The 60,948-nt window shown below is 40.9% G+C and overlaps 2 protein-coding genes across 3 annotated transcripts; one reads left to right on the top strand and one right to left on the bottom strand.

The window, feature by feature from the left end:
• The first annotated feature begins 4,085 nt into the window (after positions 1–4,085).
• igf2bp1 (insulin-like growth factor 2 mRNA binding protein 1) lies at positions 4,086–48,332 on the top strand. Of its 2 annotated transcripts, none has more exons than XM_026165944.1 (15): positions 4,086–6,155; positions 7,291–7,351; positions 39,448–39,496; positions 41,156–41,207; positions 43,496–43,559; positions 43,904–44,197; positions 44,519–44,653; positions 44,769–44,891; positions 45,056–45,191; positions 45,432–45,548; positions 45,658–45,774; positions 45,970–46,044; positions 46,154–46,285; positions 46,400–46,513; positions 47,272–48,332. In XM_026165944.1, exons 1-15 carry the CDS (start codon positions 5,981–5,983, stop codon positions 47,425–47,427), a joined length of 1,800 nt encoding a protein of 599 aa, XP_026021729.1. In that variant the 5' UTR covers positions 4,086–5,980; the 3' UTR covers positions 47,428–48,332. The 2 variants fall into 2 exon arrangements, with proteins under 2 accessions (XP_026021729.1, XP_026021728.1); XM_026165943.1 differs by having other exon boundaries at positions 4,151–6,155; positions 45,426–45,548.
• Positions 48,333–58,482: 10,150 nt separating this feature from the next.
• Positions 58,483–58,833, bottom strand: prr15la (proline rich 15 like a). The gene has a single exon (XM_026163601.1). It carries the CDS (start codon positions 58,831–58,833, stop codon positions 58,483–58,485), a length of 351 nt encoding a protein of 116 aa, XP_026019386.1.
• Positions 58,834–60,948: the final 2,115 nt, after the last annotated feature.

The following is a 60,948-nucleotide window of genomic DNA, read 5'->3' as shown; positions in this document are numbered from 1 at the left end:
AGACCTGTTCTCCAACCTTTTTACACTGACCAGTGAGTAAAGAGAAAATACAATAAAAAGCTAAACAAATGTCCTTGTTCCTCCAGGAATGTGGTTTGACAACTCCACTCTGCTGGGAGCGGAGGGGAAGGGAAAACAGCTTTTTTAAATATGAAAAATGTACAAAATCTTGTAGATTTTTTTTAAATTAGGTAAATCCACAGATACAGCAAAAATTTAAATAGTTAGATTTCAAAACATGGACGAGGCCTTCACCACTGAATGATACTGTGAAAACAAAGCAGACAATCAAAACGTGAATTTTCTTCCAGATCTAAGACGTGAAACATTCTTAAATAAGTCGATGACAGAAAAAACGTCAAACTGTTTTTTCCACAGTTCCACGGGGATCTCTTCAAAACACGAGGGGACATTCGGGACAGTTTCCTCCTTTGTGTTTTATTTGAAGCTTTCAACAACTTTTACTTTTTGTTTGTGTGACTGCACACAGAGGAGTCACATATGTACCAAATCTACAGCAATACTAAGGAAGTAAAAATGTTCCTGCGGTCATTTTTCTTACTTAAAAATGATCAAATGAAAACAAGAAGTGATGAGGTTATAAATGGCACGTTCTCCTTCTTTCCCACTGAAAATGTTGCACATTTTATACATTTTCCATGAGTTCCCCTGAAGCCTTTTTCACATTCCTGTCACGTTTCATCGAACATCTTTTTAAAAACGTGCAGACTCTAGTCTGCTTGAGTACTTTTCATTACTTACATTTCTACCTACTGTTTTTGTAAAACAGAAAAAACCAACATAGCAAAGATGGTAGAAATATATACAGCTGATTTGTTTGTCTCTTTTCTCCCCCAGTGCTTGTGGTAAAACCTGAAGGAAACAATACTGGCAGAAGGATGTTTCCTCCAGGTCCATTTAGCAGCCGATGAGGAGCTTTCGGTTATGATGGGTGCCCAGTCGTCATCGCGTCCTTTCAAAATATCCTTTTTGTCTGATCGCTTCTGAGGCTGCTGCGGAAAAAGAAAAGACCAGAGCAGGTCTTCATAGAAGCAGTGGAAAGTAACTATGTACTCAACTTTAGTGCTAAGGATTTAAAAAAGTGTACTTTAGTTACTCTGGAGGTTCATATTAAACGTCCAACATCTGAATGCTTGTTTCATTTTCTCATTTCGAATTTTCTGATATTATAAAGCCATCGAACCAGAATAGATCTGTCAGGAACAAATATTTAAAGGAGCCAACATTTGTTTCTGGACCAGATTACAGAGGTGTTGGCAGGTGGCGGAGGCACATCTGTAATGAAACAACTGCCTCTTGGTTCACATCTGTATCGCTTTCACTACACTGAAGAAATCTGTGCTGTTTAAGCACGTTAAGCAGATAATACACACAAACAGTGCAGAGTGTGAATGCTGGTACTTCCACATTTACATATTAAGACTCTTCGCTGTCCAGCAGGTCACATGACTACACTGTAATAGTCCCAATCAGCCAGCAGCAATGAGGCCAGAGGTCAGAGCAGCTGGAAAGTAAGTCTGAGGTCATAATTATGAAAAGGCAACACGGGGAAGAAGCAATGGGGAGAAATGCTGAGATGAACAGGACTAACGTGCAGGCTGTGCACACTGATGGTGGATCTCATTAATCCAGCAGCAGCACATCCTCTATCGACTGTGCGTGTGCAGCAGATAGCATGGAGATCATCTGCAGAGATGTGTTTTGAACTGCAGACAGGAAGAGCTGTGACACATGACTGACATGCATGTTTGCTCTGTGCTAACCCAGAGAGAGAGAGAGAGGGCACTAAGAAGGAAGTGGTGGAAGAAACCTAACTGAAACTCTTCAAACGTGACAGAAACCGAATGACTATTATACAGTGTGAATGAAAGAGTGCTCGCTTTACATTTAATAGCAAAAATGTTACGTATCTGATATTTGGAAATTGGCAAGCAGAGGGCCCGAGCTTTACGAAGAGCATATTTAGCTGACTTTGTAGAGAAAACTGGAATCTGCGGTCAAACTCTGTTGCTCATTTCTGAAAAAAGGCAAATAAATAAATAAATAAAAGCTCAGACCTCATTATTTGATTTTGAACAAGGTCTCCTCTTTTCCTGCCTGAGCAAACTCATCATTACAGTAATGAGGACTGTTGTTTGTCTTTTTGTTTTCTCCACAAAGATGCTGAAACGAGACGTTTCCTACCTGCAGGCTCTGCAAGGAGGAGCACTGGGCCTAAAACGGGCACAAAGCAGGCGAGAGGTCCGACTTTTCTTCTTGAACGTTTTGGGCATAAATGCCCTCGCAGCCTCTCAGAACAGTGATTGTGTATTTTGTTTTTTTAAGTGATGAATGAAAACTTCACGTTGGGGATTTTGCAGCTTGCCTTATTCCGACAGCATCATACGTAAAAACACTCATTAAAGGGCTGCTCTGGTTGCTCCTCAGGCTTCATGAAAACACTGAGACAACAACGTCTTCCTGCATCTCTAACAAACACTTTACCTGCAGCTTTTAGGCCCGTGCACATTTGTTAGGCTGGGATTGTTTAGCTGACTGATGCACAGGTTTCCCCCTGTAGCTCAGTGGCACAGAGTGGGCTTTTATAGACACACACACTGATGGTTTTGATTTTTAACAGCGAGCAGATTACAATAATTCCTATTTTCACCTCACACTTAAAGGGTTGCAATTAATGTAATTAGAGATCTAAACTTTCAGTTCAAAGTGGAACGAGGTTCCTGCGATGGTTCAGCTCTGACTGGAATTCGTCTTTTGCCGGCTCCTGACGATCAGGGATACACAGCAGCTAACTGAACTTCCACTGGAATGTGGCTGTTTCTGAAATGTGTCTTCACAAAGTTAGTTCCAAAAATCAAACATCATCATTTGTCCATCCGGGTGATTTTAAAGAACGACTGTATCACCTGCAATGCAGTGATCTCACATTACAAGTGTGGCAGGAAATAAATGAGAGATTTACTCATTCACATTTCCTCAGCCTGTTCCCCTCCTCCTGCAGTTCCTCTATTGCATCTGACCTCCGCCCATCAACCCTTCTGCCTCCAACACACACACACACACACACACACACACACACACACACACACACACACACAGAAGAGTAACTGCAGACAGGATCTTGTGATACAGTTTTTAGAAAGTTTCAGAGAACAAAGGAAGGCATTTGTTGATTTGTAGGAGGAATCTGGTGGTTAGCAGTGAAGTTCATCAACTTAATTACTCTGCATTTTCATTTAGATGCTTCAGCTCCAGGTAAGCACAGGAAGACACTATTATAGTTTTCATGGAAAACTGAATACAGGGGACATACGCTCTGAGACGGCTGAGAGTATCTAGACAGTGTAACAACCCCACACACACTAAAAAAAAAGTATCGTTTAACATTTTAACTCTGATACAATGGAAATTTGGATTTTAGAGGTTTGACTTCATAAAAACAACGTTCACCTCGTCAGCCAAACAAACAATTCTGTTTTTAAAAAAAATGTCCATAAAGCATAAAGGTGTGCGTTTTAACGCTACACAACAAAAACACGAGATTATGTTTGAATCTTAAACAGGCACGTATGGAAGGCCAGGTTTTAGTTCCTGGTCTTAATCACAGCTGAGGCTTTAATGGACATGTGGGGGTTGGGTGGGGGTGTCCTTTGTGCCTTATCCATCTCAGGACAAAACCCCACCAAGGCTATTGTGACGTTTCCTGCTGAGTTAAGGTGAACTAAGGCACTATGGCACACTGAGCACTTTAACATTTGTTTTTAAATGCAGCTAAACTCCAATAAATGCTTGTTGTGACTGATGTCTGTCTGTGATTGAGACAAACAGTTGTGGACTTAATCTGACTTTGAATTAAAACTGGTAACAAATTTGTTCTGAAAGGAATATGTAAGTACAGATGTTTTTAACCATCGCTGTACTAAACTAAATGTCAAACGACACTGAGGAAAAAGTGGACACTGATTAAATATATTGTTACAAAATACAGCCAGTAGGCCTAGTTTAAAAAAAAAAAAAAAGGGAAATATGTGATGTGCTTTTCAGATTTAATGTCTCCCCCTGTAAAAAAACAAAAACAAACAAAAAAAACCCACTCCTGATGATTCAACAGTTACTGGCGAGAGCTCCATTTCTCTTTGAGGGTTTGAATCCATTTTGTGAGTGGAAGCCATTTTCTAACCAAAGCAAGCTTCACCAGAGTGCCACGTATCCCCCCGGGCGTGTGCAGTATGGCTAAAAAGTCCAAACCTCGTGCACAGAGAAAAGGGGGCCCTTTAAAAGCCAAGACCAAGCCCGTCAAAATTAGAAAACCATGAGACGAGACTGGCACAACCTGGAGAGAAGGGAGCCGATATCCACAGCCAAACTCCAGCGTGATGAGTGAGTGGGGGAGAGGCAGGCCCGCATCACGCACTGCCTCCATTTTGAGGAGACATCCACCCAGAGGGGCGCGCAGTGTGCGTGTGAAGCGTAGCGAGCGACTTCGCCATGGTATTACTTCCTGTGTGCGCCTCACACCGAGAAATGTGCAGAAATTGCTGGAGAAGAGGCTAGCGCGACATATTCGCGCTGTACTTTAACTCTGGGTATCGCCTGTTGGGAGCCATGACCTCACAGGGAAACTACAACACACAGTTAAGTGTTTAAAGCGAGACGAACTACGAGAGTGTGCCTGGTTGTAATGCATCGACGCCATAGCTGACACATTGTTCCAGTTGGTGGGGAAAAGGACCCTGGCGACGACGTATGAAAACGAGGACATGGGTTTCCTACCATCTTACTACAGCACACTTGTGGCCCCTAAAACAAAATGGAGGCCCCGTCCCGCTGTTTGACAGCCACCATGGGTTCACCATAGGTCATTTATGTAACGTCACGAAGACAACTTCTTTAACTTTAGCACAAATCATACCCATCCAGAGGGCGGGAACAGCAACAACAGGGGTGGGGGTGCTACGCAGTAGAATGAGCGGGCGGTGCCTTGTTATTTAAATGTAAAACGGCTATGGCCACCGAGGCCTTCCACTAGACTGAAGGGTGGAGGAAATACCCCCCAACAAAATAAATACCAACAAAGTAGACGCTCACACGCTGTCCGCTATCAGCTTTTAGCTGCAATTCTCAAACAGGAATCTCTGCCATGCTTTGGGAAGCGCGGGTGTCTACATGTACATCGTGATGCATACCCCCCACCGCTCAGGAAAACACGCAAACTGTACTGTTATCCACTACTGTACAGCACGGAATTGGGAGTCTCGGCTTCTGTTACCATGAAGGCGCACATACGCACACGCGCTCATCTGGTGAAAACCCTGGGATGAGAGGGGGATGCCCCCTCCCTTCCGCCTTGCTTACCTACTCCAACTACACCACGTGGTTTCCTCTCTCACACAAAAAAAACGTGAATTGGAGTCGACGAGGGGCGGCGTCACCCCTCTGCCGGCAGCAGGCGGATCGCCGAAAGAGGGAAGGATAGAAAACTAGAGAGAGAGGCGGAGAGAGAGAGGAAAACATTTCTCCCGATCTGATCCCGCCATAGTTTTTCCCACTCTTCTGCCATAGACCCATCATCAGACCCAGTCCAACCCACCTCCTCCACAGCGCGATAGAGGCTATAGGCTGCTGCTTTATTCGTCTGTTGGGGCCGGCTGCAAGTCAGGGGGTTTCATTTCTTCTCCTGCTCCACTTATTCAACTGGATTTACAGCAATATTCAACGTTACCACCTGATTCTACTTTTTTACATTTTTTTTATTTGAATTTGTCATCGTGAATTCAAATTTATTTCGTACTTTTGTCCTCTAGCGTGATTTACACTTTCTGTTTGAGTGGCAAGTGTGACAATATCTTGTTGCGCTATTAGCACATTCAGCAGAAACTTTTTGCTGGCTCCAATCTTTAGTTATTCTGGGCTTTGTTTTTTGTTTTCTTTTTTTGGGCTCGGGAAAACAATTTCCACAATGCACAAGCTATACATTGGGAATCTAGGCGAAAGCGTGACTGCCGAGGACTTAGGAAAAACCTTTGACGAACACAAGATCCCATACACCGGACAGTTTCTAATGAAAACCGGCTATGCGTTTGTGGATTGTCCGGACGATCACTGGGCCATGAAGGCTATCGAGACATTTTCTGGTGAGTTAAGGTGGACTACAAGTCACCAAAAAAAGCCTTCTCTTATTTCCACCTTTAATTTCATTCATTCTATATATAGGGAAGCCGTAGACGCCGGCGCACAGCCCCGGTTGCATGCTCACCTTCAGCGGTGTATCCCAGTTTTATTATCCGTTCGCCTCCCGAGGCTCCACGCGAGATTAAATAAATACATAAATTCCTGAAATTATTTTATTGGTGTTAGAATAAGGAATATTAGTGTGTGGAAAGCTACACACCCACGGGAGCCATTCAACTTTTGCAGGAGGGGGGGGGCGCACGTAGTGTAAAGCTATACTGTAAAACACAGCCATTGGTGAAGCTTTCCTTGATATCGTTGTAATTTATCAAAGGAGATTCTAACAGTACTGTGCTAATTATGACACGTGCATTTCAAGCTAATGCGTGCTTCTGGTAGGCGTTTTAATATCTTGCACCCCTGAGCACTGGATAGAGTAGCCTACTCTCTTGTGATATAGGATGAAGCCTTGCTGCTTCCCCTCCCCCTTTAAGCCGGGAGTCCACTATGACAAAGGCAGAAACAAATAAATTAGCCCTTACCAAACCTGGCCTCAGACCAACCCAGAATTTACACAAACCTACCCTGCTATGGTACAGCTCGTTTTCCTGCGTGGCGACAGCTCTGTGGCCCATTTCTCATGGTTCCCTACACATGTAACGTGAGGAGGCAAGGTCGCCATGCCAGTCAGCTCCCTCTGATCCTTCCTGAACCCTCACCAAACTCTCCAAACAACCCTCTCACACTACAACCATGTGGGCTTGAAACCTTTTAACTGCCACTCAGAGTTAAACTGATAAACGTATAGTTATCGCTTGGCATTTCTGAGGGATTCAAGCAGACGGAAAGTGACGTGATGTACACTATTCACTTGCTCCCCGACTTTAGGGCATGTTTTGAGCACTTTCAACATAACTGCTTCTTAGTACTTTTCACGAGTGCTTGGAAGATCACCAGGTTTAATTGGAAATAAGTGAACCGCAAGGCAACCCACACTGTGTTCCCTGAATACAGTAGATTCCCTTCGTAGGCCTTTGCAGCTAGTACACAGTTAGCATTTAGCCACACTTTGTTCTGAACCAGTTTTCCTTTTTTCAGGTAAAGTGGAACTTCATGGGAAACGTATTGAGGTCGAACACTCCGTCCCCAAGAAGCAAAGGTACATTGAGCACTTGTATCACCCCTCCCCCTCCTTTCTCAAAAAGAAAAGGGGAAAAAACCTTTCATGTGTTGCATCACCTTATGTGGGTCTTTCTCTCATGGGGTAATAAGTGAAAACAACGACTTCACTGAATGATTTGCTATTAGTGGGACACAGATTTCGGCCCTTGCGCCCACTTGACGTTAGAAGCCATTGTGAGGCTAGCAGTGGCTAGCTTGGCTGTGTTTGTTGGTGTGGCAGTGTAGCGTGGACCCTCAACTTTGTCGGCCATTGCTGTGGAGCTGAACTGTGACAGCTTTAGCTAGGTGCCTGCCGTTCTGTGCAGTGTGGTTGGATTTTTACTCGTCCTTTTAAAATGCTGCTGTGTTTTTAGAGTGAGCTCAACAAGCACGTAGATATAGGTTCTTCGTAAAGTCGCAGTGTTGATGTGAGCACGTCCTGTGGTTTACTATATGCTCTAGGCCCAGCCTTTTATGTAATTACTCTTTCCTTACACTACAGCCACTACACAATTTCTTTAACACGATTTTAAAAATGCACTGGCACATATGTATTTTATAAATGTATAGTGGTGTGGTTTCACGTGTTGGACAACCTTTCAGTGCTTTAACGTGTGCATGGATAATATTCGCTTTTTGCTTTTATTAAAACTCTTCGGTTTAACGTTCACACTCTGAAAACAAATCAGTTTTTAATGATGCTGTGAGTTGTGACGGAAATGCGGTGTGTTGATTATTTTATTTCGTTTATAGGTTTCTTTTAGAATGTATTTGACGAGGAAATTGTGATTTAATGGAGCTGTTATTTTATTTTTTTTAGTTACATTAATAACACGTCTTTCCAATTAAAACACAGCTGTGCTGTTTAGTAATTGTAGTATTTCTTTTAAATATATAATGCTCGTTTTAACCCAGAATAGGTGCTGGGTGTGAATATTTCACATTTAAATACCTTTTGCTTCACGCCAACTCGGACACATTTATGTGGCAGCCTGATAGTGTACCTGTAGCTGTGGCTTCTTTGTAATTGGGTGAGTGTCAATGAAATTTCTGCGGTTCAGTAGTAGCTCTAACTGGTGTCCATTGTGCTCATTTGACCTGCTTCATTCAAACAGCACTATGCAATTCTCTTATAGCCCATCATTTATGCCCGTAACCTTTGGCACAGATACGAGTTGAGCACAGTTCTCCATGTTCCGCCATTTGGCCACATGTGTGCGTATGTATATGTGTGTGCGTATTCACCATGAGCCAAAATGGCCAGGAAATGTAGAAGATTCCACCCCATTTCCACACTTGTTGCCTTTTAATAAATGCTACGATTTGGCGTAATCACTCTTCGTGGGATTTTGTATGAAAAAGGCCGAATATTTCAAACTGAGCTGGCTTTTGGGGCGCCCGCCCTGCGCCACGAAAGCAGAGTAAAAACGTTGCAACATGGCTGTGGCACACACATCCCAGCAGCGTGGTCTTTGTGTGGATGAGTGGGGCCGAGTGTGGTCACCTATTGCCAAACTCGCCTTACACACGGAGCTAACATGGCTGTAATGCCTTCAGGTGTCTTAGCGGGTGCGTGAAGAGTCCCAGATCTTGACTGTGATCACCTTAAAGAGCCATAATAAAGGTGATTTGTGAGTGGGTGGGTGCGGGGGTACCGTGGGACGAGCTTGTGGCCCTTCGTGGCTTCACAACACGTGGTGCGTCCACGCAAAGAGGAGTTGCACCACGTCAGGCATGGAGGGCAAAATGGCGAAACCTTGAATGAAGCAGCCACTGTACAGATTGCTCCTTATTCTTTTTTTTCCACAGTGTGTCACTTTGGGTCTCGTCAGCGCCCGGGTCGCCCCGTGGCCTACATCACGTGTTCCAGTGTGTGTGTGTGCTTTTCTTTTAAATTTAAGTAAATTTTAAAAAATTAGAAAAATATTAACATGACGGAAAACTGTGAAATTTGTGGAAGCCCTTTCTTAAAATGGCTGTTCGTGTAGTCCGTCAGCCAGAGCTAAATTATCCAAATTATGTCGCAAAATGATCGCGTTTAAATATTTATGCAAAACATCTGCTCATCTCCAGCATACAAGCGTGTGCGAGCTGTTTGCGCAAACGCTGATTTTACGAAATTATTTTGTAAATGTTTAAAATCCTCCAGTTGTCAAACAAAGACTGTGGGGCAACGAATCAGGCGTTTTCTGGCGACGTGCGCATTTGGGCAAAAACACTCAAAATAATAGATTCCAGCATATATTTTATTTTTATCTACTTTCACTCAATAAGCTGCTTGTTTTGATACCGTTTTGAATGTTTCTCATTTATTGTGATTCTAACGTGGAAGTAAAAGGTTTCGGGGGTGCTCGCGTTTCTACACGTGTTTAAAAGAAAGTTGCCAGAGTACATACGTTTAAACGTCTTAAAACTGCTCTCCTGCAGTTGCTTCTGAACCTCAAGGAGGGTGTGTGTGTGTTTGTGTGGGAGTGGCGGCTGTTCTGAAGGAACAAGCCCTTTGGGCTATTTGAAGGAGGTGGGGTGGGGGTGTCAGTCCCTTAACTAAAAGAATGAAGGTTCAATTCCTTCTTTATATTCCACAAGTCTCAGTGCAGGGGGCGCTGGCCCTGGCTGTCCTGACCTCTGACCGTGTTTTGAACGGTACCTTTTGCGTTTGTGTGTATGGACGTTAAAGATGGACAAGTTATAAGTTTCAGAGAGAGCTGTTTGGTTACTGTGTAAGGCTGCAGAGGGTTTGGCAAGGTGGAAAGCTGGGGTTGTAATAGCTACAGGAAGAGGAGAGGGGAGAGAAGGGAGGGGAGTTTTTGTGTGTGTGTGGGTTCTCAGAGAGAACAAGCCTCCCTCTTTGGAGAGGGGAAATGTATAGAACGCTTGCTGTTGGCGTGAAGAAAATCAGTGGTGACGCCCACCAAAAATCCCGTTAAACCCAGTTGAAATATAAATGGCATGGGTAGGTGTGTGTGTGTTTTTTTTTCCATCTGTTACCCATGCTCTGCAAAATTCTGTTGCAGCAACCTGGCACTTAAAAAAAAAAAAGTCTTGTTGGATGTCACAGGTAAAACGAGAGCTGCTACAGATTATAGGCTAGCTTATTTATTGTGTTTCTTTTGCGTTTTTTAAAGTCTTTGAAGTCTTGTAATAATTGTCTTACACTGATTCTACAAGAGATGTAGTCAAACAAAATATTAAAATTAGCCTTTGATTTTAGGTGCATTCCTGCAAAGTTCACATTTTTTATTACACTCCCTCTAAACATTCGCACGGGCAACTTGCAGAATATCAGTATCAACTGGTATTAGCCCCGCTGTCTGACATCAGGAAATATAATGGTATTTACAGACGCCATTGGCCAATACTTAGTTGTTGGGTCAGTATTATGCAAACAATTGTACTTTAAAACAGATCGATTATTTATTTATTTTCCACTGAAGACTTTTTCTTCCTTGCACTAAAACTATAAACAACAAACAAAGCAAAAAGAAAAAAAGTTGGAATTTTGAATAAACATAATTCACCCATAATTAGTGTGTGGCTAAAAACCATTATAATAATAATTATTATTCCCACTTTGTAGTATCTTTGTATGTCCTTGCTTCTAGAGGCAGGGTTTAGTGTCTGATTCTGGTATGCTGTGACCTTTGGCACCAAAATGTTATCTTTAGCGTTCAGTGTGCTAGGATTTGCACCCCGCCTTCACCGCGACATGAGGCCTTTATGCACAGCACACCAAAATTTTGTAATTTCATAATTGTGGGAATTAATTCCAGTCTCCTTTGAGTCTCGACTCATTTTTCCATTTGTATCCAAAAAGGAAATGATGATGTTGGCTCCTTTCAAAACAGGAGAAATTGCATTGGAGGCTGCAACCTGTTCTACTTTCTTCATGCATTAGTCTTCATGTGTTACAGCTTCCTGTTTGCATTTCCTTCAAAAGGAAAAAAATGCATGGAATCCTGAAAATACTGCTGCACGTGAAGCATGCCAGCATATCTGCTGTCATTGTTTCACTGTTTAGGAATCTTTTTTTTAAATAATAATAATAATTATTAATTTTCACTGAAAACCTCTAAAAGAGAAAAAGATTCCTGCGACTCATAGACTGACTGATAGATCACGTCCAAATAACATCACAGTGTTAGCAGTTAAATGGCTGGGAACATCCTCTGAAATACTGATATCCTTCCATTTTTCTTATGAAAGTGGCTTCAAAAGCTAAATGTCATTTCCTCCCTTTCTGTAATGGTGTTGCACATTTTGTATTGGCTTTTTTTTCTTTTTAGCAGCTGAGTGAAGTTACTGTACATGTTGTGTCCCCCCACTTTTTTTTCCCTTTAATGGATGCAACAGCTATATTCTAGATATTTTAGGCACCATTTGTTTGTCCATTCTTGTAATTGAGTTTGACGTATATAAAATCATCTCCACAACAAGCTTGGCTGTAAATGCTTTTGTAATAAACCTGCTATCTGGTTTAATGGGGCACTGTTTAGCATGCAGTGTCCAAGTCAGAAGACGAGGAAGTGGTTTTAGATTTGACCCCCCCCAACCCAAAAAACAAACAAACAAACAAAAAAAAATCTTAACACTTTCCCACTCGAGTTGTTGTTTTTTTTCTCTGAGGTGGACAAAACAGTTTCCATGATCAAAACTGCCCTTCTACTTCTGACGAGTCTAAGAGGTCTGTCAAAGTCTGTGCATCATTAGGTGATGTTGTCTTCATCGCATTAGTGAATCCCAAACTCCCTGGCTTGTAACGTTTAAACGTCCCCCTCCCTGGCCACTGTGTCAGGTCTTCTGGGGAGATGTTAAGACCAAAGTCAGAATGTCCTGAGTCTGCCCCAGACATCTAACGTTCAAGCCACCGTAATTAGATGCCTGAACTACCTTAACTGGCTCTTTCTGCTGTGGATGAGCAATCGCTCTACTATGAGCCCCTCCCAAGTGACAGCACTCATAACAATCTCTAATGGGCCCATTTCACTCAAGTTTTGCTGCACGCTAAAAGTGATGTCACATCCGGTAGTGCTCGCTGCATTTTGGCATCATGTTGGCTGGTTGTGCAGTCCTCAGTTTTTTTGAAGACATGAGTGGTTGATCATGTGACCATCATTTTAGGGGGAAATGTTGCAACAGTTTGAAAAGAGGCGATTTTCTGTGGAAAAACTTTTTTGTCTGAGTGTTGACATCTGTTTGGAAAATACTGCAGGACTAGTACTCATGCCCTCAGCACTGGTATAAATGTTATGGAGCTATGGTGACGTCACCGTTTGCGTGCAACACGACCAGTCCAGTGAGCGTTGTGGGCTCATTAGGATGAATCTGGACTTCCCTTGGAGGAAGTTAATTTTTGCCATTGTATGCATTATCTTGGTGACTACCCACAGCCTGTGGCCATAATCCACAGTTTCTCCATGACGCTGGTGTCTTCACCACAACAGACTGGTACAGCCTCTCCTGCAGACACCAGTCTGTCCATCAATTTTCTGTCTTACTCTTTCCCCACTCATGAACACGACCCTGAGATACCCAAGCTCGACCTCGAGGAAGCAAGTTGTTCTGAACCCAGAGCGCACAATCTATCCTTTTCTGGCTCAGAACCATGGCCTCAGACTTTGTCCCACCTGCTTCTAAAGTTTGAATCTCTTGGTGAAGCTAACATGTAGTGGTGTGAAAAAGCTTTCGCCAAAGCTGGAATTTTTGGTATGTTGCAGATCACTGCTCTGCTGCATAACTGAAGCGGATTTGAGCTTCTGTGCACAATCTGACTTCTGGATGTTCTCCTTTAGGATTTTCTGATAGAGAGCAGAATTCATGGTTCCATCAATTACTACAAGTCATCCAGCTCCTGAAAGCAGCAAAACAGTCATAGTCTTCATGCTTCCACCACCATGTTTGACTGTTACGTTTGTATGAAGTGCTGTATTGGTTTTATGCCAGAAGTAACAGGACACTTTTTGACATTTCTTAGCCTACTTCACCTGCCAGACAGGTTCTATTTAAGCAGTTCCTAAATTTAACAAGTTGTATTTCCAGTAGTCTGAATAAATCTTAAGCAGGCCTTTCCCCATCGAGAGGTGATGACTGTGTAAAACATCTCAATTTTATTCTCCCAAAATTATTCAGAATGTCTGGATGGCCCAAGTTTACCAGTTTCCTCCACAGTGTTTAATCTCTGGTCATTTGTAGCCTCGTAGGTAAATTTGCTAAACCAGCCAGTATTCTCTTCTCCTTAAATAAACGAATGGTTTGTCCAGCATTTGGATCAATAAGGTACATGAATGCAAATGTTATATTTTCTACATGATTGTAACAAAATTGTATGGGCAGTGAATGGAGTACAGAGAAGGAATCAATTAGTGACATTTTATAACTCCATTAGCATCCAAAAATGTGTGTTATGAGTTTGTAAACTACCGGTAAGCCCAGAAAATCCTGTATACGTGATGAGGCTGTAGGTTTTGTACCACAGTTAAACTCTGTTCATAAAAAGCAGTGTTTAAAATATCAGATGCCTGAATATCTGCTGACAAAGCTGTGTTGGAATAAAGATCTTGTTTATCAGTGAACACTATGCTATCGAAACATTCAAGTTTTTTAGCAGATTTCTTTGTTTTTTCTTAGCTATGAAATGTATGCAGTGTGTGTAAATCTTTGCTCTGTTTTTCACCTCTGTGTAATTTCCCTTGCTGAAGCTTTGTGCCTTTTCCCCCATGTAAAGTGTGCCGCAGCTTTAAATGCACCCAAACGATCATGCATGTGAGGAGCTGGATGTGTGTGGCTAGCACTTTCACACAGCAGTACACAGAGCTGAAGGAGAGAGGCGAGCTATGGTTTTATTTCCTCCTCTCTCATGGCTGGCAAAGGAGGAGGGGACAAGTGGGCGGAGGGAGCAAGAGGGGTGCGACCAATCGTCTGGTAGCAGCACTGTGCCTCGCTCACCCACATGCATGCTCTGACTTTATACTTTATCCTCGCTCTCTGCTCTCTCTGCTCGCTCTCTGCTCAGCGTGTTCATGGTCTCATTGTGCTGTTTTGGTTACTCTCTGGTACAGTGTGCTCGTTTCGCCCTCTTGTTTTTTGCCGTGATCCCCGAACCATTTCAGCCCCGTCTGCACAAGAGCTGAGACCGGGTAAGGGAACGAGGAGCAGACAGACAAACCAAAAGGATCCAGAGAGAGTCACAGGAAGGAGGATGAATGTGGTTTAAATTTTGATGTCAGCTGAACTGCATTGCTCGGGGATGTTGGACAAACAGTTTTGAGGGATAGCTCAGTTGTAATCTGATTAGACAGGCTGCTGCTCTGCAGTGGTTGATGCACTGAGAGGTAAACCGTGCATTCAAACTAAAAGAATAGCTGTGGATAATTTTGAGACGGCATGAACAGATTCCTCAACTCAACTGCAGCTACGTGAAGGCAGATGAAGGACAGCATTTGTCTATGCCAGTTACAACTTCGCAGAAACAAGAATAATCCTTTTACTGTTCTAACTGGCATTCATCAGCAGTTTTATACTTCTGTTCTACTGCAGGGAGATAATGTCCCACATACTTGTGTAATTCATTTTTTCCTGCAATAGAGACAATCTGCTCCTGAAATGCAAATTATTGAAGCTACAGTTAAAAAAACAAAAACAAAACATTCCGCTAGGCAGCAACAGTCTTAACGTACATCAGTACTACAATTCCTACCACTATACTACTACTAGTAATTTGCCGTCTTACTCAAATGGAAGCTTGCAGTATAAACAATTTTCCGTTTGCTGATTAAGTCGGATGTAATTTCACAGAGCTGCTGTTGTGTGCGTCTAGTGCAGTCTGTACTCTTCTATGAAAAGTATTCCAGCATCCAGACTGGGTGTATTGTGGAAGTTTATTTTCGGCTGTGTTCTGTATTTCATTAGTTTTGCAGTGAGAATAGCAAAACATTAATGAAGGTATTTAGTCATTGAGGGTCACTGTAGTCGCACAGAAGCACACAAAGAGCTGTTCTTTGTTTTTCTTTCAGGTAAAAATGTTTTGGTGATGCTCATTAAGTTTAGGTTTTGCTCACTGCATTGAAATAATAGGAACTACAGTGAAGTCAGTTTCCTATAAAGTAATGGAATTAAACTGATCTGTTTTTGTTTTTGTGAAAATCTAACCACTTATTATGAAAGCTAACCATGAATAAAAATGTGCTTTATTTTAACTTGAATTAGTGCATAAATGATCCAATCAGACAACGTAAAATCATTTTGCAGTGTGTGATATGACTGTGATATTTGAGTTCTTGCAGTAACTGGTTTCACTTGGTCTACATTTTTGGACCAAACTGGTGTCGTATATATTCATGCTGAGTCTTCCTATCTGTGTGAAAGCTTTGTTTCAAATGGGTGTTTGTGTTGCCGGAACTATTTAATGGTTTTATCCCGTTTAGTTATTATTTCTGTCAGCATACATGTAGAAATGGTGTTTTGTGCAAAGTATTTCGATTTCAAATATTTTACTCTGTAAAAACAAACTGTACTGATCCAACTATTAAAAGGTTAATTTCTACAGGCACAAGTCTGTGATATGAACTGGTCTGTTTCCTGGCCCATGACTGCTTAAAATCTTCTGTGGAGCATTGTCAGATTTTTGCTGTTTGTTTCTAAATCCAAATGTAACAAAAGGAAAGAAGCAGCATTAGCAGTGTTATCTGAGCAGCCTGGGCAATAGAAATGGTTACATGTGAGCTTAAGTGAAATTTAAAGATGTAAGAATGCATTTTCCTCTACTTTCTTATTTTGAAAGGCAAAAACAAAGAAACTTAGCTAACCACTGGTTCTTCATTTCTAAGTCTATAAAAGAGAGAAAAGACATTAAAACTTAAAGAACAATATTAATGTAGAATGTAATTACAAAGGTCCAAGCCAAAATAAGGTGAGGAGAGGGTGTAAAAATGAAGGGACGAGGACAGTGGAGGCACGCGTGTAATGTAGGTGAAGGGGTAAATGAGATCTGTCTCTTTAAGAAGACCCCCACCTACCCCCTCCACCCCATCTTTCTGATTGTTTCTTCTGTCTGGTTCAAACCATCTGTCCTCTCCCTACATTAGTTGGTGCACACACATTCAAGGGGTGGGGGGAAGAAGGAGTGATCAAGAAAAGAAGACAACGAAAGTAGGAAAGGGAGGAGGGTTGTTGGGGCCAGGGGTCGGGTGTGCATGGTGGATGGGGCCCCTCATGTTTACGTGTGTGTGTGTGTGTGTGTGTGTGTGTGTGTGTGTGTGTGTGTGTGTGTGTGTGTGTGTGTGTGTGTGTGTGTGTGTGTGTGTGTGTGTGTGTGTGTGCGTGCGTGCATGTACCTGAGTCCTGCCTCACTTGCACACAGTAATGCCATTAAATAGGACAGATTTTCTCCCCCCCCCCATTCTTAGTCACTTGCTTTTTTCAGTTTTTCTAAAAAACTAAAACGTGCACATTTAAGCCCACACTTTGGTCGAACGGGTACTGAAGTTGTATGAACTGCACCTATTATTCCTCCAATATGTTAGTGCTGTATATTGCATATGATTACAATTGTGCTCTATTTATAAAATAAAGGAAGAAAAGAGTAAACTATTTAAACCATTTCACAAAGATTTAGAAATAATTGTCTGCAATAAAATCAATAAACTGAAAACTAAAACAGAAAAGTCAAGTTAAATAGAGAGAATGCAATTCTGCCACAAGATTGGTACATCTAGTCTGTAGTTGTTAAAAATGTTGTATTTATTCTCTTTAAAGGATTTTTACAGCACTGTAAAGAATTGCTTAAATTGTACTATGGCCCGTTATTGACTGACAATATTGTCAATGTGTTTTTTAACCTTTTTTCATTTTTATTTCTTATATGACATATATATATTTAGAAGCTGACTGCTTAGGCTGAAAAGCTAAAGCTAAGCTAAAACTTTACCAACTAGTAAAAACAAGCCACAAAACCAGTGCTAACCAAATATAACACATGCTTTTATTACAGATAACGCGTTTCTTTAACAAAGCAGAAGCTTCCCTGCAAATATTGGCTAGCCAGGTTGCTAAAGCATTTGTTCTATACATCAAGTGGTAATCTGTGTTTCTTGGTGTTTCTCAGCTTTTGGTTGAATGTGGAAGCACTAAAATAATGTTTTACAGGATGTAAGTCACTGTCATGTATTTTGAGCTGGTGTTTTCACCCCAATCATTTCAGGGTGTTACAAAGCTCAGTCAGCATTAACCCTGACAGCAGACAGTTACACAAATAAAAATACAACACCACAGAGAACACAGTTCAAAAATGCTGTAAAATTGCAAAAAAATCCTACACGTTGGAATTGATTTATAACATTTAAATACAAAAACTGGTTTAATTTTATAATTTTTTGCATAAAACAATCGGAGCCACATTCATTTTAAATAGGAACTGTGATTTCAAGGGGAGCCGTAGCATGAGATCAGTTATCTGCAAAGGCGAATGACACTTTCATGTATTTCTAACAGGTCAGAAATGGAGGTCTTCCTTCGTGCTTATGCAAGGAAACTGAACTGCATTGATTGCAGACATTTTCCTTCAGCTCCTCCACTTCCGCTTCTGTTTTCCGAGAACAACAGGCCTCTTGTATAAACAGTCAGACAAAGAGCACAAAGCTTCACTTAATCTCCCGACCAAAGTGGATTTTACGTAAACCAACGAGTAGAAATCCATAACTTTACAGCACAGTTTGGATGCTTTTAGTTTTATAGAATACGTACATCAAACCTCTACGAGGAAAAAAACTAAACTTAAAAAAAAACAAACCCCTCCTTCAAGTAAAAATTTTAAACAATTACCCAGCTGCTGTAAAATGAGGTGTTGAGAATGGTGACCTAATCTGAATCAAACTGAATCTTTCTTACTATTTCCTTAACTTATTAATTTTTTTAAGTTAATGAATTTTTAATAGCTTTTTATGGCCTTTTACAAACTTGAGCTCCTCACCAACAGGCGACAAAACCCCCGTTCCTGAAGGGGATGAAAACGTGTCTGTGTTTGCGTGCGTGTCTGTCAGATGGAGCCGAGGGAGCTGGGGCCCAACGCCGTTGCCCGCTAGATCTGAATTCTTGAAATTTTTGTCCGACAGGACACACGTTTGTGGACAGGAAGCATCAGCCTTGATGCAATTTGTCTTTATCTTTTGCTTTTTTTGTAGGGGGCATTTTATTTCTTTAGAATTGGGCAAATAGTCTCAAACATTATCACAACACAGCATTATATCCAGTGACACAACATAAGAGAACCATCACGTTCAGTGTAACTAGCAAGTGCTCCAGCAGCGCTCGGTGGAGTCATTTATTTACATTTGGGTCGTACATCACCACCTACTAGCATCTCTTCCTTTGTAGCCGGGTTGTACTTTAATGTGTTTCTGCCTCTGGTGAAACGTGCTTGTTGCTTCCATCTTTAGGATCAGTTTTCCTACACATTTTGCAAAATGCAGTGCTTCCTGGGAGGTGTTTGAAGTAGCTCCCTTTTAGGTACTAAATCGTCAGTGGCTGACATGAAGCTTTCAGACATGCCCAGGCTTTTCTCGCTGATCTGCACTAGGGAGCATAAAAGCACGCTGTTGCTATAGCAGCAATATCACTATCACACTTTTATATCATGAAAAAATGTACAGTGGGGCAAAAAAGTATTTAGTCAGCCACCGATTGTGCAAGTTCCCCCACCTAAAATGATGACAGAGGTCAGTAATTTGCACCAGAGGTACACTTCAACTGTGAGAGACAGAATGTGAAAAAAAAATCCATGAATCCACATGGTAGGATTTGTAAAGAATTTATTCGTAAATCAGGGTGGAAAATAAGTATTTGGTCAATAACAAAAATACAACTCAATACTTTGTAACATAACCTTTGTTGGCAATAACAGAGGTCAAACGTTTACTATAGGTCTTTACCAGGTTTGCACACACAGTAGCTGGTATTTTGGCCCATTCCTCCATGCAGATCTTCTCGAGAGCAGTGATGTTTTGGGGCTGTCGCCGAGCAACACGGACTTTCAACTCCCGCCACAGATTTTCTATGGGGTTGAGGTCTGGAGACTGGCTAGGCCACTCCAGGACTTTCAAATGCTTCTTACGGAGCCACTCCTTTGTTGCCCGGGCGGTGTGTTTTGGATCATTGTCATGTTGGAAGACCCAGCCTCGTTTCATCTTCAAAGTTCTCACTGATGAAAGGAGGTTTTGGCTCAAAATCTCACGATACATGGCCCCATTCATTCTGTCCTTAACACGGATCAGTCGTCCTGTCCCCTTGGCAGAAAAACAGCCCCATAGCATGATGTTTCCACCCCCATGCTTCACAGTAGGTATGGTGTTCTTGGGATGCAACTCGGTATTCTTCTTCCTCCAAACACGACGAGTTGAGTTTATACCAAAAGTTCTACTTTGGTTTCATCTGACCACATGACATTCTCCCAATCCTCTGCTGTATCATCCATGTGCTCTCTGGCAAACTTCAGACGGGCCTGGACATGCACTGGCTTCAGCAGTGGAACACGTCTGGCACTGCGGGATTTGATTCCCTGCAGGTCATTCACCAGGTCCCCCGTGTGGTTCTGGGATCTTTGCTCACCGTTCTCATGATCATTTTGACCCCACGGGATGAGATCTTGCGTGGAGCCCCAGATCGAGGGAGATTATCAGTGGTCTTGTATGTCTTCCATTTCCTGATGATTGCTCCCACAGTTGATTTTTTCACACCAAGCTGCTTGCCTATTGTAGATTCACTCTTCCCAGTCTGGTGCAGGTCTACAATACTTTTCCTGGTGTCCTTCGAAAGCTCTTTGGTCTTGGCCATGGCGGAGTTTGGAGTCTGACTGTTTGAGGCTGTGGACAGGTGTCTTTTATACAGATGATGAGTTCAAACAGGTGCCATTCATACAGGTAACGAGTGGGGGACAGAAAAGCTTCTTACAGAAGACGTTACAGGTCTGTGAGAGCCAGAGATTTTCCATGTTTGAGGTGACCAAATACTTATTTTCCACCCTAATTTACGAATAAATTCTTTACAAATCCTACCATGTGGATTCATGGATTTTTTTTTCACATTCTGTCTCTCACAGTTGAAGTGTACCTCTGGTGCAAATTACTGACCTCTGTCATCATTTTAAGTGGGGGAACTTGCACAATCGGTGGCTGACTAAATACTTTTTTGCCCCACTGTATACCGGTACTATTTTGAATGATATGATAGCCTTTCCTATGTGATGCAAATAACTGTATTAGAAAGACTGAAACAGTAAATTAGACCTGGTGTGTTTTAATTGGAACCCTGCTCATGCTGAAAGGGTTTAATTTCATTTATTTTTAGTCTAATTTGTCTAGAAAAGTTTGCAGCCACAGTGTTTTGGAAAGCAAAATAGTGATGTAGAAACTAATTTTTAAAAAAACATGCTAATGATATAAAACATTCAGTTAAATTGCAGATTTTCTTTTAAGTATCACAATTTCCACAATTCATCATTTAAGCAATACATCTGTTAGATCCTGCAATTCCCATAATGCAGCTGAACAGAGTTGTCATTAAGAGGTCACAGAAGACATTTCACTGCTGTTTTCACGGGCTAGTAGTACTAGTAGCGGCATGTCAAATAATCATTATGTAAAATGGGCCTTGCCTATTTAATAAACATATCTGTAAGAACACACATGAGAGTGAGTAGTTTAGAGTCTTGTGTCTGCAGACCCTCAAGAAATTCAGTGTATAAATATTAAAATGAGAATTTAAAATGTCAAGAAAGTGAAGATCTACTGATTAATAATCAGAGGACTGGGGACAAATACACGCATTTGTCCCCAGTCCTCTGATTATTAATTTAATAAGATTGTTGCGAAGTGTTAAACACTTCTCAGTGTCTTGTAGTGATGGGGTTTCCCTTGGTGGTGTTGGTGGGGGAACCAATCAGAACATTTACACCACTTTTCCATAATGAAACTCGTGAGCTCCATAATTCAGGAATTATGTGATTTTGGGTTTTCTATTTTTTTTTTTTTTCAACCTTTGATAGAAGACTAAACTTGATGTGTGGTCTGCTCTGTTTTTTTTTTTTTTCCTCTCCTTCTTCTTCTTTTTAAATATTCTTTGGACATTTTGGCCTTTATTTGATAGTAGAGCAGTGAAGATGTGGAATACAGGCAGCAAAGGGCCACAGGTCGTACTTGAACAACTCCAGCCATGTGCAGTATAGCTGCCTGCTCACCCACTGAGCACCACGGAAGCACTGAGCTCCCATTGGTCTCCCCCTTCATCTGTAACTAATTTAAGGATTCTTAACTTTTTAAAATTGAACATTAATTTGAAAGTGTTTTTTCTGCACTCCACTTTCTTGTATTTCCTCTTGCCACCAACCAGCCGCAGTAAGTGGGTGTCCTGTCCTGTGCCTCGTTCTGAGAGGGGCCTTTTCCTGTTAAAAGGGAGTTTTTTTATGGGCAGAAATCTGTGCCATCAGAAACTGAATTTGAAAAAGTTAAATTTGAATTTTAATGGCTCGGATTGAATCTGAATTGTAACTTGAATAAATGCTTTTAAAAACTGAATATGAATTAGCCTAATTTGAAATTCAATTTATTGGTTTGAAAATGAATTTATTTGCTTTGAAACTGTATTTTATCCTTTAAAAGTTTAGCTCTCGAATAATCTCAGATTCACTTCACACCATTCAGTTTCAGTTCTACAATTCAGTTTTTTGGGACTTACACCCGGTTCCGGTTCAAGAGTAATGAGCGCAGATTAATAGAACTACGTTTTACTAGCGGACCGAAAGTGTTACTGACGGGAATCTACAGCATCTTGAGCTGAATTAAGACTTCAGAAGTCATTCGTCATGTCGAATGACCAGCGGATAAACTCTCAGGTTGGTAATAAATGTATTACATGTACATGTATTACTGTAGCTGCCTCCACCAATGTGTGAATGTGAGAGTGAATGAATAGTGGCATTGTAAAGCACTTTGGGTGCCTTGAAAAGTGCTATATAAATCCAATCCATTATAAGAACAAGCGTCACGTTAACAAATGATAGCCGTACGGTAACTTTTATGCTTCTTGTAGCTGTTAGCTAAAGACGCCAATTTAGCCTAGTTTGCCCTGAATTCAGCTTTGACAAACAAATATGATCGACTGTTTCTAGTAGAATTGCAAAGTTGTCATCTTGTACCCTGTCAGAGCCCTGTATGCTTGCAGAGACCCCTACAGTAGGGAAACATGCAAAACGGTGTCCAAACCTTTGTATTTTAGCTTTATTTATGTCTTACACAGCATCCCAACTCTTTAGCTAAAGTTATTAAGTTAGCTAAAGTGAATAGTTTTCAGCCATTTGATTCATGTTACAGCAGCTCATGAGTGAATGAACATGGTGCAATAAAAGTATTTTAGAAGTATATGTTTCCAAATACATACATTTACTTAAATTTACTTGAGTAGGGTTAGGGGTTGCCACCTCAGCATGCAGTCAAGTGCTATACTCTTGCTAATGACCTACTAATTGTATTCAGGTGTGTTGCACCAGGGACGCATGGAAAAGGTGCATGACACCGGCCCTCGAATATGACAGGTGTGGTTGAACTGCATGAAGACTCTGAAGTTTCTCTTCTCTTCTGGCAGGACAGGAATGTAACCTTGTCCTGTGAGCCACCGTAAGGATGTACTTAAAGTAGAACTGGACCATCACCGGCCGCAGGCTCTTCACCTTTTCAAAGACAAAGCAGTCATTTAGATAAAATATTAGATATTGTTTACCTGTAAATGCACAAAGAGAATTTAGAAATGTAATTATTGTCTGGGGTCTGGAGTGTGGGGCCTCCCTGCTGCTGCGGAGTCGAGGCGGTCTGCTTCTCCCCACCCCAGGGAAAAGGGTAACACCCCCTGGGTCTGGGTGCAGTTTCCCCCTCCGGGGGCAAGGGTACCTAGACCCGGTTCTTAGAGTACGCTTGGGGAGTGTGATTGTGTGTACAGTGTCTCTCTATGTCTGTCTCCACGTTGGTTGAGTGTGGAGTAATTGCATATGAGAGCATGAGGGTGGGAATGGATGTCTGTATCTGTGTGTGCCTGTATGTCTGTGTCCATATGTCAGGTTGGGTATCAGACGCCACCTCTCTGGGGACATCTTTTAACATCTTGGTCTCTTGTGTTCTGAGGGCCTCTGGATGTCTGGAGTTTTGATCTCCTCCATACCTGCTTCATGCCCTGGAGGACGGGGCTGTGGCTCCCCCACACCCTCTAGCAGATCATTACATGAAGGAACCTTTTAAATACAAGCGCGCTCATGCTCACAGGTGTACACACAGGTGCTCACACAGATAAGAAAAAAATAAAAGAGAGGAAAAAAAAGAAATGTAATTATTGTCAAGAGTGAACAAGCACTGATAGTGTAATCTACAGCTGTGGCCAAACGTTTAGAGAATGAGAAGTGTTGTTTGTTTATTTACAAAGTTTGCTGTTTCAGTGATAGTTGTATATCATATCACTTCAGAGGTGATCCAGTAATGCTGCACTAATGAATTAGACTAACTATTCACTTTAGCTAAAGTTATTAAGTTAGCTAAAGAGTTGGGATGCTGTGTAAGACATAAATAAAGCTAAAATACAAAGGTTTGGGCAGTCGATCATATTTGTTTGTCAAAGCTGAATTCAGGGCAAACTAGGCTAAATTGGCGTCTTTAGCTAACAGCTACAAGAAGCATAAAAGTTACCGTACGGCTATCATTTGTTAACGTGACGCTTGTTCTTATAATGGATTGGATTTATATAGCACTTTTCAAGGCACCCAAAGTGCTTTACAATGCCACTATTCATTCACTCTCACATTCACACACTGGTGGAGGCAGCTACAGTAATACATGTACATGTAATACATTTATTACCAACCTGAGAGTTTATCCGCTGGTCATTCGACATGACGAATGACTTCTGAAGTCTTAATTCAGCTCAAGATGCTGTAGATTCCCGTCAGTAACACTTTCGGTCCGCTAGTAAAACGTAGTTCTATTAATCTGCGCTCATTACTCTTGAACTGGAACCGGGTGTAAGTCCCAAAAAACTGAATTGTAGAACTGAAACTGAATGGTGTGAAGTGAATCTGAGATTATTCGAGAGCTAAACTTTTAAAGGATAAAATACAGTTTCAAAGCAAATAAATTCATTTTCAGAATATAAAATTCAATTTAATGTTGATCATTTTCAAACCAATAAATTGAATTTCAAATTAGGCTAATTCATATTCAGTTTTTAAAAGCATTTATTCAAGTTACAATTCAGATTCAATCCGAGCCATTAAAATTCAAATTTAACTTTTTCAAATTCAGTTTCTGATGGCACAGATTTCTGCCCATAGTTCTTCTTCTCCACTGTCACTAAGTGTTTGCTTGTCAGGGGCCATGCAATTTGACTAATTCCTGGAATGTTGTAAGATGTTAAAACGTTTCACTCTTTCTGCTTCTTCACTTGATTAATTTCTGTGTGAAATTGAGCATAATTTGCAAAAGTTGTTGAAATGCTCTCTTCGGATGAATGTTCGTGCCACATAAATGCGTTGCAGGCAACTCTTTTGCCTTTGATCAGCAAAATGCGTTGACGGGCTGCTCGGTCTATATTTAGACTCAGAACAATGGTTTTTAAATTTCAGTGTTTTGTTTTGTTTTTTTAAGGTTTTTTTTTTTTTTTTTTTTTGCCTTTTAGCCTTTATTGGATAGAGACAGTGTGGATAGACAGGAAAACAGAGAGGGGGAGGGAAGATGTGCAGCAAAGGGGTGGGTGGGACTCGAACCTGGGCCTACTCTGTCTATCAATGCGACATATGTTACCCACTGAGCTAAACTAGCAACCTTTTAATGTGACTCACTGACTGTGTCCAACATGGCTTCACTATGTCTGTCTGTCTGCGACTTGAGTTTCCACTGCTGAGAATCTGCACGAGTGTTGGGTTCATCGCATTCAGAGTGAAAGGAATAAAGAGCAGGCAAAAGCAAAAGCCATTGTCCTTGGGAGAAGGATTGTTTTTTTTTTTTTTTTTGTGTGTGTGTAAATCGTGATTCTGTGTCGAGGTTTACGACCTATAAATTTATCCTAGGTATCCACCAATCAGCATCAGTGCAGAAATTCTGTATCAGCAACTTTTTTGTTGACTAATATCAGCAAATGGGATGACACTAACCAATCTTTTGGCCAATAATGTGCATAAATAAATGGTTAAAGACATGATGAAGAGCTGAAAACCTTTTGTGCTTGACACACTGTTACTATGACATTTGTCCCTGCCACAAACAGGAATAAATGACTGCAAAAGGAATAAAATATCACTATCACAGTTATCATAACGATAACAAAATAACGCTGAAAACCGATAAAAACCCTGAAAACCATACATTTCACACCTGAGCCTCAACTCTCGCGGCCCAGTGCCGGTCCGAGGCCCGGGGGTTGGGGACCACTGGGCTTAGGAACTCGGAGAAGCCAACATTTGGTCAAATCCACTAGTGTTTTCTGCAGTATTGCTCCAAACTGCAGCAGCAACTCGTGGCTGACAGTCAGGGGAAGAGGGATTTAGTAGTAGTAGTAGTCCAGGCTTCATTGTCCAAAGGATGACGGTGGGGATTTGTGATCATCTCGCTTTTGATGTGTCAACACTGTGATTTATCGAATCATCCTGTGGCTTGATCCCTGCTGTGGACACATAAATCTGGGTGAACTCTTAACCCTGAGGGTTTCTGGACATCACTTTGTGGGAACTTGAGTATAAATGTTAGTTCAGTTTTAAATGCATTGCCTCTGAATGAACGTTAAATGAACTGAAATACATAAAGCTTTTTCCTGAGCCACATTATAGATTTTGATTGCTTTCTGTCAACTTTGCTCTTCTTTCTCCTTTCAATCTGCCGTTCTCAGAGTTAAAATAGAAGCTATGCCTGCTGGTCACATGTCTGACAGACAGGCATGCGGTGTGGCCGCGCACATGCATATGCACACTCGCACACACATGAGCTGCAGAGGGAAGAAGAAGGACTGATAGAGAAAGAAAGAGGAAACCCCTCCCCCAGCAATAAAAGTGTGCTATGCCTCTCTCCCTCCTCCCTTCACTGAAGTGGGTGTGTGCAAGTCTGGGGGTGTGCCATATCACATCCACTGCACTAGCTCACGTGGTGCTGAGGCATGTGTGTATGTGGAAGGAGGTGCCACGGTTGTATGCTGTGATGTTGGGTGAGAACCTTCGAGAAGATACTGTGAGAGTTTGAGGGGTCTGCACAGGTCAGAGTCGCTGCACAGTGTCGTCTGTTATTCTGAAACTAAATCAAGCAGGCTTCAGTTCTTCTGTCAGGGTGATGGAGAGTTGCCATGTTCATGGGCACTACGAGAGCGTATTTATTGGCTCTGCATTTCAGCAGCATGTGATGGTAAAGCTTAGGGAGTCTCAGGCGAGGTGTATGAGAGATGATCTTCATTGTGTTGGTAATGAGTTAGCAGGGAAACGGCTGGCAGACTCAGACTAAGTGATGTGACGACAGCCACTGCCAGGCTCCTGCCATAAACTTTACAGTGTTATGATGATGAATGTTTACCATCTTCATGTCTTTGTTCATGACTGGACTCGCTTTCATTTTAAGACGAGAAAAAACGTTTGTTTGTTTTTTTCCTCTTAAAATTATTTTTAAATGAAAGAAATCTGTGATAATGTTATAGAAGATGTGTATGCATTTTCTAATTTGTGTTAGTTATTTCATTAGTATTTTCCTGCATATTTATTCATTTTAAAATTGTTTTAAAAATCTCACATGTTGCTTTTCTTATTTTATTTTATTTTTGAGTACACTGCCTAATTAATGCAGCTGGGTTTTGTTACATTTGCAGCATGAATTTGTATTTTTACAAATCCTTTTCATTCACTTAAATCTGATGTAGCTGTTTGCTACCAGATAAGGTTTGTATGAAATACAACATGAAGACAAGTGGTTTAAATAAAGTTGGAATGAAAGCTCCCCTCATGTTTCACAATAATATTTTAAAAAGTGTTTCATAGTGACGATTAGGTGTCACTCTGCAAAACATTGTGTGTGCAGCAATTTTTCCTTTTTCCCACCGTGCTCGCTGAAGCTCTGTTTACACTTTACTGTTTTACACCTGGATTTATGAAGCATGACTTAGTTTGTACACGAGAAACTTAATTACACATCTGAGCCTGGATAATATTTGCACACAAAGGGAGAGGTTATTTAGTTAAAACTGGGTGAAGAGTTTCTCTTTTATTTTCAGATTAAACTTTACTTGGCTTAAAAATTGTGATAAAACAAAAATTCAAAACAAAATATCATTAAAAACAGTTATTATAATGTTGTTATGTGTTATTATTATTTGTTATAATAATAATAATAATGATTATTATTATTTTTATTAAAACAACAAGGGAGTTAAATTGAAAGCTTTGGTAATATTTAAATATTTAAATTCAGTACATGTAAAGTGTTGTTAATTATCTGTCACGTTTAAAAAATAAAGTTGAGTCTAAGGACTGAGCTTTGATGTTGTGGGAAAACAGTTTGAAAGATTTGTTTGCACTCTGAACTCTTACTGCTGTCATGTTTGTCAGACACAATCTGCTGAGCACCACAGTCACGTCTGGGTGAGCCGTGCTGCATGCAAATGTTAACAGTGTGGGGACGCAAAACCAGGGATTTTATTCCTGCGAAAGTATGATAACGATGTGTTTTGTCATTACTATGTTTATTGCAGTACAGTTTGCAGTTGTAATATATTTATGTTGATATTCTTGATTAGTTTTCTCCTTTTTTCTCCCTGAACTGCTCATTGCAGTGACCACAGACCTAAAATTCTCATCTCAATATGAACTCAACTCCACGTTGTCAGTGTTTTGCTGGCTATGCTATAGAAACTTGTTTCACTGAGGTCTGAACAGCAGTGAGGAGCTCGATGACTCACTCGGCCCTCTGCTGTTCAAAGCTGGAAACTCAAGGAAGGAAATCCAAGGCGGTGAGACAGGAGAAGTGTGTAGTTCGTGTTAGTGTATATAATATATATATGTATATAACATACACAATTTTTTTTTAAATTAAAAAAAAAATTGTGTGTGTGTGTGTGTGTGGGCGGTGAGCAGACGGGCCCCTTTTCTTGCTGCTTTTCTATAGGCTACTCTTGGCCCCACCCTGTTCCTCACAGATTCAAAACAAAGCAGAGGCTGACATCACTCTCTCTCTCTCACTCGCTGTCTCTCTCTCAAGACAAAGCAGGAACTCCCCTCCCTTCTTACTCCTTCTCCCCCATTTTGTTTTTGAAGCGGGGAGAGGCAGAAGCTGGGCCCTCGTCCACTTTCTGTTTGCTGTCCACGAAATAAATCCTTACAAAAATGCAAAACTTGGTAACTTGTTGTTTCTGTCTCTAAAATATTAACATAAGAAGAGTCCGTTTTCTGGACATATGATGGCTGTGTTGCCTTTAAGGAATGAATATGTGGAGTGTTTGTGTTTTATGTGTTTGAAGTCTTCCAGTTCTGGACCAGAATTGTTGTCCTGACAAATATTCTTTAATGAACAGTAAGAAAAAGCTCTGTGTTCTTACCCAGACACAGCTGCACAAATGACTCGATAAAAGTCTGTGGAGAGAGTAAAATCTGGAAGCTTGTTGAAGTTCCTAAATGCGCAGACGCACTCTCGTTTCATTATTTTATGACAGAAGATTAATGCTGTTGAAAAAAAAAACTGAATCCCGAAGCTCTCGCTCAACAGTGCTTTACCTTCACAGCTGAAACCAGTGTAACAAATCAAACAATCATGTGTCGCTTTCACTCGTTTTTTCTGCACAATGTTTGACTGTATGTTTAGACAGTATAGAAAGCTGCAATGTTAAAAATCAGCTGATGGCTTTTTTCTTTAGTTCCCTGCTGACTGTGACAGGATGAATGGGCTGGACTCTGTATTTTTGTTGAGAGACATGTTATGAAGAAAGAATCTGTCTGTTTATAAAATACTAAGACCTACTCTTCTAAAAGATTATAACACAATTTTTCCTCAAAGTATTAATTTTTTTCCCTTCATATTCATGCGTCCCATTTTCAGCTTTCCCTGAAATTCCACCTTAAATATTGCTCAATTATTATTATTATTATTATTTTTAAATCATAAACATTTTACAAGTTAAAATAAATATGTGAAGAGCAAAGTGAATCCTTAAATTCTAATATTCGATTTTGGTATTTGTTATCTCTGGTTCACAGAAGTGTGCCCTAGTTTTAGACCTTTTATTTTTTTCCTTTAAAATAATGTAAACTTGGCTTTCTTTGTAACATCATCAGCTCATGTTGTTTATTTTGTAGAGGTGAGGGGATCCAACATGAACAAAAAAACCGTACTTAAAACCAGTTTGTGAGTTGACATTAAAACTGTTTGTTTGCTGTTTGCAGGTGAAAAATAGGCAGGCCTTTACTCTCATTTTGTTCTCTTGTCTGCAGGGAATCTTAATTATTCCTTTTTCCTTCTGACTGTTTTGCAACACATTTGTTATAAAACGTAAAGAAACTGGAAACAGTAAAAATATTTGCCTGTTACTTTTTTTTCAAGAAATAAAGCTACCAAAAATCAGAAAAATGTAGTAATTGGATTTAGATGGTAACATTCTTCTTGATTCTTTAACCAAGATTTTTGTTGGAGTTAAATGTCTTTAATTGGTCCAAGAACTATTGTTCAAATCTTTCAATATTTTCCCGACCGTCTCCTGTCATTAAAATACATGTTATGAGCAACAGCCTGCCGTTATCAGGTTAACATGGCGGTTCACTCATATATCACAACTACAGTCACCTCAAGGCGCTTTATATTGTAAAGACCCTACAGTAACAGAGAAAACTCGCCATGTTACAGTAATTTAATATTGTCATATTATTGAGTTGTTCCTCGTGTTCAAATTAAACCCGAGAACGTGGCTCTACGTGACATTAATCTGTTTTCAGCCGCATCACAACTTTGTCGGTTGAGCTACGAAAAAATAAAAAAATGTAGAGATGCGGTCATACAGCGGCTCGTTCTTTTAAGTGTTAAACTCGAAGCGTTCATTCGGGACCTTAAAAAAACCCTCTACAACCTTTACTCGGGTTGGAGTTTAATCGTTGCTGTCGGCTGCAAAAAGCAAACAGAAGCCGACACTTTTTGTTTCTCCAATCCTCGCGGCCACACAAACCCGAACAACAACCCCCAAACGTGTCCGCTATATCAGCCGCGAGCACTCGTGGCACACATTCTATAGAAGGCTGTTAGCCCCCTCCTCCCTCGCGCCGCTGGAGTAACTTCAGAGTAGTTTTTAAGCACTTTGTGAATGGACATGCGCGTTCCCCACTACACAGGCTGCGCGTGGAGGGGAAGCAGAGCGTTCGCGCGCGCTCACAGTGAATCCCTATGTTCAGGTGATTAAGACGAGATCGGTGTCTGCACGCACTCCCGGCCTGCATATTAGTTCCCGTAAACATTTCGTGGCGGACTTATCTCCGACAGTATGCGGAGACTGAGAGTAAGGCACCTCGCGGAGGGATGTGTTAAAGGGGTGAACCGTACTCACACCACAGCCGTGTTTTAAATATTACTCAACTGTACAGCTTATAACAGGACTGAATCAACTGTTATGGTGGTAGCTGAGAGATAAAACAGACGTATGAAGAAGCCCACAACCCAACACATCGCCTGCATGATCCCATGTTCATGTAATGGCGTATGTGGGCTCCTCGCCCTCCTCCTCTCATGTGCTGTATGTGCTCTCCGCTGTCATGTGACTGCACATTCATTGTAGTAAATGGGCGTTGCCTGGTCAACATGGCCGATGACTGGTTCTCACATGTATGTAGTCTATAGTATTATTTGTGTGTGGGGGGGAATACAAGGAAGGAATATGCTTTTCTATTGAAGCCGCAAACCTGGCTTTCTAACACCTGTGTTTATGCTGGATACCATTTCAGGGCGGACCGTAAAGCTCTCTAACTCGACAACAACGCCAACGTGTGTTTTGTCTCCACGTCGCGGGTTATCCGTGGAGACATTATTACAATCAGCAGGAATGGCGCACAGACATGTGACCTTACAATCTGAACATGAGGAGCACCTCCGTCTCCGGCCTCGTTTCCCGTTTATCAATAGGTGACCGCTTTCTGATAAACTGTGCAACAGTGTAACACGCGAGGTTACTCCCTGATCCCGCCTGTATCACTGCGCAGACTGCATTTCCTACTATAGGTTAACGCCACTGCTTGGCTGTGGGGCCGCAGTTCCTCCGCCTGGTACAATGGTTATATGACACGGCTATAGGAACACAAAATGGCGAGAAGAGGAGGAGGGGCGGAGGCGCAGAGGGGAGAGCTGGTGGAGGTGCTGAAACGCCAACAGCTCATGTGATTATTATTAATAATATAATTTTAAATACAAAACCAAGGTTTAGACGAATGTTAAACGCAGGGATTATTTTAAGCGTAACGGGTTAACTCGTTTTCACAGAGGCTGAATCACACCTATATAAACGGCACACGTTGAATATTAAATAATTTAAAAAGTCTGATTTGGTAAGTTTGTCCACGGTAACAATGTCACAGGCCTAACCCTGAGATGGAAGCTGTGCCTATAGACCTCAAATACAAACGGCCCACCTAAACAGCGAGGCGCAATTCAACTTCTCAAAATGGAGACCCTCGCCTCTCCAAAATGGAGACCTACCGCACGAGCAGCGGGCGGGGTCAGAGTGGCGAACAGAGCCTGAACTTTGACCCGTAGCCTACTGCTACACCCTCCCCCCTTTTTAACCTAAAGGAATTCCCAAACGGAGGCCTCTCTCGCCAACACGTTAAATTCAAAGTTCTCACAGGCAGTGAATCAGTTGTTTTTCAGTTTTCTCTCTTTTATTCTGTTCTTGTCTCATGAGTATGTGAAAAGTGTAAAAGGGAATAAAGAAATAAAAGTAAGAAATAAATGTTTTGGGGTTTTTTTGGTTAAAGGTTATTTTCAGTTTTCAGCAAAGTTTTTGCATATTAATTAACCAAAGTTAATAACTCTGTTATTATAAGTCGGGGATATTTACGAGTAACACACACATATTGTGCACCTTCGCATGTAGCTGTTGCACCGTCGGCTTCCTCCACAAAGCTCGCGCTGGACTTAGATTTAAGTTGTGGAACTGGGTGTTGATGGACCAATGAGAGTGCTGTCGGTGAGGGAAACAGCTTTTCCCCTATAAATCCAGGCAAATCCAGAAATGGTGACAGTTATGTTCTCAGACCTGGACAGTTCTCCAGGTCTGTGTTTAATTTTGCACAATATTGTTTGTTTTTTATTTATTAGAAAAAAATGCTGACTTGGTATTTTAGAGAAGAGAAGTTCACAGATGTAACAGACTGGATTCAGCTTCCAAATATGCTGAAGATGGGGAGTGGTACTCATCGTGGGTTTGCTTACTTATTTGGAAAACAAAATCAGTAACTAACTTATTGTTTACACACCGTTAAATTGCCAGACATCATGAACCCATTGAGAGCATGCGGTTTTCTGTCTTCTGTAATTCCACGTGGATTTACTCTTTAGGAGATGTTCCCTTCTTTTCTTTTACAGTTCTTTTCCACACCTGTGCATTAACACATATTTCCAGCTGGTAGGTGACGATCCTTTCCACTGACTGATATGCTTCACTTGTCTCTTCTATCTAGCACGGACAGGCTACGGCTTTATTCTCCTTACATTGCACCACCCCCCACCCACCCGTTCTTTTCCTCCCTCTCCCCTATTCCCACCACCTCTTGCTCAGTTTCCTCCTTCCTCCTCAGGTTTGTACTGTCTATTTAAAGCTTTCATGCATCTAAAGTTACTTCTACTGAAACTGTCACTCCGGCCTGCAGCCCTGGGGAAAACTCCAGGGCATGGAGGAAGGAGGAAACATACAGAGATGTAGAAAGGAGTGGGAATACGTATGGAAGAAAAGGATGAGACACACCTGGGCCTGGTTTTCCACACCCACAGTGAGGCAAACGAGATTTACCGGAGAGCAGATTTTCATTCTACTGGCTTTGGCATATCGCTCGAAAAGTTCTGGAAAAATATGAAGGCTCTTCAAAAGGAAGCACCACTTGTTTGCTTAATAAAGACTGAAAATAGCCCACTGTGACTGTTTTCTCATTGCAGTCTGTGAGGTTATTGTGTTTAAGTGAATTTATGATGAACCAGATTTTTAAATTCAAAGGCCGATCCACCTTTTCTTTATCTCACCTGACCATCGATGGTCATTCCGCGTCTATTTAACCTGCCAGCTCAGCGCTTTGAGGAGCACTGTCTTTGAAGGGTAACCGGGCAGAGAAAGGATGGTCTCCATCTAACTGATGGATGTACAGGTGGGACTGGACGATGGGTCTTTGGCCGGTGACAACGTTGGTGGGCAGATTGGGCCATGGTGTTTGGTCGCCATCATCCTCTCACTCCTCACTGTTAGCGATAAAATATTCATCCACGATTTTAAGCCGGCCAGATAGCTGTTATAAAATATTAACCCCCTGCACTTCTGTGCCCTTGTGCCAGCAACCAGCTTTGCTTCTTGCTAGGGGATATTTGAGTGTTGTAAGGGTTTTGTAATGGAAGCAGGTAATGACTTCTCTCTACACAATGGTCTCAAATTGTGTTCATGGGCTTTGCCAATCAGTGGTTACACACCTAGCCAAAAAATAAATTCAGTCACATATTAAAGAGATTTATTTTGTACAATAAGGCTACAGCTAGTTAGCTTAATTACAGCATATCTCTGTCTGGAAAAAGAGTCGCGCTTGTTTAGACCCACAAAAAAATAAATGTTCAGTTCTGTGAAAGTTAGCCACCGCGGTCGCTAATAATGAAAGGTACAAACAAAGCAGTGAGTGTCGTTATTGGCTAAATAAAGTGCAAAGATGTTCCAGTTTGTATAATTTAGCTGTTTTTATTTTAAACCATAATAATTTTCCAGGTTTTCGTTTCTGACTATTTCTCACATTCATTTCCTTTAACACTTTTGAAATTGTAAGATTTTTGATTATCATTTTAAGTTAGACTTGAAATTAAATACATGAATGCATGAGTTTTAAGGTTTCAATTTTTAAAAATGTGAATTAAAATGGCGAATAGAAAGATTCAGAAGCATTTCTTTTAGGGGAACTTTTGGCACTTGCGATCTCCATTTGGAAATTCCCAAAAAGAAAAAGTGGAATTGTTGGCTGCTGTTAAACCTAAAAATGTATGTTGTGTTAGTGCTAGAGAAGAGAACTGTGGCTGTTTGATGTCTCATCCAGATGACAGACATTTAAAGTTGTTTGTGAGCTGCAATTGAAAAGTGTTTAGGAAATTTCTTGTGGTGAAGTCAAACTTGTGGCCTGTGTGGCCACAGGTGTTAATGCAGTCACCTTTCTCACTCATTATGTGTTAACAGACCTCTCTGCTGGAGGTTTCTTCTTTTAACAGGTTTCTTCCTGTTAAAAGGGAGTTTTTCCTTCCCACTGTTGCCAAAGTGCGACAGTGGGACAAAGGGGCTCATAGCTTGCTAGAAGCTTCTTTAAGCCATACTCGCGTCTTTTGATTTGTTTATTGAGCCTGTTCGGCTCATTTGTGGTTTAGTGGTTTAGTAGAGTGATTGTAGGTGAGGTCACTCTGCAGAAAGCAGTTAATGCTCAATAATAAAAAATGCAGATAAAAGACTTTGAGATGTATTGATGAGCACTTGTAGAGTAATTGGCACCATTTGTATGCATTTAGTTTTCCTATTACTGGGAGTATTTGTTTGACTGAGGTCAGTCCAGCTGCATCATCTTAATATTTATTGGACTCATTCTAAGGTTTGTTATCTGCAGACTTTAACCAAACTTTGTTTGATTTGATTTGACAAGAAACCATTCTGAACCCACATGCTGAAAATCTTCTGTCTTTGACCATGTATCCTTTCTTTTTACACTTAAGACTCTCCAAATATGTCTCATTAATATAAATGCTTATTCAGTAAGTAAAAATAGTAGCATTTGTCATCTGGGTTTTATTTGCTCTGCTGGAAGAGTTGGCAGTGAAACCTGTCAAACATGTTTTTGTGTCACTGAAAAGTCCCACTGGGAGCAGTAAAACACTGTTGAAACACATGCATGCACACATCACAGCCCTGACTGTGGGTGACTTTACACTTTGTGGCTTTGAATGCTGCCATGTTAGATTGTGTGTGTTATTACATGTATGTGCGTTTTGTGCTACTCGACTGCTGGGGACAGTTTTCATTGATTTTTCAGCTCTGAGCCTCTTTCTTTCATAAATGAAATGAAAGGAAACACTGCTGCTTGCAGTGCCATTACACACAGCGTCTCTAAAGTTCATTAAGCATAACTAAAACCACTTGGATGATTTCTGATGTTAACAGGAAATGCTTTGCCTTATTCATAGAGGGTAAAACAGTCAAAGTTATTCGTGGTTAACTCATGGTCTACAGTGCTGGGTGAACACTGTCCTTTGACTTCTAACAGCAAGATAAATCTAACGCTAAAATTAAAAGTAAAATAAAAAAACCCAAACCTGTATATTCTGAAATGGAAATTTTGAAATACCCATTTCCAAATTTGTCGATTAAACTATAACTATGAATGAATGTTTCATTGTGGCACAAGCGTCTCCCTAAGCAAAACAAACTAAAAGTAGACTGAATTATTACAAAAATGCATTTTTGTTTAAGTAACGTTTGCCTCTTAAAACATTTTCATGTGTCTCATGAAGTATGAGTGTAATGCTAGAAATACTACATGTATACGTCAGAGACTAAAAATGTGGTTTTAGAGATGTGAAATGTTGGCGAGGTCCTAGTTCGAAGAGGGAGAAGGCCCAGTCTCCTCTGCTGTCGTCTGCTTCTTGGTACCAGAAGTATCTGATCAACTGACTGTAACGATCTATTAGCAGGACGCCAGTTAAGAGTTCAGAAAGGTAAGAAGGTCCCAATCTAGTTAGTGAGTAAAGCAGTAGTAAAGATACTTTTGTGACGACTAGTTTGCCCTTTGTAGCCTTGTAACCAGCAGCATACTTCTCACATCATCAGTGAAGCTCTGAACAGGCGTTGGAACTATTTTGTGTATAGCTGCCTTGATGGTGGACACGATGACATTTGGGGGACATAGAAGGATCCAAGAACGGGATTGTTATTGAGTTCCTGTTGTACTTTTTGCTGTGAAAGTGTAGGACGTCACGTTTACACCCACAGACCTGCCTCACTGTGGTATTGGAGACTAATCTGAAGAGCTCTGACCCTCGGCCTTTGACCCCCCCCCCCTCTAGAGCAAAGACCTTTTCCTCTCTCCTCTCCTCCACCACCTCCTTGAGGACCTCACTTTTCATTTTTTTTTTGGCTTCTTTCCTTTCTTCTTGTCTTTCTCTTTGCTCCATTGTCCTGCTGGGGACTGGAGCAGAGCTTGGATTTAATGCCTTCACAGCTGAGGGAACCTCATCACCTTCATGTTTTATATTCAACCTTGGGCATTTTCAAGCTGCATTGACAATGGGTTTCCATCTTTGCGCATCAACGCGGACTCGGGGCGGGGGGGGGGGACGTCTCAAAGCAGATTTCTTTCTTGTTTTGTTAATTTATGTTTATTTTAAGCTGTGCAGTTTGACACTTAAATTAGTCTTGTGCACTTAAAATTGCCTTTACTTTGTTTTTTTTTATGCATATATCTGTAGCTAACAACAGTCTAGTTCAGCATTATTGTTTTCACTACTTTGCCTAATGACAAAACATATATTATAAAAATAACATCTTAATTTTGTGAAGCAGCTGAACAGATATGTCAAAGGCAGGCAAACCCACATGTAAGTAAAAAAGGTGATACTTAAAACTGAAAAGATATAACAGATGAGCGATGTAGCACATAAGTAAATGTGATGCATTTTGTTGTGCTGTCCATCCGCCCACCCATCCATCTTCTTTTCCCGCCCATTCTTAACTTGTTGCCATGGTTTCAGCCAATGGTGTAGGCTGTTGGTTGGCAGGTGGTGACGCCAGAGGTCAAACAGGTTCAGTGGCCGTGGCCTGATGGGGGGTTGGGATATATTTGTCTGTGGGGGTGATGGGTTGGAATGACAACGGGAAGGATAATGAGGGGCTAATGTGTTGATAAAGTTGAACTTTGGTGTAGTCGGTGGTGTTTAAACATGTAACATTTGGACAGGTCTGTCCAAAAAAAAAAGTATTTATTTGGGCTGGAGATGGTGACGTAGCTGATAGCCAAGCGCTCATCGAGGATCAAAAGGGTTTTTTCTTTCTTTTTTGGTGAGGTGGGGGAATGGAGTATGGATGGAGGATGTCAGGTATTCTATATGTACAAAAGGCTATTCATCTGTGCTCCAGCCTCCTGGGGGGTTAGGCTGGCGTTTAGTATGGGGGTTGGCCGTTTAAAGCTATTGATGCTCAGTTGGGTGGGGTGCATGGTTCTTAAAGACGGTAAAGATAGAAGAATGATTGGCTAAAGGTTTTTGAGTTACTTAGCCAAATAAAATAACCATTCTAACATTAAAAGATGCCACTAGCATGATTCTTTAATATAAACGGCTTCATTAAAAGTGAAAGATGTAGCAGATAGAGTAGTCTTGAGTAAGGATGAAAATGAGGAACCATCACAGAGGGGGAAGGTTCATGCCTGTGGAAATCTATCCACTGGTGAACTGGTTAAAGAAGAGATGTGGGCAGGAAAACCAGATCTGTTCACACATTTTTAAAAAAGCTGATACAAATGGGTTTATTCGAGGGGAAAATGTGTCGGACTATGGTTCTCTCATTGTGTGTGGGTGGTGTGGCTACTCTTCAGGTCGAGGTGATATAGGACAGATCTATATGAGAAATGCAGAGAATTTCCCAACTGGCTACCTCAAGTCTGACATGTTCAGATAGAGACGATTTAAAAAGCTTTGTTTTGAAAATAGCATGTAGGTGAGTTTGGCAGAGTCAATATTGAGTCATTGATGAAAAACTAAACCGTTGCAGAATGGAATTTCAAACCTTCACTGTAATTAGTATTTCAGTTAAATTGCCATGTTTATTAGCTGCAAACTTGCTTTAATCACATAATTAGTTTTACCAATGCTGTCTCCTTCTGGTTTAATTTTCCACTGTTGTAAAATATGGTTGGCAGTAGTTTCAAAATACTTGGTTTGTCTTATTGTGAAGCTCCATCCACTGACGTGTGGATGAGACATTGATGCAGACTTGGAATCATTTTGGCTGGTCTGTTATTCCTGGGAAGGTTCACCACTGTTCCAAGTTGTCTCTACTTGTGGATAGTAGCTGTCATCATAGTTCGCTGGAGTCCCACAGCCTTAGAAATGGCTTTGTTTCTCCGCTGTTCTTGGGTTTCTTTAAATGATAGAAAATCATTTAAGAGCTGCGTGTGTGTGTGTGTGTGTGTGTGTGTGTGCGCATTTTACCCCACTTTGGGTGCCACAAATGTCGTGAACTGAACACTGTCGGTCAGTCTGTACACACCTCCATCCATTTTCTTAACCACTCAGCTGGTTTAGGCTCATTTTTGCAATAGGGTCCATGCCCTCTGTCGCAGGGCAGGAGGCAGGGTACACCCTGGACAGGTCGCCAGTCTGTTGTAGGTCACCACAGTGTTGTAGAGAAACCTAACTGTTCGCTGCTAGAACAGCAAATGTGCATCTTTAGATCTGTAGCTCACAGGGCTTGTTTCTAAGTGATATAAACGTCTTCATCTGAACTAATAATAGCAAAGAAGGTTGGTGCACTGTTTCGGTTTAGTGTTGGACCAAAGGCTATCTTGCTTTCATCACCTGTTTGTCACTCAGGACACGTTCTGGCTTCATTCAGCAGCTGCTTCTTCCTGTCACTCTCTTGTATCTCTGAGTCTCTCTCTCACTCTCTCACACACACACACACACACACACACACACACACACACACACACACACACACACACACACACACACACACACACACACACACACACACACACACACAAGCATTATTTCATTCTCTTGAAACTTTTAAAAGCTTCTTTCTGTTTGCAAAGCGTTAATATTTCCTTAAATCTTCTTCTCTCCACAGAACCAGGAAACTCCAGATCAGAAACATTCCACCTCACCTGCAGTGGGAGGTTAGTTCCCATTTCCTTTATTTTTTTTAAGGTTATAACGTACAAATTTTATGGCTGACACTTCAGATGGCCACATCACATTACAAATACGTTGCTTGCTTATGTGTAAACTGTTGCCCAGGTAAAAGGGAAACAGTGTGTGCAAAATGGCCACTACTTTCTCTCCCATCCAAGATGGGTTTTCCAGGTCTGTCTGGCAAAAAAAAAATAAATTGAAACAGGAGTCGTAGGTTCGAGTCCCGACTGGGGCATCTGTATGAAGTAAGATTCCTAGGCTAGACTAACCCCATGCTAACCAAGCCTACCTCAGACATGCCCGGATTAACAATGTCTGTGTCAGGTGACCCTGATGAGAAGTGGGCTACTGGAGCAAGAAGGCATCGGTGGGAAAGAGACAAAAATAGGGCACTGTTGGAATGCTACATGAATAGGATGAGCTAGGCAAGTGGCTCCTGGAGAGCCCAGGAAGAACATCTAAGATCTCTGTGCAGAAGAGCGCAGTCGTAGGAACAGCTAAGATACTGTGCCGAACCCTCAGGCTCCCAGACCTCTGGTAGAGACTTGAAGCATATATATGTGTGTATATAATGCAAACAGAAATGGAATGGAAAGAAGAGTGCAGAAGGCACTTTTAGGGCAAAACTACAGACTTTTCTTCCCCTGTTAGGCTTTAAATCTGTTGATTCATCAAACATGACTGACTACAGAAGAATGGAAAGTGGAAGGATCACTGTTCCCTACATTTGGTGTGTAGCTCTGTGCACTTTCATTGTTTTTGTGAGGGCGTGGCACACCCGTCTGCCTCTTCTGGCAAGCGAGCGCCTGTGGGAGTGGCTCCATGTGTGCATGTGCGTATGTGTGCGTGAATACGAGCCAGACTTCTGCCTTTGTCCACGTGAGGGCAACGTCTCAATGCAAAGTTGACTGAAACGTGCTTGAAATCAACCTTAATAAACATCCAGAATTTACAGGCGCGCATGATTTAACCTTAGAATCACAGTTTTTGGGGTCAGGCATTTACGACATCATCATCTATGTATGAATGTAAAATAATGAAAGTTCATTAAGTATGTTGGGTTTAATAGTTTTCTGTTACATTTAAGTTGAAAAATTTCAAAGGGGAAAAAAAACAATTCAGCTTTATCCTGGTAAATTTAGAGCTTTAAGTTTGTGTAAATATGTGAACGTCTGTCTTTGGGGTGGAGTTGGGAAATCATGATGACTCGTTTCCTTTAAAATCTCCTCAGTTATTACTGGTGTGATCTCAGGTTATATTTACATGTTTAACATTTGTAGCTGATTGTCCAGCAGCCTCATTTTATTTCTCTCTCAATCTTTTTCTGCTAAATTTATCTTGATTTTTCACAGAAATGAAAACAAAGTCATTTTGTTGTCAAAGAGTGACCAGCTGAGTGGTGTTATTCTTCGTTTATTGCGTCTTTTGCTCCTGAGCTTGCAGACCTGTCAACAAACACATAAATGATGAAATATCTTATTTAAGTGAATGCCTGTCTTATATTACTCTACACATATGTTTGTGAAATAATCATTTGTGCTAACAAAAAGATGTTTTGAATTGAATGACATTGTCTAGGATTTCCTTAAAATGGTTTTGTGCTGGGATTTTATAGTGTTCCCTTCTCTCCGTCTCTCCATCAGGTGCTGGATGGACTCTTGGGCCAGTGTGGAACCGTAGAAAACTGTGAACAAGGTGAGATCTCAATAAACTTGAAGCACATTTTATTTTAGTACTTGTTACTTATGTTTTTTATCTCCCACATGTGTCATTAAATAAAAATATCTGGCAGTTAAACTTCTCCTTTTGCGCTATTGTTGGACAACATAATGCTTTGCTGACACCTAGTGGCAGCACATTGGTAACTGCAGCTCAGCTGAGCAAGTTTGTGGTGAAAAGTGAACCACCAAAAACCTTTTGGCAAAGAGGTTTCTGCAGCGTATTTGCAAGTTTGATTTGGCACAGTTCTTTGACCTGGTGTTAAATCAGAGTTTAGACTTTACAGTCGCTCCTAATCTCAACCAATGATGTAAGGTGACTGTGTTCAACACTGCACCGTGGATTCACAAGATACTTTCGCTTGGCCCTCATCTTAAACCCACTGGTTCAGTTCCATTTATTTTATATTTTCACCATAAATTATTCAAATGAATAATTACTATTATCTTTTAAAGATTTTTACTAGAGCTCAGGGCGTTCCTATCAATGATCCAATGCTCAAAAGATATTTGATTAATTCAGATTGTCACGTTTTACATGATAGCGTTCAGTGTTGTGGCGTGAAAACCAGTGATTTGATCAAAGTGGTAGGTTATTGTTAATGATCTCTTGATTATTGTAATTAATCAAGTCTTTGCTTCAATTGTTTAAAAAGTGGGCAAAGAGAAAAGCTTCTTTTTTTAATGATGATGATGTAGAAATCCAGTTAACACTTTCCACACAGATTAAACCCCTGCATCATCACTTTTTGAATTCTCAAGCACACTACCAATATATATATTATTATTATATCAGTTCTTGAACATTAGTGAGAACAAGTAGATCTAGCAGGAATGTCACTGTTGAGGTACTCCATGGGACAGAAGTAGAAAATGCTGGCAGTATCATATAACCGACTGGCTAACTGTGGATATTAATCACTGATTCAATTTGAGCCTGGACCAGACAGCATGCTATTGATCCATAAACCTTAGAGTATGTGGTGCATGGAAAAAGCACAGCAACTCTTTCTGCATTAGCTGCTGGTAACATATATTCTGATCTTCACCTACAGTACCTTATAGTTACAGCCATATTATGAAAACATTAACCTATGTGTTAGTGATGCACAGTTACACCTGTACTCACTGCAGACACTTTTTTTTGGATGCTTGTTATTTCCACGATTTAAGATGAGATACTCGAGTTATTCCAAAAGTTCAGAAATGACTGCGGGTGCCAATATTCATGCTTTAGAGAGCATATCTAGGATTGAGTCATTCAGTTAGAGTACACAAAAAGGCTTCTGTCTTCTAAACCATTTTGGTGTTTAGTTGTTTTTAAAGAGAACCGTAACTCTCTGTGATGTGCTTTTTAAATGTAGTAGCAAAACACAAAGAACCTTCCTGTAGCTGTCAGATGAGCAGAGATGGTGCATGACCGTGATGATTAAGGGGGTGGTTTTCTTTCTATGTGTTACATGAGCTAGTACATGAAGTGGATACTTTGTTCTATTCGGTTCAGTTTTATTTAATTATACAGCACCAAATCACCACAACAGTTGTCTCAAGGTGCCCTATATTGTAAGGTAGACCCTACAATAATGCATAATGAGAAAAACCCAACAATCAGATGGCCCCCTTTGAGTAAGCGCTTTGGCGACAGTAGGAAGGAAAAACTTCCTTTTAACAGGAAGAAACCTCCGGCAGAACCAGGCTCAGGGAGGGGCGGCCAGAGAGAGCCAGAGATTAATAACAAGTGTGATTCAGTGCAGAGAGGTCTATTAACATATAGTGTTAATACTAAACCTGTTGCAGCATAACTAAGGGAGGATTCAGGGTCACCTGATCCAACTATATGCTTTAGCAAAAAGGAACGTTTGAAGCAACCCGCGATATAGTGAAGGACCACTGTAAATGACTGATTCATGTGTGTTTTCACCCCTTTATGTAATGTTTTTTGTGAAATCACACTGTAAGTGGCCAAACTTACCTGTTTAAATGCAGTTAGGCTAGTGCAAAAAGTATAGTTCTGCCAATGATAAATATCCATGTTGACCTAGGAGCTTGTAATCACCCATGTCCACCAGTGATAAAGGAATAAATATGTCATTGAATACACATGAAAAAGTAGTTTTTGATGACAAAAGCACACGTGCACTCTAGAACGCTCTGAGAGACGTGCACTAATGTGTCACACACATCAGTCAGTCAGCGAGGATGCTGTTTAACCTGGTAATGAAACAAGTTACAATGTATTCAGACTTCCTCTTTTCTTTCTTTCAGTCAACACAGATAGTGAGACCGCAGTGGTTAATGTTACCTATGCAACCCGCGAACAAGCCAGGCAGTAAGTTGCTCATCTTAATATTTTTCCATCTCTTGTTCTTTCCACAGTCTTTTGAATTTTGGTCCATTTTGTGTATAACAAACCGCTAAGGTGTGTGTGAAAAGTTGAATCATGACTTTGTGTAGCATTTGTTGCAAAATCTACCTGCAAAGAGTCTGTTGTTATGCTCTAATTAATTATGTATTGTATATATGTATATGTATATATATATATATATATATATATGTATGTATGTTAATGTATATATATATGTATGTATATGTTTGTCGCGGTGACCTCTTAAAACTGTGCCGTGTCGATAATCAAAGTAAATATGACTTACTGCTGCTGTGCTGGGTCCTCAGAGCCATCCAGAAGCTGAATGGATACCAGTTTGAAAACAATGCCCTGCGTGTCTCCTACATCCCCGATGAAACCTCTGAACTGGAGGGAGGCCAGCGGGGGCCTGATAACGGCCGGCGACCTGGCTACGGGCCCCGGGGCGGACCCCGCGGTGGGTCCCCAAATTCTGGGATGCCCTCCAAACCTCCACATGCCGACATCCCTCTGAGACTGCTGGTGCCCACACAGTACGTTGGCGCAATCATCGGCAAGGAAGGAGCCACCATTCGTAACATCACCAAGCAGACACAGAGCAAGTGGGTAACAGCGTGATGGGTTTATTTCACACTTAATGTATGATCTGTAAGATAGTTTGATGGATGGATGAGAGCATTCTGATATGAAACCTTTTCCTAAACACTCCAGATTAAATGTATGGTTTTAAATGCTCAAATTTAAAAGTTTGATATCTATTGCTCTTAGAAAGAAAAATCTGCTTTCATAACTGTATCGAGACACTCTGGTTCTTGTTAAAAAAATGCTTTTTTTAATATTTTAAAACTCTGCTTTTGAGCTTTTTCCCTGTGTCAGAATTGACATACACAATTCCATGTGTGCATTTCTTTCTGTTGCTGCAGGATTGACGTCCACCGCAAGGAGAATGCAGGTGCTGCTGAGAAGCCCATCAGCATTCACTCTACCCCTGAGGGCTGCTCAGCTGCCTGTCGCATGATCCTGGACATCATGCACCAGGAGGCCAAAGACACTAAGACGTAAGTTATCATAGTGATCCAGCACGGTAACAACCTAATGCAGTAAAACTGATCCTGGAGCTGATGAGTTCTCTATAGCAGCAAGCATGAAAATAACAGTGGGTTCCACTTGCAGTGCTGATGAGGTCCCTCTGAAGATCATGGCTCACAACAACTTTGTTGGGCGGCTGATTGGGAAAGAGGGACGCAACCTGAAGAAAATTGAGCAGGACACGGATACCAAGATCACCATTTCCCCGTAAGACACACACCAACTTGTGGTTGTGTATTAGCTGAGGTGAATGATTTATTGATTTAAAGCACAGAAAGACGCCTCACTGCAGCTCACCCATGAGCGGATAAAATTTCTAGTTGAGCCACATCAGTGAGTAACACCTCGCCGTGTGCCGTCTCTGTGTGCAGTCTCCAGGACCTGACGCTGTATAATCCAGAGAGAACCATCACAGTTAAAGGCTCCATCGAAGCCTGCTGTCAGGCTGAGGTGGAGATCATGAAGAAGGTCAGGGAGGCTTACGAGAACGACATCGCAGCGATGAATGTGAGTGCACGCTCACAGAAAACTGGAGGGGAGCCCAGCGACGGACTTTGAACTCTGTGAACTTATGATAGCAATATGATGGCGAGGCTGTTTGAATCGTATTCAAATAATGTCAGTAGTACAGCACAAGTACGAGAGATGTGCTTTTTTTCTTTGTGTTGGTTCAACACTAGAACCAGCCCACCTATTGTAACTGTCATTGCGGTTTCTTACCTACGCTGTCCTTCTCTGCAGCAACAGACACATCTGATCCCTGGCCTTAACCTGGGTGCTCTGGGCCTTTTCCCTTCTTCCTCCAATATGCCCCCACCACCACCTGGAAATGCAGTTGGTGGCACCCCCTACGGCTGCTTTGGGGTAAGATTACCTGGGAGATCAGCTGATTATAGTTTTCTTTCTTTTTTCTTTTTAAAAGACTGTTGCTATTTATTTAATGGGATTTTCTTGGCTTTGTTTTTTTTTTCAGGCTCCAGAACAGGAGACGGTCCATGTTTACATCCCAGCACAGGCGGTGGGAGCAATCATTGGAAAGAAAGGACAGCACATCAAACAGCTGAGCCGCTTTGCTGGAGCCTCCATTAAGGTGTGTTGATAAACAGATGCATCTTGTAAACACTTTTCAGGGGAAAAATACTTTGTTTGCATCTGCAGAAAGGTATTTTGAAAATACTAATATTTCCTTTTCCAAATACTGCTAGATGGTGAGGACTACAGAGCATTTACACTTCTCAAACCAAACACTGAGATTTGAATAATGTATTTCTTGTATCTCCTTCAGATCGCACCAGCTGAATCTCCAGACTCCAAAATGAGGATGGTGATTGTGACAGGACCCCCTGAGGCTCAGTTTAAGGTAATCACTGATAGTCATTTACCTCTTTTGTTTGACATAATATCCCTGGTTGGTGGAACAACTGGTTGTTGAAAAGTGTTAACCTTCTTTTGTTTGCCCTCTCCTCCAGGCTCAGGGCAGAATCTATGGCAAACTGAAGGAAGAGAACTTCTTTGGGCCAAAGGAAGAAGTCAAACTTGAGACTCACATCAAGATGGCAGCTGCTGCTGCAGGAAGAGTGATTGGCAAGGGAGGCAAGACGGTAAGCCACAAAACCGTATACGTTGGTGTACTTCCAGTAGTAACATATTCTGCACATCAGGGTGCTTTAAGTAAGGACTGTTGCTGCCGCACTAACCAAGTCTCGTGTCTCCAGGTGAACGAGCTGCAAAACCTGACAGCAGCTGAGGTGGTGGTTCCCAGAGAACAGACACCTGATGAAAACGACCAGGTCATCGTCAAGATCAATGGGCATTTCTATGCTAGCCAGGTACACCTTTACTGTTTTGTAATGTGCTCATATATCATGTTCTCAACAAACTGTTCTATGGTTATGAACTATGAAGTATCACTACTGCTACAATGACCTTTGTAATGTGTCATTTTAATTGTTTTGACACATAATTAGGTCTCAGTTTTTGTTTGCAGGTATTTTTCTTTGACTCTCATAATCCAAAAAGTGTGAGTGTGAGACAAATTCAGTGACCACTTCTAATTAGCAATGATGGAAAAAAAAGGAAAAAACCTCTCTGATTGGTTGAAATTTGAACTCACATCTAGGTGGTGCTAATGGTTACTCAGTGCCCTGTTGCGTATTTAACACCTCATACATTATAACACATTCATGGCTTAGTCATATTTATTTTATTCAGCACTGTATGCTCGCTATGCTAAGCTATGTTAGCTTAGCTACCAAAAAGATGTTAGCATTTATAAGTAGCCAATGGCATGTGATTGTCTTCCTGCATTTATGAGGTTAAGTATCTGTGCTAACATTGATTCATTTTAATGGTGCATATGTTCATGCTGCTGATACTCAGAAAGTTCATCTTCTTGTCATCCTTGATTGTCTAAAATATCATTTTTGTGTACTTGAACTTTTTCTTGATGCCTTCTAAAAACCTAAAATTGACCAAACTCTGAAGTTTGTCTGCTATATCTAATGTGTTGCTAACTTTGTCTCCCTGCAGCAGGGGAAAAAGGCGTAACTTATGCAGCTCATCTTCTCAACTCTGCTCTGTCTCCTAGCTGGCCCAGAGAAAGATCAGAGACATTCTGACCCAGGTCAAACAGACACAGAAAAGCGGAGTTGGCATGGGCCCTGGCCCTCACTCGCCGGGCTTCACAGAGATGGGCAGACCTACGCAGGGACTGACTCAGGACCACCAGCCACGCAGGAAGTGAGGGGTCCCCGCACCCTTCTCACATGCCGCGGGCCCCCTGCCTGACGGAAGGACAGACAGACAAATGCACGAACGGATAGACGGACGGATACATGAGAGCGACACACGGACCCAGCGAGAGACAGGGAGAGATATAAAGAGGGAGAGAGTACGCCCAATAATCACAGAGAAAGACAAAGAACAAAGACGAGTGAAATCAAAAAGATGAAACAAATAATAAAAACAGGATTAAGAAAAAAGAAACAGAACAGAGATCAGATTCCAGGCCAGAAGAGAAACTGAGTGAGGATGGTGGGATGAGGGTAAGGAGGAACATGGAGAGAGAGGGTATAGTTTCCTCCTAGTGTGCCTCGGTATGGCTGCAGCCAGCTCCTCATCTGCTCTAACTTTATGGGATCCCACCCAGATAAGTCGAAACAACATGGCCGACTTTATTCTCCATGTATGGATGAAGCAACGCTATGGTGGGTTCCGATTTATAGCAGATCTGCGTTTCCCAGGCACACTAGCAGGTGCCTTCTTGTCCTATCGCCTCCAAGAGACCTCTCCAACCATCTGCAGTCAGTCCTATATTTTAAAGGTGGTTTTTTTTTAACATAGAGATATATGTATAGAAATGTTTTATTCAGAGCTATTATTAATAGAATGCAGTGAGGTGGAGCTGGGAGAAGGAACAGGGGAACTGCTGTAGTGGCACAGGAGGATAGGTGCGGGGTCTGGCACTGCCTCGCCCGCCCCTAACCTACTGGCCAAATGAGAGCGTAGAAGAGGGGCCGCAGATGTTAACACTGCTCTTTTAAAACCTTTCAGGATAGTAGAGAGATTAAAAGGAAAAAAGAGAAAATATGAGGTTGTAAATATATAATCTTCATGTAAATGTAAAAAAAAAAAAAAAAAAAAAAAAAAGCTGCGCCTGGCCGCCTTGCCTTTCCTCTTTAAAAAAAAAAAATGAGGACGTCTTCTCTATTTTTCTTAGTCCCTTGCCTGTACTGTGTAGCATCATTTAGCCTACAATAAGGCTCGGGGCTGGGGAGGCACTGAAGATGCCCTTCCAATATTTAGCTATGTGGCGGAAGGCGCGGCAAGAGACAGTAACGGGAGTGGAGGTCGCAGCTGGTCCTGCAGTTCTATTGCAGCGGCTTAGCTCACGTGTTAGATTAAAAAAACAAAAAAACAACTGCCAGCAGCTGTGCTCGCTGGCGAGCGACCTGCACCCCAAACGGCATATTTTATATATATTATATATATATGATATGTGAGTTAGCCCGGCCCCTGGTGTGAATGTATTGACGGCTTTGCTTAACAAGTATGAGTAAGTGTGTCAGCGACAGACATTATGCTCATTACGTTTGTGCAGAAAGTCAAGGTCAGTCTCGGACGGAGAGTCGGGTGCTTCAGCCATCCCTGCGTTTTTTCTCTTAAATAAAAATGCCTTTAATGTCTGCAGTGATGAAGGCAGTCCGAGGCTGATCTTGGTCGAGCACGAAAAGCAAAGTCTTCCAAAGCTCCTTGCCTTGAGCTCAGCAATGGTAATGTCGTTATGAAGGGAGCAGCTTCCTCGTTCTCTCTCCCTGTCTGCTGAAGGCCTGTGGGCGGAGCCTCCAGACCCTGCCTGCGTATGATAATGAGGGGCGGGGTCGATGCTTGGACGCTCTCGCCAAGATTAGAACAGATTAGAAAAGAAAAAGAAAAAACCTACCTCAGGGTAAAGTTACCTCAGTATTCCTTTTTTTTGCTTGCTGGTCTTCTATATAATAGGAAAAAAATTGCTGAGAGTCCTGAATATTTTTTTATTTTTTTAAGAAAATTTTTTTTTTTCTTTTTAGGTATTGAGTTATGGCTTTGGTAGTTTTTTTTTTCTTCCTTTTTTGTGTTTTCTGGTGTGATGGTTGAATGAGTTCAGGATGACAAAGATGCTGTTTTCTTTTTTCCTAAGTGGAGAGAGATCGGTCTGCTGGTGTAGAGAAGAAACGGGTCCCATTTTTCCATCTTTTGGGGGGAAACATGCTCGGTCTTCCTGACGTGTGAGTGGAGCCTCTGTAGTCTGAAACAGAGAAATGGCCAAAAGGGAGTTATGTTTAACTCGAGAGAGGATCCTCAAGTGCACATGGTGACCAAGCTCGCCACCGGGGTAATCGGATAACCTTTGTGTCATACCCCGTTCCTGTGGCTTCTGGCCTGCCGTGTGCCCTGAAATACCCTCCTCTCCTCGTCTTATTTTGACGACATTGCCACGAAGCGCCAAACATTATGAGACTGCTTTACAGACCTGCAATATTGGCATATGAAAATGCGACCTTTCTCACCTGGAGGTTGGGACTTTAAATATTAGCGGTCCACCTACAGAGTAGCTGTACTGTGTCAGGTGTTTTACTTACACACAGGAACTAGCTCGGACTTCTCTGAATGTGAATATTTATTACCTGTGCACTGACCGTGCCACCTCAGATGCTCCCTGTTGGCTACACGTGTGCTTGTTGTGTGTATGTGTGAATGCAGGCGCGTCTGTGTTCGCTGGTTTTAAATGTTCCTTTTTTAAAAGTCAGGGGATGTGTTTGGGTGATGTGGTTGAGGAAAAAATAAGCAGATAAAAGTAGGATGAGAACCCAGTGGAGAAAATCCACAAATCTTTTAGAGGAAAAAGATGGGAGCTACAGCAACGCAGCTGGGATAATATTCTAACCTGTACATAACATGTTCGAAATGTGATCTCTAACCTTTTGTACTTTTGGAGAAAAAAAAACCTTAAAAATCAAAGTGGGAAAGAACCATCAGACAGAAAGGTTGCGCTTAGCCAAGTTGAGGAAGGACACTGCCAAATAACTGTCTTTTTAATGTCTTACCTGTGCTTGGTACAAGCTTAATCGGCTACCCCACCAGCTCATCAACAAACAGGGAAAAATCTATTCCACCTCGTCTGCGCTTGTATTTTTGCCCAGAGGCGCTAACGTCACAGCTCGACTCTGTTAAGTTTCCACCTCTTTCTAAACCACAGCGCTCCGTTCACAGCCACCAACATGCTATTCAGGATTCATCCCTCAGCCTGCGGGCTTCTGGAGTGGTTCGAACGACATTTTTTTTATTTTTCATTCTTATTTAGTACAGCAAGCTTTGTTTGGAAGTGACATCTGGGGACGTACTGTTGCACTAATCGATTAAATATTTCAGCAAACAACTGAGAACATCTGATGCAAATCTAAAAAAACAAAAACAGTGGATGGTGAGGAGTCAGAGTTTTCTCCCTTCTTGCTCTTTCACACCACGTTTTCATGCTTTGTCGTTGCTCTTCTGTCCTCTGGTAGAAGAGTGATTTTGGAGTGGGCGGGAATGTAAGGGTCCCTTGCCCTCTCTTGCGCTGGTCTCCATTGTGTTCGTTTTGCTCGCTTCTGTTCAAAAACGTTTTTCTTTATTTTTCCCAGAATCCACACTCTGAGTCTTTATTGGAAAATAGTTGAATTTCACCCCATCTTATTGTTTAGCTTTTTTTAATGCAGAAATCTACAGCTACTTAATGAGACGAAGTACTAACATGTAGCTCAGTATGTCACAGTGACTGTGCCAAACAAACAGGAAGGGGCGGAGTCCAAAATGCAGTATAGAGCCACGTTAAGCAAATGAGCTCACTGAGAAGGACTTGAAGTATTTTAGAACTCAGGTGAAGTTTCACCTGAACCCTTCTTGTCTCGTTACGATAGAGAGACGACAGTACAGTTTAAACTGAGGCGCGCCCGTGCCGCTCGCCACGCCCCCGTGCCGCTCGCCACGCCCGCTCTGTAAGTAAGAATGTAGAAAGAATGGCTCACACAAATTGCAGCCGGAGACAGAGACAAAAATCATTTATTTCTTCATTTTCATCTGGTTTTCCTCTCTGTTCTATTTTTTTTTATTGCAATTTGAGTGATTGAGCCAATAAGTTGTATCAGCTAGTGGACAGAGTTTGGTAGTGAGAGGTGCCACGTGGTATAAAAACAGTATCATTGCCAGCACGCTAACATTTGAGTTAAAACCGACACGGTTTCTAACATTGTTTAAAGGACCATACCAGTGTTTCAGACATGTTTACCTGTTGCTTGTGTGCTTGTTATGGCTGACCATTTTCTACAACGTTTCCCCACTGGTTTCATTTCACTTTGATATAGAGCTCCAAGAAGAAAGGCAAACCTACTGACAAACAGTTATTTGGGGCATCCAAAAACATCCTCTCATAAGTCTAATATTCATAACAGTCCCTGTTCTTGTTATGACTTCTGGGAGAAGGTTTAGCTGTTTGCGCCACCTTTGCCCGTCTCTTGAGCAAGTAGATGGTGAAACCTCATGTGGCTTGTATGAATTAGTCACTGATGTCATTTTGTAACCTATAAAAGATTCAGCCCTAATATTGGTTCCAAAGTCACATATTTTCACAACTTACCAGAGCCAGAATTTTGCTTTTGTTGCTACGCGATCACAAAGTTGATGCTGTGGGCCAAAAAAGCAAAACTGTGAGCTGAAAGAAGCTAAAATGCTCCTGGTGATGAGTCTTGGCTGTGTCACACGTAGTTATTTGAGTTACGCCTGTCGTACTTTAAACCCGGCATGCTTTAGAACATGGTCAGCGCTGATGAGAAGCACACGCAGTAAACTGGCAAAACAGATCCTGACTGGTATTGCCCCTTTCCGACCGAAAGGAAATTCCGACTTGAGTAAACTTATCTTACCTGATCAAAAAACAGACAAAAGACGCACACACACGCACACACACACACGCGCACATACACATACTGACTCCAGGATGGGCAGAGTTTGCTCTAAAACAGCACAAACTCCTCCATGTTGTGTCCCTAACACTTCCCCACCTCTTACCCCTCTGTCCGTCAGCAGGAATGGGGCTTTGACAATTCAGAAACAGAATCTGACAGAGGGACTCCTTTCCCAAGAAGGAAACACAAACAAACAAACAAACAAACCTCTTGACACATAACTAGGAACGCTACCTCAAAACACAAGCAAACTCAGCTAGAAGATTGTCTCTTGTTGGTTTGTTCAAAGAAAAAAGTAAGAGCGAGCAGTCAGACAACAAAGTGACAGTGTTTTAGTACAAACCCCCCCCCCCCCAATTCTTGGACTTTATTAATTTATTTTTCAGCTTTTTGCAATTGTACCTCTTCAGCTTAGAGATGGGACTGTAAAAGTAAATGCAAAAAAAATAATAAAATAAAATAAAAAATACATGAATAAAAAAGAGAAAACACACACACACTCACTCTATGGACACATTGTGATGCAGGGTGACATGAGCCAGACGGGATGAAGATTTTCTTCATGCGTAGGGAGGAAGTGAGCCAGTCATAGCAGGGCGTCAACTTGTTGACCTGGGAAAGGTGTTTCAGTTAAACTGCTCAAAGCTACCGATGCTACTCACTAACCCTACTTCACATCACAGCTTAAGACAAACTTCAGTTCTTCTGCTCGTCTCGCTCTGACCACACACTAAAATTACTCGTAACCCTCCCTCGGCTCTGCCCTGCTGCTCACCTCCCAAATCAAGGGGCACAACACCTATAACCATGTAATTATTTTGTTGATCTACCTCTTAGGAAAAGGAAAAAATAGATAAATGGTAAAAAAAACTTTTGAAAAAGGACACAAAATAACTAAAAAAAACAAACAAAAAAAGTCATTTGAAAGAAATATAGGTAAATAAATAACTGGGTAGTGGCATCTCCATATACTGTAGTGGATAGTCTATTAAAGGAAAAAAACGTACTTCTTCCAAAGATGATTTTGTTTTCTTTCTGCATTCTGACTTGTATTTGAAATGGAATATTAAGGAAATTGGGAGATGGAAACTCTTGCCACCAATTTTTAATTTTCTTCTGTAACAACCCAGCATAAGAGATTTCTTTATCCAATTTGCATTTTATGTAGTTTGTTTCATTAAGCTTTCTTTAACTTCAAAATATTCTTTTGGTTGACTTTACATTTTTCTCTCTTCTTTATGACAGCAGATTGAATCTCTTGTGTTTGGGTGCATTTAGCATTTTCTTTCTCTCTGTGAAAAGCCTACATGAGTTAGTGCCCTGCAAGGACCTTCTATGCCGACTGATGATTTATTTTCAATTCCAATGAAAAGCAAAAGGACCTGTTGTTTTAGCTGATAATGTAGGTGTAGCTGGAAGGAGGGAGGTCCTCTGTACTGAGCTGGATCTAGAATAATCACATTTTGACCTAACCTCAAATTAATAAAAAAAACCCATCTCACTGTTGACTGCGCAGCCTGAGGCGACTCCTTGCTCATCAGGAGTGTCAGGTCTTCCCTCCTTCCAGCAGATGGCACCGTTGGTCTTTACAGTATATGGACTTTCACCTTCTGCCTGCCTGATTCCTTTAGTCGTCATCAACACTTGTTTTAAACTCCTTGTAAACAAAACAGAGCATAGATATGAATGTGTTATTAAAAGACGAGAGAACTGACCTTCTTGGCTTTTTGTCTTTTTGTGTGGCCTTCACAAAATCTGACACATTATACAAAGACAATGAATGATTTGTCTAATGTGGTGAGATTTTGAGGATTTTTACAGCTGTTCATACCTGCGCAAAAGCCTTGAGCCATTTAAAAAATATAATTTATATTTCATTGTGATTTCTTTTTTTTTTTTTTCTTAAGTGGTCTTCAGCTGTAGTTCTCAAGGCATTCTCAAAATTGTTTGCTTTTTCATTGGACATTGAGGTTTGTTTGCTAGTCCACTTAACACCAACCTATGAACTATTCAAGTATAAAAAAGACACCTAACCCAAATTTTCTCTGCATAAGAAATGGGCAAAGAACCAATTTTAAGTTGCATCTTTAGGTACTTCTAAAATTAAGTGACTTCCAAGTGACTTCTTCAGTCTCAGCTGACTGCAGGTTTCCCCAGTAAACGGTGTCTTTGAGAACCTTTGACCTCACAGCCTGTTGTTCATTCAGTTGACTAGTTTTAGTCATTCTGCAAGTGTACTGTTTATAAGGTTGTAAATAACTTTATAAATAACTTTTATTACATTTAGTTATTTGTTTACAATATTTACATGTTTATTATATACGTATTTTACTGCTATTACTACTATTTTGGAAAAAAAATCAAAGTTGAAATTTTCAAATGTCTTTACAATGTTGGGTAATTACCACAAAATAATGCTAGAATGGCTGAAATAATGTGATTTATTATTATTTATGATCCTTCATAAATTGAGTCTGGAGGTGTAGACTTGTGTACTACATATGTACATGGTTTCTAGCCATGTACATAAAACACAATTAGTCATAGCAGCAGTGTCCGTCTCTGCTGTATTGATGCAGAGGGCACGAGTTTGTGGAAGCAGCTATGTATTTTTGGATTAGGATTGATATTAAGTTTGTGATAATGATTCAGTTTGGTATGTAATTACGTTCAACAACAATGTATTTTTGACTAAATTATTATTTTTACGTCCTTTAATGAAATAACCCTAAAAAATGACAGTACCTTTTAAGGAAGGGAAATGGGCACAAAAGGCTGAGGTATGCCTTATTACACATAATCTGGAATGAAAATCAGTGGGAACATCAGAGCGATGAATCCAACTTTGAATTTTTTGTTTAAAATTCTCTTTAACACACAGAGGTAAGGAGAGGGGAACAGCAGTGTCTACAAATGTAAAACAGATGTCTATAGATGCTCATGAGTGGGGATCGTGTCATAATTGATGGAATTATGAGCACAAATATTGATCCACTTGAAAACATCTGATTGCCTTTAAATTTCGGCATGATAATGAACCCAAACTTACTGTCAATGCAATGAAGGCATAGCTGTGCTGAAAAAGACACAGTGGAACGCTATCAGTGACACACTGACCTCCCCAGAGTTCGGATCTCACCATCACTGAAGCAGTGTGGGATTGTCTTGGCAGTGAACAAAACAAAAAACAGACAGCAATCAAAGAAGAACTTGAGAACGTCTTACAAGAACCCTGGAGAACTACTAAAAGCAAGACCAAAGATCGTCTACGAGAGTTCAGGCTGTGCTGAAGAATAAAGACGGTCATGCTGCCTTTTCAAGCTGCATGCATGTTTGCTCATGTTTCAATAATCTGCTGCAAGCCTCACCAAATGATAAAGGAATGAGGTGCAACAACTTTGTTTAATTTTAATATTTTCTACATTTAAATATCTGTAAAGACTTACTGTTATACCTGACCTCCTGTGTACATATTAAAGGTGTTTAAACTAAAAATGTCAAATTTACTCTTCTAGACATGAAGGTTATGCATAAGGTCAATAAGGAAGCTCTGTATTCACTCATCTCTCTGCTCTCCCAGCTGTCCGACTGCTAGTCGAAACCTTTACATCACTTCCTACGTGTAAGACTCGATGCTTTATTGCTGTAGTCCAGTCGTCTTTCGTCCTACCTTCTTCAAGTCAATCTGAATACTTTAAATTGCACGTCTCATTCTCTTGCCTTCAGTCTCTCTCATGTGTCCTTCAGCAGTGAAGGACCTTCCTTACACTTCTTTTTCTTCTTCTTCTTCTTCTTGTGATTTTAAAATGCTGCCAAATTATAACACTGGATTCATTATACTGCTGCAAAACCAAACATGCAAATGGTCCGTTTATTATGCCTTTAACCACTAGCGGGCATAATTTTATCAAACAATGTCACACTCTTTATGACGTTTCATTTTGTATAACTTTTTGAATAGCTGTCGAGGACGATTCTGTAAAAATAAATAAATAAATAAATAAATGAATAGTTGCACAGCTGATAGCACTACCCACCACAAAAGCAAATCATTTGGGGGTTAAAAGTTGCAGGTTTTATTCATATAGCAATTATTTATATTACAAATGTATAATAGCAATGCCAAGTACCAAAATCAGGTGATTACAGTCGAATCAGTTGCAGAATTGAACTGAATAAAGAACTGAAGGATACCATCTTAATATCACACAAAGTTAAAACTAAACACTACTACTGAACAGACTAAAAGTCGATGTTTGCAGTGTAGATGCTATAAAAGAAATGAGCACTTTTCTGAAACAAGCTTCTTAAGTCAATTGCAAGCTCCTTTTTATTCTATTTTTGTGGACACAACACCTTTCAGGGTTGCTGGCCTTTCTTGAAATAGAACAATAGAAAGAAGAAGAAAAAAAGACCAGCAGGGCTCACCTGTTATATGCCTTTAAACAGGCAAATGTTCTCATGAAAACCAACGATGAGCAGCGGCTGAACAATGAAATTCTATTTTGAGTTAAACAATGGCACCCTCTAGTGGGCGATTCTAGGAAAAGCGTGTTTCTCCAGCTAAAATGATAAGGCAATACTTGAGTCAGAGTTGGATGTGTTCCTCTGTTGGATAACAAATGAGATGAAACGAATGTGTGGGTGTCCGTGAGCACCTCAATAATGTCTGTTCAGCATGCTCAATGTTCTTACTCCAGGTTTGCTGGTTTAGTAAAATACATGAAGAAACATGATTTAAACTGGAACTATTTAGACACTCCTGCTAAATGAGCTTTATCAACACCCCCCCGCCCAGGAAACAAAAACAAAAAAAAATCACACACAAACTATATTGCTTAACAGATAAACTATAGATCTACAAAGAAAAAAGGAAAACATGAAACAAGCATTCTTTACTGCTACACATTGGACAAAAATCAGGACATATTCAAATTCATTGCAAGGACACAACTGCCTCGTGGTGTCCAGTGTCCAGAAAGTTGTCAGACAGTCACGTTTCTTCTCAATTCTAGAACATTCATACATGTGTATCACACCTGAAATATGTCCCGATGAGTTTGGAGAATTGGTCGAGAGCGAAGCTCAACATGCTAGCTATTCACCACAACTTATCGCACCAATGACATTAAAATTTTCCTTCTGTTTCCTCACTACTCGGCTGCATCTTCTCCCTCAGTGTTAGATCTGGGAAAGAGTACGCTGGTTTCACTTAAAGAGCTTTATGAAAAGGGTAAACAATTTAAGTGAAAAAGCTTCATAAATTGTTACTAATTACTAGTTAACCCCCCCATAATTTACAAGTTCCTGCATTTCATTTTTATAGACATTAACATCAGTGACTTCTAACATCTGCCTTCAAACTTCTGGTTGATATGGTCAGTTGTGGAAATTCAGAGGTGAACGTTCCCCAACATTTAACTCAGTGTGAAGAGTCTGAAGTCTGAAGAGTGTGGGGTCATTTCTTTTTAAAGAAACCATGGTGGATTTCAGTCCTGTAGCCACTAACTTTACTGGTTCCATTGTTTGACCCAGTAGTTCTGTTGTGCTTTAATGGTGCCACATTTTGATTCTAGTAGAATTTGTTTTGTTTTATGTCAATAAAACCATACAAACAAACAAACAAACAAAAAATTGATAATTTTGTTTGAAAAACAGAAACAAAACAATGTGGTTCCACATTTCTATTGGAAAGAAGTAATATCCACATATTGTTTTAGTTTGTTGAAATCTGAAATATCTGCGGATAAACTATAACGTGGTGGTAAAAGAGAAAAAGAAATTCTTTAAAGCCAGTCTGGGAATTCTTATTTGAACCAGTCATTTGATGAAGTGTTTCTTTGTGCCCATTATCATAGTGCAAAAAATTCAACTATAATTAAATGCATTCAATGCAACACATGAAGGAAAAAAGAGAGAAAACTTTTCATGGATATTTGATCACCGGGACCTGAAATGATATTAATTTAAAAAACTATTTATTGCACTACTAGTATCACCACTCAGTGGGTCTGGTTTGTTAAAGCATTGAACTAAATATGCTATATGACACATTTACGCTGTCATAGCTCGTGTTCTATCCAGTTTCTGCTTGGAGCCTGAGTTAAAGACACATTGCTGTGTAGATACAGTCCATGTGTGTGTCTGAGCTGAACTGTAGTCCAGGTGATCCAGTGGTGTTTATAAGGTGATGAGGCAGGGTTTCGACTAAAAATTGTTGACTGATTGGACCGTTTGAACAGGGTATGTATTTTTTTCTCTCATAAATGCGTCTGCGTTAGTCTTTACATGTTTGTGAATCTTCATCTGTGTAATGTTCACTTCTCAGCCTTCTGGTTCTCATCCCTGGCAGGGCCACTCCCAGGAAACATCTCTGGGTTTTCCGTCAGTGTGGCTCTCACTCTTTTCTTCTCCTTAAACCTCCCAGAATGTGACACTTTGACGTGACGCCCCTTACTGGCTGTCGTCTTGTCCACGATCTTCCCCAGTCGGGCTTCCAGCTGGGCATCTTCTGTTTGGGCAGCAGCTCCTGAGGCTGCACTTGAACGATGCTGACTGCTGGGTGAGTTGGACACAAATTCTGGAGAGATTTCATACAAAACCTTTGGTTGGGATTTTTTTCTCCTCATAAAAGTGAGCTTCCACCAGCCTGTCGATGACTCTGCCATGATGAATAAAATGTGGGGTGGAATAAACCTTAAGAGAAGAAAAAAAATTAATTAGGATGGCTATAAGAAAACTAGAGACTCGTTAATTTGTTATAAATAATTGTATTTAATAAGAATAATGTGCATGTGTGGGTAATAATTTCTGTTTATATGTGTGTTTGACTGTGTATCTAAACACTTTCTGCCCATGGCATTGTTAATATTTCAGTGTAATCCAATAGTTTCCACATTTCGTGGATACGGACATACTCATATTACTATATGTGCGTGTGCCTGCATGTCTGTGTAAAAAAAGCTGAATAAGAAGGCAAACATATAGGAAGTCATTGTGATTAATCCCCAGTGGGTGTGTGTGGGGTGTGTGCATGTCTGATGTCAAATGATATGTTACAGCTTTATCGTGTTCCTGGCTGTTTGTTCAGTGTGATTTTTGGAGTCATGATGAGCTGACAAACGTGACATGTGCGCTGTAAACTTCATACATACAGTGTGATTAATCCATGAATTATGGCACTAGTAGATTAAACAGTAACAATCACAATAATATTAATAATAACAGTAATACTAAACAGAGTGCAGGTCTATAGTAAATCTTACTATACTTTACTGTTAGTAAATAACCATTCTGGCCCAGATTGAAATATTTACCTATAATAATGACTGATTGGATTTGCTGTTAAAGTTACAATTGATATACTTAAGGATGGGAATTGAGAACCAGTTCTTATAGAGCTTTGGTTCCCAGCAGTTCAGTTCCTTGGAATTGTTAGTCTGCCTGCTTATCAGATCTACTTGCACTTTGCGCTGCAATCAGCTGATTTCAGTTCAGTCTCTCAGTCTACAGAGTGGATTTGGACATTGGACATTTTATTTTTATTGCACAGAAGCACGAGTTACAGGGTGATCTGTCCATAACAGAAAACTCTGGCTCTTTGCAAAGATCTGCACCACACAGCATGCTAACGCTAGCCAAGAACCCAGAGTGATATTAAAAGTGACCAACCCCAGCCTAGCAGCCATGCACTGGACTTCAACAGCTAACAAACCGATAACCAGTCAGGTAGCAGCCTCCATTTCTATCTGTTCAAGTTTCTGCAGTAGAATCACCGGAAGTCTCAGTGGGCTTGTTTTCATCTGTGTTTTGTGTCGTCCACATTGTGTTAATACCCAAATACTAAGATCATGTGTGTGTCCTCATTAGGGAAGAAATAACCCCAACACTGATCCCGGTAAACCTCCAACATGCACGAACATTTTTATAACGTATCTATGAATCTGATTGGCAGCTGTATCTAATAGTTGTTTGATAGATGTTACCTCCACTAACTGTACTCGCTGAGGTGAACCCCTTGACCACTTGTGTGTTTTTAGTGCAATAATCCCTATATGGGCCTGTGTGTTGCACCCATACAGTTTATTAATGTATCTTTTTAACTAAACTTGGTTGAAAATATGGTCACTTCATATTTCAAAAAGAAAACTAACAAGTTAATTTAATTACTGTACCTTATTGGGTAATACAGTAATATAACAATTGTGTTGATAGCTGCATTACAAAGCTTTTCAATTCTTTGCATGATGAAGGGTTTAACGAAAAACACAACAAGCGCTCTCTATAAGCATCTACATCGATAACATGCTAACAGAAAGCTAACAGAAAGCTAGTCAGGAGCTCAGAGGGATGACAAAGCTAAGTGACCCCAGGCGAGCAGGATAGCCAACTCTCAATACTTTAAAAGATTCTTCTTCCTTTGTGTGTGTGTGTGTAAAAAAACAGTGTGACAGCAAGCTTGTTGCATTGTCGTCTCTATTTCTACCTGCTCATGTTTTTACAGTATAATTGCAGTTGCAGTCACTTTGGTTGGTTTGCAGCTTGCTGTGCATTGTCAGCCTTGTGTTTATACTTAATAACTAGATGGAGGAATTGAACTTGCTGTGAAGTTTGACCATCCTGCTGTGAAGCCAACAGTGCTGCCCTGCAATAAACCTGACATGGCATTTTCTTATCATTTAATCTTTACTGTTATACCTGCTGAACATTAGCACGCTAATACTCTCATGTGTAACTTTAGACAGAGAGAAGCTAACTCCTTCCCATGGCACTCAGTGTTTATG

The sequence above is a fragment of the Astatotilapia calliptera genome, chromosome 4 (genome assembly GCF_900246225.1).
Source record: "Astatotilapia calliptera chromosome 4, fAstCal1.2, whole genome shotgun sequence".
Taxonomy (NCBI): domain Eukaryota; kingdom Metazoa; phylum Chordata; class Actinopteri; order Cichliformes; family Cichlidae; genus Astatotilapia; species Astatotilapia calliptera.
Note: the sequence above shows the minus strand (reverse complement) of the source record. Positions and strands in the feature narration are given on the sequence as shown.

What these genes read in the sequence shown, in the direction of transcription:
- prr15la (XM_026163601.1), bottom strand. Translation starts at nt 58,833, where the DNA reads ATGGCAGAGTCATCGACAGGCTGGTGGAAGCTCACTTTTATGAGGAGA.
- igf2bp1 (XM_026165943.1), top strand. Translation starts at nt 5,981, where the DNA reads ATGCACAAGCTATACATTGGGAATCTAGGCGAAAGCGTGACTGCCGAG. An exon ending in TCCGTCCCCAAGAAGCAAAG is followed by an intron (nt 7,352 to 39,447) that starts GTACATTGAGCA and finishes TTCTCTCCACAG; the next exon opens with AACCAGGAAACTCCAGATCA. An exon ending in ACCAAGATCACCATTTCCCC is followed by an intron (nt 44,892 to 45,055) that starts GTAAGACACACA and finishes CTCTGTGTGCAG; the next exon opens with TCTCCAGGACCTGACGCTGT.